Source organism: Mesoplodon densirostris, chromosome X (assembly GCF_025265405.1).
Source record: "Mesoplodon densirostris isolate mMesDen1 chromosome X, mMesDen1 primary haplotype, whole genome shotgun sequence".
Classification (NCBI taxonomy): domain Eukaryota; kingdom Metazoa; phylum Chordata; class Mammalia; order Artiodactyla; family Ziphiidae; genus Mesoplodon; species Mesoplodon densirostris.
This window is the reverse complement of record NC_082681.1, coordinates 77,955,727-78,025,203: the sequence shown is the minus strand read 5'-3', so window position 1 is coordinate 78,025,203 and position 69,477 is coordinate 77,955,727. Positions and strand designations below refer to the sequence as shown.

The following is a 69,477-nucleotide window of genomic DNA, read 5'->3' as shown; positions in this document are numbered from 1 at the left end:
GAAGGGAAGTTTCTCCCCAGGGCAAGTGTGGAGGCTCCCCCGAGGGATTTCTTCTCCAGGGTCCCCTTCTTCCTAGGAGTGACCTGCGGCAGGCCACCTGCCGTAGCAGCAGCAGCAGCAGCTCCCGGGTAGCTGGGCTTGCTGCCCCCGTTCCCCCAGAGCACGCTCTGCATTTTCTTAGGGGAAGAGATGCCCTGCTCTCCCACGCCCTGCCTTTCCACAACCGAAGAGAGTCCTCGCAGAGCCGAGGACAGGGAAGAGCCTGTCACGGGAAGGAAATTCTCCCTGACTTGGAAATTCGAGTGTCTGGGAGTGTCCCCGGGATCCTCGGGTCTGCTGGGCTCGGCCTGGCCTCCTCCTCCGGGGTAAGTACTCACCGTCATCAGCTCTGTGTCACTGAACTCATCTGAGGACTCGGAGTCGGATAGCTGCCGGGCCCGGCCTTCATAGGAGAACCGCTGGCGATCCGCAGCCACGTTCAACCTACGCTTAGTGGCTCTCTTAGGCTTCCTCCAGGCCCGGCCCGCTTCGGGCCCACCGAGGTGGAGAGGGCCGGCCAGAGCCGGCGGCGCTTCCCCACAGCTCTGGGCGGTCGCTCCTGGACGGCCGGGACCCGCCTCGAGGCCGGCGGACACTTCGAAGGAGGCGCAGGGCTCCTCCAACGGGTATCTGCAGAAGCCCAGCACGTCCCGGTCGTACAGTTGCTGCAGGATGCCCTCCGCAGACTCCTCTGCCAGGTCCATGAGGCCGCTCGTGTCGTCAGCTGGGGAGCCAGGTCGGCCTTCGTGGCCACACAGCACCGGCCCTCCCGCTTCCAGCATCTGCCACTCTGACTGGAAGCCCTCGGGGCCCGGGCAGCCGCCCCTGCCAACGCCGCTCGGCTGGTTCCTGGGCTCGGGTCCGAGGTCCGGTCCCTGCGGAAGTGCGTGGCAGGCCGGGCAGACACAGGCCTGCTCTCCGCCCTCTGGGCCGAAACCCGTTCCCCACACAGACACCTCATCTGGGGAGCTCATGTCGCGACCCGGGTGGCCCTGGAACCGGGGCGACAGTTGATGGCCCGAGTCGCGGTCACGGCAGGGGAGGCGGGCGGCGCTCAGAGAGCAGCGTCAACCACCTCAGGCGCCGCACGAGCTCGCCGCCAACGAAACGACGCGCGACTCTCAGCTCGCCTCCCACGCATGCGCCGCGGCATCCTCATTGGTCCGGCCCCCGCCAACCAGCAGGCGCCTTGTTCGCCTGTCCCCTCGAGGTCTAACCAATGGGGTCGAGGGCTCCTGCTTTGCCCTCAAGCCTTTGGGCGGTCCGAGCAGTTGGCTGCTGAAGGGGGTGGAGAGAGTGCCTCCCTGTGTCAAGCCTCTTGGCCCGCCTCCTCCTGTCCCGCCTCCCCTTTCCTGTTAGAGTCACAGTTCTGAGCCTCCGTTTCCCATCTATACAGGGGGTCGGGGAGTGAGGGCGCCGGGCTCCAGGGGTGGTGAGGATGAAATGTCAAGATGGAGGCACTGGACGCCTAGCACGCGCCGAAAGCATTTGCCAGCCTCCCTTCCACCGCAAGCTTTATGACCCAACAGGAGAATGGGCATGGGAGTCCCTCAGTCAGTGTTCAGGGGTCGACCAGAGAGCAAAGGGATCGTATTTTCGTTCTGTAAGGTCTCTGTCTCAACTGCTCCATCAAATGTGGCTCAGCAAACGTTATTGGCAGGCGGGTTTGGCGGACAGACTGGGGTTGGCGGACAGATTGGGGTTGGCCTCGCTCCATCAGCCCTTCCCCCTCTCTGAGGCAAATTCAAAGAAGAGGAAATCACAGTGGCCAGTTACACCCCAAAAGATGCTCGCCACCGCTGATCCTGGAGATGTGAACTAAAACCACGAATCGGGTTTCACACACTAGGTTGACATCCTTCAAAGAGCTTAACCATTCCGAGGGTGGGAGAGGTGAGGAGCAAACCCCTGTGGCGGTGGTGCAAGAGACCCATTTGGGAGGTAATTTGGCAGAATCCATTGAAAGCAACTTAGTGCCAGCACGGACTCTGTGCCTGGCACTCTTCTAAGTGCTGGGCATAAATAGTAATGCATCAGTGTGACACTCCTAGAACTATAGTACCAACTATTACTGGCCTCTTACCGGTGAGCAAACAGGCACTGAGAGGTTCAGCCACTGGCCCAAGGTCATTCGGCTCGTGGGGATCAGCGGCAGGATTGAAACCAATCAATCTGACTCCAGAGTCCTTGCTTTGAGCCGAAGACCTTAAAAAGGAAGAAAAAAAAATAGGTATTTCCTCTATGTTCCGGCAAGTCCGCTGCCTGGTACTTCTTCCGGAGACACGCTGGTACCTGTAGTGTACAGGAGCCCATGCACAAGGGTGTTGGTGATGGGAAAAACTGGGAGCACTCCAAATTCCCATCAGTAAGGAAATGGATGAATGCAACGTGGCTTAGCATCCAGTAGCATAAAGTGTGGCAGTCCAACGGAATGCATCAGGCCATTCTCACAGCTTTCGAAAGCACCTGCCTGACTTCAAACTGCAAGTTGCAGAACGATGGCTTTGGATTCACATTTGTAAGTTAAATCACTTGTGTGCGTGGGCACACACACACACCAGTCAATCCTATGTAATATATGAGAATTCATTTAAGTATATGTACAAGTATGTTTTAAAGTTTTGAAGGACGCACAACCAAGGCCTACCAGTTGTGATGGCGGTCGGTGTGGATAGCCAGGTGTCTCTCAATTTTTCTTGGAACTGTCAGTTCTCAGCTTCCCTGAGCTGAGCAGTACTGATGTCTGGGGAGTGGTGCCTCCCTTGGTTTCTCTATGGCCCATGGGTGTTAGAATTTCCCTTGTCTGCCACCCAGCTCCTACTCTGACACCCCTCCATTCCTCCCGTACCTTCCTTCTGCTCCTTCCCGTTCATACTCCTCTGTCTTCAGTCACCTCTCTCTCCTGCATCCTGCTCTGGCTGACCTCCTGGAGAGTCCTGGCGTGTCTGAACCGCTGTTGCCTGTGGAACTCAAAGGCCCAGTTTTCTGGGCCTGAGTTTCTGCACCTGAGAAGCTGGCCATGCTGGAGAAGTTACAGAGCAGGGGAGACTGGGTGCACTGTAAACCTGCAATCCTCCTCCTCGAGCCTGCCCCCGATGGTGCCTGCCTGTTTGTGGATACCGCCCTCTTCCACTTCTCCCAGTGACTTTTTAAGGCATGGTGTGCTATTTCAAATATGTTAAAATGGATAAGGAAGGATATAGCAAAATCTCCTGCATCCACCAGCATCCTATGAAACATTACCAGTGGATCCAGTGGAAGCCTCCATCTTCCCTCTCACCATTTCCATTCCCTTCCTCCCTCCCCCATAGAGAGACTCCTGGAACTTCTCACCTTCTCCACTCTCTTCGTCCCTGTGGCTCTCCTACCTCCTCTTCCCATACATCCCATACGTCTCCAACGATGTCACTAATCTCTGCTTTACCCCGTTATGCTCACCAGGATCCAATACTGGTTTTGACGTACTCTCTTGGCCCGGGGTGGGAGCCAGTGGCAGAGGTTCCTCTTGGCTTTCCCCACCATGATAGCTCTTACTCCACAGACCAATGACCCAATGTGTAGGTCATTGCTCCAACTGCCAAGTGTATCACTTAGAATTATCAGCTTGGGGACTGGAGAAATGACCACTATGTTTGTCCAGGGACCCAGTCAGCTCACTGTGAACTGATCTCTATCCCCAACTCCTTTTACTGCCAGAACCTATAAGCCCCACTCTAATGGGGCCCCATCATGACACTTTGGGCTTCCGGGATCAATGTCAGCTCAGAAACTGTGTCCAGTAGTCCTAGATATGTCTGTGTCCGGTGCCAGTGTGCAGTCACCCAAGCATCTAAGAAAAGTGCTATGAACATTTGCATACAGATTTTTTGTGAATATAAGTTTTCATTTCTCTTGGGTAAATATCTAGGAGTTAACTTGCTGGATTGAATCGTTAGTGTATTTTTAACTGTTTCCAGAGAGTCTATACCATTTTTTGCATTCTCACCAGCAATGCAGGAGAGTTCTAGCTGTTCCTCAGTCTGTCTAGCACTTGGTATTGTCTGTATTTTGTTTTTATTTCAGCCATGTTTATAGCTATGTTGTCGTATTTCATTCTGGCTTTAGTTATTCCCCTAATGACTAATGAGGTCAAACATCTTCTCAGTAGCTTACTGACCATCCAGCAAGCACAATGTCAGTTCAAATTCTTTTTTGCTCATTCTTTATTGTGTTGTTTGATTTCTCATTACTGAATATCGAATGTTCTTTATCTCTTTCGGATACAAGTTTTTTATCATGTGTGCTTTGCAAATATTGTTTCCCAGTCTGTGGCTTATGCTTTCAGAAACAAAGAAACAGACAAAACCCAAATAACACAATTTAAAAATGGACAAAGGAATTGATTAGATATTTCTCCAAAGAAGACACCTAAATGGCCTACAGGTATATGAAAAATGCTCAACATCACTAGTCAACAGGGAAATGCAATTCAAAACCACAATGAGTTATCACCTCACAACTGTTAACATGGCCAGTATTAAAGAAAAAAACCTGCAAATAGCAAATGTTGGCAAGGTAGTGAAGAAAATGAGTTCCTTGTGCATTGCTGGTGGGAGTGTAAAATTGTGCACCCGCCATGGAAAACAGTATGGAAGTTCCTAAAAAAATAAAAATAGAACTCCCATATGATCCAGCATTCTCACTTCCGTATATTTACATTTACATTACAAAATAATTGAAATCAGGATCTTGCATAGATTATTGCACTCCCATGTTCACTGTACCATTATTCACAATAGCCAAGGGGTGAAGACAACCTAAATATCTATCAACAGGTGAATGGATAAAAGGTGGTATATATAATGTATACATATAACAGAATATTATTCAGCCTTTGAAAAGAAGGAAATCTTGCTATATGCTGTAGTATGGATGAACTTTGAGGATATTATACTAAGTGAAGTAAGCCACTCACAAAGGACAAATACAGCATGTTTCCACTTATATGGGGTACCTAAAGTAGTCAAACTCTTAGAAGCAGAAAGTAGAATCCTGCTTGCCAAAGGCTTGGGGGAGGGGGAAACGGGGAGTTGTTGTTCCATGAGTATAGATTTGTAGTCATGCAAGATGAAGAATTCCAGAGATCTGATTGCAACAATGTTCATATAGTTAACAACACTGTACACTAAAAAATTGTTAATAAGGTAGGTTTCATATTATGTGTTTTTGCAATAAAAATGAATTAAAAAATAAAATGCCTCATTCAATGGCTTTTCGTATATTCACAGTTGTGCATCTATCACAATCAATTTTAGGATATTTTTGTTAGCCCAAGAAGACGCCTTGTATCCCTTACCCAACACCCCGAACCCCCCAACCCACCCCCAGCCCTATAGGCAAGTAATAAACTACTTTCTGTCTCTATGATTTGCCTATTTAGGAAATTTTGTATAAATGCAATCACACAATATATAGTACATGTTGTCTGGCTTCTTTCACTTAATGTAATGTTTTCGAGGTTCACCCATGTTGTAGCATGTATCAGTACTTTGGTTATTTTTATTGCCAAATAATATTCCATGGTATGGGTATACCACATTCTATTTATACATTCATCAGTTTATGGGCATTTGGGTTGTGTTTAGTTTGGGAATGTTATGGATAATATTCCCAAACTCAATGCTGTTAAGCATATTCATATACATTTTGAGTTCATGAGTTTTTGTGTGAACATATGTTTTCAGTTCTCTTCGGTAGATCCCTAGGAATGGACATTCTGGATCATATGGTAACTCTATGTTTAACTTTTTAAGAAAACACCAGAATATTTTCCAAAAAGATTCAACTATTTTACATTATCACCAGAAGTGTATGAGGATTCAAATTTCTCCAAATCCAAATATTTGTTATTATCTGTATTTTGGATTATAGCCATCCTATTGTTTTTGCAACATGGTATCTCATTATGGTTTTGATTTATATTTCCCTACTGACTAGTGGCTGTGAACATCCTTTCATATGCTTATTAACCATTTCTAAACCTTCTTTGGTTAAATGTCTATACAAATCTTTTACCCAACTTTTTAATGGGGTCATTTTCTTATTTATTTATTATTCTTATTCTTTATTCTGCATACAAGTTCTTTGTTAGATCTGTGACTTTCAAATATTTTCTCCCAGTCTGTACCTTGTCTTTTCATTTTCTGAATAGTGCCTTCTGAAGCATAAATGTTTTAAATTTTGCCAAAGTCCAATTTATCAAGTTTTTCTTTTATGGATCATGCTTTTGGTGTTGTATCTAAGAAATCATCGCCTAGCTCATGCGTACAAATATTTTTCTCCTAGGGTTTCTTTTAACAGATTTATAGTTGTAGGTTTTACTTTTAAGTCTCTGATCCATTCTGCATTAAGTTTTGTGTGTGCTGTGAAGTAAGGTTCGAAGTTTGTATTTTTGCATGATATCCAGTTGTGCCAGCACCATATGTTGAAAAGACTATCCTTTCCCCATTGAATTGAAAATCATTGACCATAAATATAAGGAGAGTTCGTTATTTCTAAACTCTCGATTCTGTTCCATTGATCTATCTCTATGTCGGTATCACACTAACTTGATTACCTTTATTTTTATCGTAAGTTTTGAAATCAGAAGGTGGAATCTTCCAAGTTTGTTCTTTTTTGAAGTAGTTTTGGATATTCTGTTTTGTTTTGTTTTTCATTTCCATATGAATTTTCTGGATCAGCCTGTGAGTTTCTACAAAGAAAGCCTGCTGAAATTTCGATAGAGATTGAATTGAATCTATATGTCAATTTGGGGAGAATTACCATATAAATATTGAGTCTTACAACCATGAACATGCAATGCCTTTCCATTTATTTAGATCATCTTTAATTTCTCTCAACAAACATCAATTTGTGTTTCTCAGTGCATAAGTATTACATTTGGTTTGTTAAATATATGCCTAAGCATTTAATTCTTTTTGATGCTATTGTAGCTAGAATTAAGTGTTCCTTAATTTCATTTTTGGATTATTTGCTACATGTATATGGCAATAAAATTTGTTTTATATATTACTCTTGTATTCTGTGATCTGTTGAACTTCTTTATTAGTTCTACCGTTAGATCCGTTTTTGTGGATTCCTTAGGATTGTCTGCATATGAAATCATGTCATCTGAGAATAAAAAAAACCTCCCTTTTTATTTCCTATCTGGATGACTTTTAGTTCTTCTTCTTCCCTGTTTGAACTGGCTCAAACTTCCAGTGCAATAATGAATAAAAGTAGTGAGCATGTCTTTGTTGCTGACTTTAGGGAAAAGGTATGCAGTCTTTCACTACTAAATATGATGTTAGCTGTAGGTTTTTCATAGATATCCTTTATGATGCTGAAGAAATTTCTTTCTATTCCTAGTTTTTTTAATTGTTTTTATCATGAAAGGTGGTGGAATTTTGTCACATGCTCTTTCTGTGTCAGTTAATATGATAATGTTTCAGTGCTTTCTTCTTTTAAAATAGTGTATTACATAAATTGATTTTTAGATGTTAAACCAACCTTGTATTTCTAGAATAAATCCCACTTGGTTATGGTATATAATCCTTTTTATATGTTTCTGAATTCAGTTTGTTAATATTTTCTTGAGGGTTATTTCATCTATATTCATGAGAAAGATTGGTATGCAATTTTCTTTATTTTGGATGTCTTTGTGTGTTTTGGGCATCAGGGTAATTGTGCTGGTCTCAGCCAATCGATAGTGATACTGTCAGCTAGAAATACCTGGAGGCACTTATCTGTACTCCAAGGCGAGCCCCCACAGATATTTCCCCTTTCAGAACCAATGTTGTGGTTGAACTAGCCCTTGTGGTTCTTATTATAATTGCAAGAGGCACCTCAGCAATAACCTTTAGGAGACTTTGTAAGGACGAAGTTTATTACTCATAAGTCATGGAGGGTACATGGCATGCCTTGGACCACACAGAAAGGTTGTGGGTGGAGAAAGAGAGCTGGGACCTGGGGTTATGTATGTATCGGGGTCAAGAGTGAGGGGCCTAGGGTTTCTCAGATTCACTCTTTATTGATGAATTTAACACAGAATGGGAATTAAAGCACAAGAAGGGAAAAACAAGCAGCCAAAGGGTCAGTTATCTAAGTCAATCAGAGATCTCTAAAACAAAGGAAACTTCAGGGGTGTGGTGGCCTGGCTCTTTACCTAGTCGTGTAGCTGGCAATTTGTTCTTTTTGATATAGCTGTCTTTGAAGTGGTGCCTCAGCAATCAAAAGCTTAATGTCAGGCACTTGCATTACAATTAAGAAAAAAAAAATGTCAGAGGCTCACACTACAGTAATATTGGCCTACTAGAGCTATTTTGAAAGTGTTCATTCCTCTTCTATTTTCTGGAAGAATTTCTGGAGTGTTGCTATTATTTCCATCTGAAATGTTTGATAGCATTCAGCGGTGATGCCATCTGGACAGGAGCATCATTGTGGGAATATTTTTAATTATTAATTTAATTGATTGTCTATTATTGAGTCTGTTTTGAAGTTTGTGTCTCTCTACAAATGTTTTCATTGCATATATGTGTCTAATTTGTTGGTATAAAAGTTTTCATACTATTTTCTTATGTTTTTTTAAATTCAATAGACTCAATGGTGATGTCTCCCTTTTCAGCCCTGATTTTAGTGATTCCTTAGGAATCTTTTTTTTTTCTTGGTCTGTCTGCCGAAGGTTTGTGATTTGTTATCTTTTTAAAAAACCATCTTTTGGTTTCATTGTGTTGTCCAAAAAAATTAATCAATAGTCAATCGAAGAAAAATGGAAATTTTTATTTGAGCCAACCTGAGGACTATAACCTGGGAGACAATCTTCAGAAAACTCTGAGGACTGTTCCACCCATTGGAGGTAAAACCGTGATATAAGTTTTTGAGACAAAGTAGCATGTTAATAGTTTACATAGTCCAACAAGGTGAGTAGTGGGTATTAATGAGGCATTACAGGATTGAGAAAGGAAAGTTATCTCTTAAGGAGTTACCTCGCTGATTCCAGGAGGAAATTTCTTTTTCTTCTTTCTTTCCTTCTTTTCTTTCTTTCTTTCTTTCTTTTTTTTCTTTTCTTTTTTTTTTGGTGTGTGGGCATTCCTGTATCTTTTAAGGGGATCTAGTTAATGTATAATGTGATGCACAAATCACACTAAAGGGGAGGGGGTAGTGGCTCAAATGGGCAGAGAGAGAGTTTTATGTTTAAAATGTTTCTTGTCCTGCCTGAAAATAATTTTATTACATTAATTCCACTTTTGATCATTAATCTTTCAATAGAAAGCATTAGGTGATCAAGTATTTGGTCCCCAAATGCTAGGGTGGTTCTTTACATGCCTTGGGTCCATCATGTCCCTCGATGCTGGGTCCTAATAGCCCGGTTCTTTCTTTCCTTTTAGGGGGTGGTACTAGTAAGATGTCTGGCAAGGACTAACGGCCAATTCCAAGTTGTCCAATAGGACTTGCACCAATTTTACCTTGCATGTGCATTGTGCATGTCCATTATCTTATAGAGAACTATAGATGTGATCAATAGTTTCCAGTTGTTTAGATATCATTATCTTAGTAGGAGCAGGTGATACACAGTGCAAAAAACAAGAAACTAAAACTTTATAAGTTACACAAACTGTAATCAAAGTTGGAAATAGGAGCAACAATATCATTAGTAAAGATTTAAGCCAATATCCTCTTGAACCATACCATTTTCCTAGCATTTCCCTTAAACTGGGAAGACGATCATTCAGAGTGGAAATCCAATTTTTCATACGCATCATAAGCGGGGGTTGCATTAGAAGACTCATCAGGTATAAAAACAAAACGTTCACTATGTATTACAGCATAAGCTCCCCCTTGGGAAGCTGTTAGAATATTGAGGGCCATGCAATTCTGTAGGACTGCTTTTCTCATCATGGAAATTTCTGAACTGAGCAAACACACGGCTTGGTTACTATCATTTAAGGCTTGCTGGGTGAATTTTGTTAAAGCCTCTATATGAGTAATGATATCTTCTATTCCAAGTGAAGGAATAAATATTGCAGCCAAATAATCATACCATTGGAAAACTGATTGAACCCTACATGCCCACATTGAAAGCAGGATGACAGCGGCTGTTTTCAAGGCTACCTGTAGGTGACATTGAGCCTAAAGGAAACCAATTGTACACCTTCCTAACCAATCTGGGGAGATCCAAGGTCATAAATTTGTTGTATAAACCTATTGGGTCCTGTTAGAAGCTATCCCACAACTTTAACATCTAGTGAAAACTGTCTTTCAGACATTGAAACATACACCCAAAGGTTATCAAATATTAGGTAGGATTCATTTGGGATTTAAAAACATTTACTAATGTGTATCTGAGGCCATCGTTCTGCAACTTGCAGTTTGAAGTCAGGAGGATGCTTTCTTCTTTTAGTGTCTCTCTTGTGGTTTGATGATTTTCTTCAGTGTTATGTTTGTGTTCCTTTCTCTCTAGTTATGGTAGATCTATAGTAGGTCTTTGATCCATGGAGTTCATTTATGTTGACCTATAACTATTTGATTGAAACCGATAGTCATTAACTTCAAACACATTCTGAAAGCTCTACATTTTTTACTCACCTCCCAGCATTTTGTGTTTTTGATGTCATATTTCACATCTTCATGTCTATCATTTAACTGTTTATTGTAGTTACCGTTGATTTTACAATTTTTGTCTTTTAACCTTTGTACTAGCTTATTTAACTGGTAAATACCCAGCCTTTATGATATAATTGCTTCACCAGTATATTTTCCCCGTCCTTTAATTTCTTATTTCCTGTTGTAGCCAGTGTTTTTTTTTTTTTTTTTTTAACTTCAAGAAGACCTTTTAACCCTTCTTGTAAGGTTGGTTTAGTATTGATGAGCTCTTTTAAATTTTGCTTGTCTGAGAAGCCTTTATCTCTCCTTCAATTCTGAATGATAACCTTGCTGGGTAAAGTATCCTAGGTTGTAGGGTTTTCCCTCTCAGCACTTTAAATCTTATCATGCCACTCCCTTCTGACATGCAAAGTATATGCAGAAAAATTAGCTGATAGGCTTATGGGACTTCCCTTGTATGTGACTCTTGTTTTTCTCTTGCTACCTTTAGAATTCTCTCTTTAACTTTTGCCCTTTTAATTATATGTCTTGATGTGGGTGTGTATGGGTTCATTTTGTTTGGGACTCTCTGTGCTTCCTCTGTGTTTCTTTCTTCAGATTAGGGAAGTTTTCAGCCATAATTTCCTCAAATACATTTTTCAACCCCTTTCTCTCTCTCTTCTCCTCTGGGACCCCTATAATGCAAATGTGAGTATGCTTGATGTTGTCCCACAGGTCCCTTAAATTATTCTCATTAAAAAAATTGTTTTTTGCACTTATGATTGAGTGATTTCCATTATTCTACTTCCCAGACTGCTTATGTGTTCTTCTCTGTCACCTAATCTGCTGTTAATTCCCTCTAGTGTATTTGTAATTTCAGTTATGCTATTCGGCTCTGACTTGTCCTTTTTATATTTTCTAGTTCTTTGTTAAAAATTCTCACTGTGTTCATCTATTCTTTGCCCCAGTTCAGTTAGCATTCATATTACTACTGCTATGAACTCTTCATCAGTTAAATTATTTATCAGTTTCCTTAGGGTTTTTTTCAGCATTTTTTCTTGTCTTTAATTTGAAACATGTTCCCCTGTCTACTCATCTTTTTAAAACTTTCTCTGTCTCTATGAAATTAGGTGAGACAGTTATCTATCCCAGTCTTGAGGGTGTGTTCTTGTGTGGGACCATCCCTGTTCAGTCTGCATGTGCCCAGTGGCTCTGGAGGGAGAGCTAGATATGAAGTGAGCATGGGCTGCATCTTCCCCTAGGGCGTGGTGGCAGTCACTGCCCGGGTGGGAAACAGGTCTGGAGTTGAAGGGGCTAGAGCCAGAATAAGGTGTGAGCTGGGGCTGCTTCTCTGCTCAATGGCCCTCACTGCCCTTTCAGGTGTGGGGTTGGGACCTGAGGGGCCAGAGTTAAGAGCCCTGAGGAAGTTGGGTTTCTCCCAGGTGTGATGGCAGTCTCCACATTGGTCTGGGATATAGCCGGGTCCTGAGGGCTTGGGGCAGTATTTCTCTTCTGGTTTCACTTTTCCCCCAGTGTGCACACTGTGGTTAGAGGCTAGAGGGAATGGGCTCTGAGCCAGAGGGCTTCAGGCCGGAAGGGATGGTGCCATACCACTGAGCTGGTCCCATACCCTCCATAGTGTGCACTGGGAAGCGAGTTCCTGTGATGGTGGTCTCCAGCCTGTACTTAGCTTCACACTCTCCAGAGTGTCTGCAGGGACACAAGACCTGGAATGACTGTCTCTACAGGTTAGAGGCAGGTCCAAAGTCTACGCTGGCTCTGTTTCCTCGAAGTGCACACACACTCATTGGTAATGGCCTCAGCTCAGTGGGGAGCAGTGCCGAAGCAAGAGGGGCTAGAACATAAGCCTGGTACAGGCTGGACTGGTGGGGGGGCACTGGGTACATCCTAGGAATCCAGCCAGAGGCCTGGGCAGCAATCAAGCCCACCTCCTCCAGGGAGGGGTTTGAGTGGATTAAGTCCCACGAATGTCCTTTTCTGACCCTGAGGTCTGTGACTGCCCCATCCCACATGTGGTCTGTCCACCTGAGCTCATGCCATGGACTCTGGAAGCGAGTCACTGTGAGAATATGGGGGAAGGGTGGACTCAAGTGCTCCCCATTGTCCAGGCGCAGTCACTCCTTACTTCCCATCCTCACTGCGCCCACCCTGCCCCTGTCCCGGGTAGCTCATGTTGGGTGGTCTCATATATGGGTCCCCTGATTCTAAGATGAGCTACTCTGAGGAGCCACTCTTCCCAATCTCACTCCATCCACACCCACAGTAGCTGTCAGACATCATAGGATCACAGAGTAGGATCGAGAGCCTCCTCCAGCGAATCCAACATTTCGAGCATCCCAACACCCTGTCGTGGGGTTTGGTGACTTCTGCATCCTCCCCCGCCTATGCTTTGGGAATTTAACGACAACCCTTGAACACAACAGATCCGACCCTTGCTTTTGCTCATTCAGTGCCTTACAGAACCTGGACCAGCCTCTACTCTCTTTACTCCCTGAATCACATCTTTCTCCCTCAAGGGAGATTATCCCTGATTACTTTTATTCACACACAGGGGCACACAGTCACCAACCTTGAATGTCCTATCTACCATCATACCCCCTTTTGTGTAGTAAAACACCGGTCGTTTGGGAAGGGCGCCAGGCAGAATCACCGCACTCAAACACAGATCTGTCCCTCTGAGTCTCAGGCTAGTACAGCCCTGGGTCCCGGCTGAGGGAAGGAAGTGCTCCCCAACCTCCAGTGAGGGGGAAATTGAACATGGAGCTCAGACTCAATCTCGTGTGTCCTAAAGAGGCAGTCTGGGAGATTGAGCTGGGACACAGAAATATAATTTCCAGGAAAATGTGTCATGGGGCTGGTGGAAGAGTATTTGACAGGGACCATGCAAGAACACAGACCTACGAACCACACTTGCCATAGAACCTGACGGGCCAATTTCCACTCAAGGGTATAGAGACGACCAGGCTGGAGGAGGGTGGTCAGCTGGTGAGGGCAGGGAGGATGTGAATGCTTCCAGAGTGGAGCTCTGGAAGGGGGTCATGAGTTCCTGCTGATGGGCGGGGGGTGAATGGCAGAGATGAATGGGAACCACCAGACCCCAAAGGAGGAGGGTGGTTTGGAGAGAATTAGAAGAGGGCCTTCGGGGGCAAGGGAGGATGTGTCGGTGTGGCCAGGGAGAGCACACAGAGGACCCAGACCTGGGGCAGTCCGCTGACTTGACTGCAGGGATGGTAGCAGAGGCTGGTCCAGAGTCCCCACCACAGGATGCGACAGATACTGTTCTGGAAAAGGCTCTGACGTGGAGCAGTGCCCCGCCCCGGCCCCCTAACCCTACCCCTACCCCTCCAGAGAGAAGGCAGAACACATAATATGAGAGGTACTTTATTTGGAAACTGCTGTGAAACTGGGGAGGGGGCAAAACAAGGGTAGAGGAAGCCCTAGCTGAGGCAGAACAGGAGGGAACGAGCTTGGCCACAGCTCCCGGGCTCCAAAGGTACCAGCTGCCCCTCCTGCAGGAAGACGATGGGCTCAACCTGTAAAACAGCAGAGTCAGGGAAGAGCCTCAAGCCAGGGCCAGCCCCCAGCCCTGCTCAACAGCCAGGACTGTGGGAAGGGGTACGGTGTGTGTAACACTCACTTCAAAGTGTCAGCATCGTGAGAGCCATGTCCTTCATGGTGTCTGCAACAGGGACAGGCATTAGTAGGCACTCCAGAGAGAGGGATATGGAAGCCCGTCCCCTATCCCCGTGAGGAACCGCGTAGCCCTGAAACCTGAAACCCCCTCCAGACCCGATGCAAAGAGCTCTGGGCCAGATCACTCCCCACCACCGGAATTGAATGTGGAACTGGTTCCTAAAGGGAAACAAAGTGTGCCAGCAGCTCTGATGCTGTGGGCCGTGCCACAACCATTCAGATCTCGTCACACACACAAACAAACAATCCAACAAGAACCTTAGAAGCCACACCAAGCAGCAGTTCAAGGGAAAATCAACGAGGCATCTCTAAAAGTCCTATCAGAAGGAGATTCCCTAGGACGGGTCTGGTTGGCAAAGTGTGCATGCAGTCCAGACAGTACTTTGCTGCTTGTACACACGCCCAGTTGTACATGCACAGCCGGCTCCAGGGCCAGGCCTGCTAGGTTCTCCTCCCCACAGGGATGTTGGTCCCTGCGAGGCCGACTGCACCTGCAGCCCACCCCCACCCCAGGTGCCCACCCGGGTTCTGAACTAAGATACCGCTCTCCGTCCCTGGTTCCTCATACCAAGTTTCTTCTTAAGGGCGTCTACTGCTCTCTGTAGCACGAGACACTAGGCCAGCAGACACAGGAGGAAGAGAAATGATTAGTATAATCTGGCCTCCTCTCTCCTCCACCTTCTCCTCTCCACCGGGCCCTGCACCCCAAAGCCGGGTGGCTAGACTGGCAAGCGCTCCTCAGTGGAAAGCAGGTGGGCTCCCTCCATGGGGTACGTGATGGGGTCAGGGGAGGGGGGGCCACATATATGTCAGCTGAACTTGGACCCAGATCCCACCCTCGAGTTTGGGCCTGCATTTCCAGGAGCCAGAGGAAGCATTACCGAAGGACAGCCCGGCATTCCCAGTGGCTGCTGCGGCGTTTCCGGTCTTGGGGGATGGTCAAGTGGCTCCCAGTCACCTGAGAGGGAAAGGACACACAATCCAGCTTCGCAGGCTCCCAGTGAGGTGGAAAGGGCCAAGTGGGGTCTACCGTGAGGTGAGGCGGCACCACCCTCTGCTGGCGACCAGCCGCCCCTGCTCTGCCCAGAAGCCCGAACCTTCTCTCTGGGCCTGCCTCCGCTGTTACCCGGGGGCAGCCATTTCGCCATTGTGGTCCCCAAGCTATGTGCCTCTGGATTCGCCCCTCCCAGGGCTGCAGCCACAGCCAGCACGTGGGAGAGCAATGTGGGCGAAAAGGACTTAACAGAAAAGGCTGTTCCCCTGTAAGGCTACACCCGGAGGAGCTGTGTGTGGCACTGCCACCGATCAGCCGCGCCGCACAAACCCCACACACAGGATGATGTGGCTCAAGGCCAGCCCTGCCAGCACCCCGTCTCCTGTGGGAGAAGCTGCCTGAGAGAACGGCTGTGCCCCCAACAGAGACAGAGCCAGAGGTTTCTGCCCTCCACCCCTCTCCCCTCCCCTCCTATCAAACCCACGACACTCACCTGAGGGGGCAGGCCCCCTGGGCATGACTTCTCCCTGGTTCAGGGCCAAGGGCTCTGAGTTTCCTGGATCTTGGGGGCCTCTGGTGTCGACCTCGCCACTGCTGGCTTTTCCACGATGCATGCGCAGATAAGGTGTCCCTGGCTTGTGAGCTGGCAGCTGAAACAAAAATTTTTCACCGATTTGGACTAAGGAAGTGTGTGTGTGTGTGTGTGTGTGTGTGTGTGTGTGTGAGAGAGAGAGAGAGAGAGAGAGAGAGAGAGAGAGAGAGAGAGAGAGAGAGAGAGAGAGAGAGGGAGAGAGAGAGAGAGAGAGAGAGAGGGAGAGAGAGTGTTGTGTGATTTGGGCCGGGGTGAGGCAGGGAATTGGGAAGGGAATTGAAAGGCTGATCTCATTAGCACTTTCTCCCTCCGTCAGCCCCAGGCCAGCAGGCAGAGGTGATCTAGGGACAACAGTGGGGCACTGAGTAAGCCCAGGGCCCCTGCAAGGAAGGTCTGGGGAACACCTAGGAGATAGGATTCAGGAAGCTGGTGAGTCTAAATACTGAGGCTTTTCGGGGAAGCTTTTAAGGGATCCCCCGACCCAATTCAGCTACCAACCCTCCCTTCCATCCCAGCCCCAGTCTCTCAGAGGACGCTGGAAACAGGCCAAGGGTGGAGAACCAGGCCCAGCACACCCGAAGTGCTACCTTACTGTTTGTCCCTAGTAAAAGGAGCCCGATCAGGCATCATAATGACCCAGTGACCGAGGGGCACCCAATGACGACCCCTGAGGGGTGGACAGAGGCAGCATGGGTGAAGACGTGTGCTCTGGGTGCGGTGGGGGCGGGGAAGAGTGGGGAGAGAGGAGGAGCCTGGCCTACTCACTTGGCCCTTTGGGGCTGGGTCTCTATTTGGGTCCTTATCTTCTCCCGCCACAGCCTCAGACTCCCTTGTCCACGTGACCACGGATTTCTTCCCAGCGCTGGTGTGCTTGGCCTGTTTGGTTCCAGAAGGGACCAAGGTATACCTCTTGGATCTCCCAAGCAGCGGAATACCAGAGACTGGGGGGAAGGTGGCCGGTTCCAGCGGAGGTGCCCAGATTCGCTGCCCCCAGGAAGGGAAGTTTTTCCCCAGGGCAAGTGTGGAGGCTCCCCCGAGGGATTTCTTCTCCAGGGTCCCCTTCTTCCTAGGAGTGACCTGCGGCAGGCCACCTGCCGTAGCAGCAGCAGCAGCAGCTCCCGGGTAGCTGGGCTTGCTGCCCCCGTTCCCCCAGAGCACGCTCTGCATTTTCTTAGGGGAAGAGATGCCCTGCTCTCCCACGCCCTGCCTTTCCACAACCGAAGAGAGTCCTCGCAGAGCCGAGGACAGGGAAGAGCCTGTCACGGGAAGGAAATTCTCCCTGACTTGGAAATTCGAGTGACTGGGAGTGTCCCCGGGATCCTCGGGTCTGCTGGGCTCGGCCTGGCCTCCTCCTCCGGAGTAAGTACTCACCGTCATCAGCTCTGTGTCACTGAACTCATCTGAGCACTCGGAGTCGGATAGCAGCAGGCCCAGGGCTTCATAGGAGAACCGCTGGCGATCCGCAGCCACGTTCAACCTACGCTTTGTGTCACTGAACTCATCTGAGGACTCGGAGTCGGATAGCTGCCGGGCCCGGCCTTCATAGGAGAACCGCTGGCGATCCGCAGCCACGTTCAACCTACGCTTAGTGGCTCTCTTAGGCTTCCTCCAGGCCCGGCCCGCTTCGGGCCCACCGAGGTGGAGAGGGCCGGCCAGAGCCGGCGGCGCTTCCCCACAGCTCTGGGCGGTCGCTCCTGGACGGCCGGGACCCGCCTCGAGGCCGGCGGACACTTCGAAGGAGGCGCAGGGCTCCTCCAACGGGTATCTGCAGAAGTTCAGCACGTCCCGGTCGTACAGCTGCTGCGTGGTGCCCGCCGCAGACTCCTCGAACAGGTCCAGGAGGTCCCTCGTGTCGTCATCCGGGGAGCCAGGTCGGCCTTCGCGGCCACACAGCACCGGCCCTCCCGCTTCCAGCATCTCCCGCTCTGACTGGAAGCCCTTGGGATCCCGGCAGCCGCTCCCGCCCCCGCCGCTCGGCGGCTTCCTGGGCTCGGCGCCGCGGCCGGCCGGGCGGACGCCGGCCCGCTCCCCGCCCTCTGGGCCGAAACCCGTTCCCCACACAGACACCTCATCTGGGGAGCTCATGACGCGACCCAGGCGGCCGCGGAACCGGGGCGACTGTTGATGGCCCGAGTCGCGGTCGCGGTCACGGCGGACGAGGCGGGCGGCGCTCAGAGGGAAGCGTCAACCACCTCAGGCGCCGCACGAGCTCGCCTCAAACGAAAGGACGCGCCACTTTCAGCGCACCTCCCACACCGGCGCCGCGGCCTCCTCATTGGTCCGGCCCTCGCCAACCAGCGGGCGCCTTGTTCGCCTGTCCCCTCGAGGCCTAACCAATGGGGTCGAGGGCCTCTGCTTTGCCCTCAAGCCCGTGGGCGGTCCGAGCAGTTGGGTGAAGGGGATGGTGGGAGTGCTTCCCTCTGTCAAGACTCTCGGCCCGCCTCCTCCTGTCCTGCCTCCCCTTTCCGGTTAGAGTCACAGCTCTGAGCCTCCGTTTCCCATCTATACAGGGGGTCGGGGAGTGAGGGCGCCGGGCTCCAGGGGTGGTGAGGATGAAATGTCAAGATGGAGGCACTGGATGCCTAGCACGCGCCGAAAGCATTTGCCAGCCTCCCTTCCACCGCAAGCCTTATGACCCAACAGGAGAATGGGCACAGGAGTCCCCCAGTCAGTGATCAGGGGTCGGCCAGAGAGCAAAGGGATCGTATTTTCGTTCTGTAAGGTCTCTGTCTCAACTGCTCCATCAAATGTGGCTCAGCAAACGTCATTGGCAGGCAGGTTTGGCGGACAGACTGGGGTTGGTGGACAGATTGGGGTTGGCCTCGCTCCATCAGCCCTTCCCCCTCTCTGAGGCAAATTCAAAGAAGAAGAAATCGCAGTGGCCAGTTACACCCCAAAAGATGCTCGCCACCACTGATCCTGGAGATGTGAACTAAAACCACGAATCGGGTTTCACACACTAGGTTGACATCCTTCAAAGAGCTTAACCATTCCGAGGGTGGGAGAGGTGAGGAGCAAACCCCTGTGGCGGTGGTGCAAGAGACCCATTTGGGAGGTAATTTGGCAGAATCCATTGAAAGCAACTTAGTGCCAGCACGGACTCTGTGCCTGGCACTCTTCTAAGTGCTGGGCATAAATAGTAATGCATCAGCGTGACACTCCTAGAACTATAGTACCAACTATTACTGGCCTCTTACCGGTGAGCAAACAGGCATTGAGAGGTTCAGCCACTGGCCCAAGGTCATTCGGCTCGTGGGGATCAGCGGCAGGATTGAAACCAATCAATCTGACTCCAGAGTCCTTGCTTTGAGCCGAAGACCTTAAAAAGGAAGAAAAAAAAATAGGTATTTCCTCTATGTTCCGGCAAGTCCGCTGCCTGGTACTTCTTCCGGAGACACGCTGGTACCTGTAGTGTACAGGAGCCCATGCACAAGGGTGTTGGTGATGGGAAAAACTGGGAGCACTCCAAATTCCCATCAGTAAGGAAATGGATGAATGCAACGTGGCTTAGCATCCAGTAGCATAAAGCGTGGCAGTCCAACGGAATGCATCAGGCCATTCTCACAGCTTTCGAAAGCACCTGCCTGACTTCAAACTGCAAGTTGCAGAACGATGGCTTTGGATTCACATTTGTAAGTTAAATCACTTGCGTGCGTGGGCACACACACACACCAGTCAATCCTATGTAATATATGAGAATTCATTTAAGTATATGTACAAGTATGTTTTAAAGTTTTGAAGGACGCACAACCAAGGCCTACCAGTTGTGATGGCGGTCGGTGTGGATAGCCAGGTGTCTCTCAATTTTTCTTGGAACTGTCAGTTCTCAGCTTCCCTGAGCTGAGCAGTACTGATGTCTGGGGAGTGGTGCCTCCCTTGGTTTCTCTATGGCCCATGGGTGTTAGAATTTCCCTTGTCTGCCACCCAACTCCTACTCTGACACCCCTCCATTCCTCCCGTACCTTCCTTCTGCTCCTTCCCGTTCATACTCCTCTGTCTTCAGTCACCTCTCTCTCCTGCATCCTGCTCTGGCTGACCTCCTGGAGAGTCCTGGCGTGTCTGAACCGCTGTTGCCTGTGGAACTCAAAGGCCCAGTTTTCTGGGCCTGAGTTTCTGCACCTGAGAAGCTGGCCATGCTGGAGAAGTTACAGAGCAGGGGAGACTGGGTGCACTGTAAACCTGCAATCCTCCTCCTCGAGCCTGCCCCCGATGGTGCCTGCCTGTTTGTGGATACCGCCCTCTTCCACTTCTCCCAGTGACTTTTTAAGGCATGGTGTGCTATTTCAAATATGTTAAAATGGATAAGGAAGGATATAGCAAAATCTCCTGCATCCACCAGCATCCTATGAAACATTACCAGTGGATCCAGTGGAAGCCTCCATCTTCCCTCTCACCATTTCCATTCCCTTCCTCCCTCCCCCATAGAGAGACTCCCGGAACTTCTCTCCTTCTCCACTCTCTTCGTCCCTGTGGCTCTCCTACCTCCTCTTCCCATACATCCCATACGTCTCCAACGATGTCACTAATCTCTGCTTTACCCTGTTATGCTCACCAGGATCCAATACTGGTTTTGACGTACTCTCTTGGCCCGGGGTGGGAGCCAGTGGCAGAGGTTCCTCTTGGCTTTCCCCACCATGATAGCTCTTACTCCACAGACCAATGACCCAATGTGTAGGTCATTGCTCCAACTGCCAAGTGTATCACTTAGAATTATCAGCTTGGGGACTGGAGAAATGACCACTATGTTTGTCCAGGGACCCAGTCAGCTCACTGTGAACTGATCTCTATCCCCAACTCCTTTTACTGCCAGAACCTATAAGCCCCACTCTAATGGGGCCCCATCATGACACTTTGGGCTTCGGGATCAATGTCAGCTCAGAAACTGTGTCCAGTAGTCCTAGATATGTCTGTGTCCGGTGCCAGTGTGCAGTCACCCAAGCATCTAAGAAAAGTGCTATGAACATTTGCATACAGATTTTTTGTGAATATAAGTTTTCATTTCTCTTGGGTAAATATCTAGGAGTTAACTTGCTGGATTGAATCGTTAGTGTATTTTTAACTGTTTCCAGAGAGTCTATACCATTTTTTGCATTCTCACCAGCAATGCAGGAGAGTTCTAGCTGTTCCTCAGTCTGTCTAGCACTTGGTATTGTCTGTATTTTGTTTTTATTTCAGCCATGTTTATAGCTATGTTGTCGTATTTCATTCTGGCTTTAGTTATTCCCCTAATGACTAATGAGGTCAAACATCTTCTCAGTAGCTTACTGACCATCCAGCAAGCACAATGACAGTTCGATTTTTTTTTTGCTCATTGTTTATTGTGTTGTTTGATTTCTCATTACTGAATATCGAATGTTCTTTATCTCTTTCGGATACAAGTTTTTTATCATGTGTGCTTTGCAAATATTGTTTCCCAGTCTGTGGCTTATGCTTTCAAAAACAAAGAAACAGACAAAACCCAAATAACACAATTTAAAAATGGACAAAGGAATTGATTAGATATTTCTCCAAAGAAGACACATAAATGGCCTACAGGTATATGAAAAATGCTCAACATCACTAGTCAACAGGGAAATGCAATTCAAAACCACAATGAGTTATCACCTCACAACTGCTAACATGGCCAGTATTAAAAAAAAAAAACAACTCAAAATAGCAAGTGTTGGCAAGGTAGTGAAGAAAATGAGTTCCTTGTGCATTGCTGGTGGAGTGTAAAATTGTGCACCCGCCATGGAAAACAGTATGGAAGTTCCTAAAAAAATAAAAATAGAACTCCCATATGATCCAGCATTCTCACTTCCGTATATTTACATTTACATTACAAAATAATTGAAATCAGGATCTTGCATAGATTATTGCACTCCCATGTTCACTGTACCATTATTCACAATAGCCAAGGGGTGAAGACAACCTAAATATCTATCAACAGGTGAATAGATAAAAGGTGGTATATATAATGTATACATATAACAGAATATTATTCAGCCTTTAAAAAGAAGGAAATCTTGCTATATGCTGTAGTATGGATGAACTTTGAGGATATTATACTAAGTGAAGCAAGCCACTCACAAAGGACAAATACAGCATGTTTCCACTTATATGGGGTACCTAAAGTAGTCAAACTCTTAGAAGCAGAAAGTAGAATCCTGGTTGCCAAAGGTTTGGGAGAGGGGGAAACGGGGAGTTGTTGTTCCATGAGTATAGATTTGCAGTCATGCAAGATGAAGAATTCCAGAGATCTGATTGCAACAATGTTCATATAGTTAACAACACTGTACACTAAAAAATTGTTAATAAGGTAGGTTTCATATTATGTGTTTTTGCAATAAAAATGAATTAAAAAATAAAATGCCTCATTCAATGGCTTTTCGTATATTCACAGTTGTGCATCTATCACAATCAATTTTAGGATATTTTTGTTAGCCCAAGAAGACGCCTTGTATCCCTTACCCAACACCCCGAACCCCCCAACCCACCCCCAGCCCTATAGGCAAGTAATAAACTACTTTCTGTCTCTATGATTTGCCTATTTAGGAAATTTTGTATAAATGCAATCACACAATATATAGTACATGTTGTCTGGCTTCTTTCACTTAATGTAATGTTTTCGAGGTTCACCCATGTTGTAGCATGTATCAGTACTTTGGTTATTTTTATTGCCAAATAATATTCCATGGTATGGGTATACCACATTCTATTTATACATTCATCAGTTTATGGGCATTTGGGTTGTGTTTAGTTTGGGAATGTTATGGATAATATTCCCAAACTCAATGCTGTTAAGCATATTCATATACATTTTGAGTTCATGAGTTTTTGTGTGAACATATGTTTTCAGTTCTCTTCGGTAGATCCCTAGGAATGGACATTCTGGATCATATGGTAACTCTATGTTTAACTTTTTAAGAAAACACCAGAATATTTTCCAAAAAGATTCAACTATTTTACATTATCACCAGAAGTGTATGAGGATTCAAATTTCTCCAAATCCAAATATTTGTTATTATCTGTATTTTGGATTATAGCCATCCTATTGTTTTTGCAACATGGTATCTCATTATGGTTTTGATTTATATTTCCCTACTGACTAGTGGCTGTGAACATCCTTTCATATGCTTATTAACCATTTCTAAACCTTCTTTGGTTAAATGTCTATACAAATCTTTTACCCAACTTTTTAATGGGGTCATTTTCTTATTTATTTATTATTCTTATTCTTTATTCTGCATACAAGTTCTTTGTTAGATCTGTGACTTTCAAATATTTTCTCCCAGTCTGTACCTTGTCTTTTCATTTTCTGAATAGTGCCTTCTGAAGCATAAATGTTTTAAATTTTGCCAAAGTCCAATTTATCAAGTTTTTCTTTTATGGATCATGCTTTTGGTGTTGTATCTAAGAAATCATCGCCTAGCTCATGCGTACAAATATTTTTCTCCTAGGGTTTCTTTTAACAGATTTATAGTTGTAGGTTTTACTTTTAAGTCTCTGATCCATTCTGCATTAAGTTTTGTGTGTGCTGTGAAGTAAGGTTCGAAGTTTGTATTTTTGCATGATATCCAGTTGTGCCAGCACCATATGTTGAAAAGACTATCCTTTCCCCATTGAATTGAAAATCATTGACCATAAATATAAGGAGAGTTCGTTATTTCTAAACTCTCGATTCTGTTCCATTGATCTATCTCTATGTCGGTATCACACTAACTTGATTACCTTTATTTTTATCGTAAGTTTTGAAATCAGAAGGTGGAATCTTCCAAGTTTGTTCTTTTTTGAAGTAGTTTTGGATATTCTGTTTTGTTTTGTTTTTCATTTCCATATGAATTTTCTGGATCAGCCTGTGAGTTTCTACAAAGAAAGCCTGCTGAAATTTCGATAGAGATTGAATTGAATCTATATGTCAATTTGGGGAGAATTACCATATAAATATTGAGTCTTACAACCATGAACATGCAATGCCTTTCCATTTATTTAGATCATCTTTAATTTCTCTCAACAAACATCAATTTGTGTTTCTCAGTGCATAAGTATTACATTTGGTTTGTTAAATATATGCCTAAGCATTTAATTCTTTTTGATGCTATTGTAGCTAGAATTAAGTGTTCCTTAATTTCATTTTTGGATTATTTGCTACATGTATATGGCAATAAAATTTGTTTTATATATTACTCTTGTATTCTGTGATCTGTTGAACTTCTTTATTAGTTCTACCGTTAGATCCGTTTTTGTGGATTCCTTAGGATTGTCTGCATATGAAATCATGTCATCTGAGAATAAAAAAAACCTCCCTTTTTATTTCCTATCTGGATGACTTTTAGTTCTTCTTCTTCCCTGTTTGAACTGGCTCAAACTTCCAGTGCAATAATGAATAAAAGTAGTGAGCATGTCTTTGTTGCTGACTTTAGGGAAAAGGTATGCAGTCTTTCACTACTAAATATGATGTTAGCTGTAGGTTTTTCATAGATATCCTTTATGATGCTGAAGAAATTTCTTTCTATTCCTAGTTTTTTTAATTGTTTTTATCATGAAAGGTGGTGGAATTTTGTCACATGCTCTTTCTGTGTCAGTTAATATGATAATGTTTCAGTGCTTTCTTCTTTTAAAATAGTGTATTACATAAATTGATTTTTAGATGTTAAACCAACCTTGTATTTCTAGAATAAATCCCACTTGGTTATGGTATATAATCCTTTTTATATGTTTCTGAATTCAGTTTGTTAATATTTTCTTGAGGGTTATTTCATCTATATTCATGAGAAAGATTGGTATGCAATTTTCTTTATTTTGGATGTCTTTGTGTGTTTTGGGCATCAGGGTAATTGTGCTGGTCTCAGCCAATCGATAGTGATACTGTCAGCTAGAAATACCTGGAGGTACTTATCTGTACTCCAAGGCGAGCCCCCACAGATATTTCCCCTTTCAGAACCAATGTTGTGGTTGAACTAGCCCTTGTGGTTCTTATTATAATTGCAAGAGGCACCTCAGCAATAACCTTTAGGAGACTTTGTAAGGACGAAGTTTATTACTCATAAGTCATGGAGGGTACATGGCATGCCTTGGACCACACAGAAAGGTTGTGGGTGGAGAAAGAGAGCTGGGACCTGGGGTTATGTATGTATCGGGGTCAAGAGTGAGGGGCCTAGGGTTTCTCAGATTCACTCTTTATTGATGAATTTAACACAGAATGGGAATTAAAGCACAAGAAGGGAAAAACAAGCAGCCAAAGGGTCAGTTATCTAAGTCAATCAGAGATCTCTAAAACAAAGGAAACTTCAGGGGTGTGGTGGCCTGGCTCTTTACCTAGTCGTGTAGCTGGCAATTTGTTCTTTTTGATATAGCTGTCTTTGAAGTGGTGCCTCAGCAATCAAAAGCTTAATGTCAGGCACTTGCATTACAATTAAGAAAAAAAAAACTGTCAGAGGCTCACACTACAGTAATATTGGCCTACTAGAGCTATTTTGAAAGTGTTCATTCCTCTTCTATTTTCTGGAAGAATTTCTGGAGTGTTGCTATTATTTCCATCTGAAATGTTTGATAGCATTCAGCGGTGATGCCATCTGGACAGGAGCATCATTGTGGGAATATTTTTAATTATTAATTTAATTGATTGTCTATTATTGAGTCTGTTTTGAAGTTTGTGTCTCTCTACAAATGTTTTCATTGCATATATGTGTCTAATTTGTTGGTATAAAAGTTTTCATACTATTTTCTTATGTTTTTTTAAATTCAATAGACTCAATGGTGATGTCTCCCTTTTCAGCCCTGATTTTAGTGATTCCTTAGGAATCTTTTTTTTTTCTTGGTCTGTCTGCCGAAGGTTTGTGATTTGTTATCTTTTTAAAAAACCATCTTTTGGTTTCATTGTGTTGTCCAAAAAAATTAATCAATAGTCAATCGAAGAAAAATGGAAATTTTTATTTGAGCCAACCTGAGGACTATAACCTGGGAGACAATCTTCAGAAAACTCTGAGGACTGTTCCACCCATTGGAGGTAAAACCGTGATATAAGTTTTTGAGACAAAGTAGCATGTTAATAGTTTACATAGTCCAACAAGGTGAGTAGTGGGTATTAATGAGGCATTACAGGATTGAGAAAGGAAAGTTATCTCTTAAGGAGTTACCTCGCTGATTCCAGGAGGAAATTTCTTTTTCTTCTTTCTTTCCTTCTTTTCTTTCTTTCTTTCTTTCTTTTTTTTCTTTTCTTTTTTTTTTTGGTGTGTGGGCATTCCTGTATCTTTTAAGGGGATCTAGTTAATGTATAATGTGATGCACAAATCACACTAAAGGGGAGGGGGTAGTGGCTCAAATGGGCAGAGAGAGAGTTTTATGTTTAAAATGTTTCTTGTCCTGCCTGAAAATAATTTTATTACATTAATTCCACTTTTGATCATTAATCTTTCAATAGAAAGCATTAGGTGATCAAGTATTTGGTCCCCAAATGCTAGGGTGGTTCTTTACATGCCTTGGGTCCATCATGTCCCTCGATGCTGGGTCCTAATAGCCCGGTTCTTTCTTTCCTTTTAGGGGGTGGTACTAGTAAGATGTCTGGCAAGGACTAACGGCCAATTCCAAGTTGTCCAATAGGACTTGCACCAATTTTACCTTGCATGTGCATTGTGCATGTCCATTATCTTATAGAGAACTATAGATGTGATCAATAGTTTCCAGTTGTTTAGATATCATTATCTTAGTAGGAGCAGGTGATACACAGTGCAAAAAACAAGAAACTAAAACTTTATAAGTTACACAAACTGTAATCAAAGTTGGAAATAGGAGCAACAATATCATTAGTAAAGATTTAAGCCAATATCCTCTTGAACCATACCATTTTCCTAGCATTTCCCTTAAACTGGGAAGACGATCATTCAGAGTGGAAATCCAATTTTTCATACGCATCATAAGCGGGGGTTGCATTAGAAGACTCATCAGGTATAAAAACAAAACGTTCACTATGTATTACAGCATAAGCTCCCCCTTGGGAAGCTGTTAGAATATTGAGGGCCATGCAATTCTGTAGGACTGCTTTTCTCATCATGGAAATTTCTGAACTGAGCAAACACATGGCTTGGTTACTATCATTTAAGGCTTGCTGGGTGAATTTTGTTAAAGCCTCTATATGAGTAATGATATCTTCTATTCCAAGTGAAGGAATAAATATTGCAGCCAAATAATCATACCATTGGAAAACTGATTGAACCCTACATGCCCACATTGAAAGCAGGATGACAGCGGCTGTTTTCAAGGCTACCTGTAGGTGACATTGAGCCTAAAGGAAACCAATTGTACACCTTCCTAACCAATCTGGGGAGATCCAAGGTCATAAATTTGTTGTATAAACCTATTGGGTCCTGTTAGAAGCTATCCCACAACTTTAACATCTAGTGAAAACTGTCTTTCAGACATTGAAACATACACCCAAAGGTTATCAAATATTAGGTAGGATTCATTTGGGATTTAAAAACATTTACTAATGTGTATCTGAGGCCATCGTTCTGCAACTTGCAGTTTGAAGTCAGGAGGATGCTTTCTTCTTTTAGTGTCTCTCTTGTGGTTTGATGATTTTCTTCAGTGTTATGTTTGTGTTCCTTTCTCTCTAGTTATGGTAGATCTATAGTAGGTCTTTGATCCATGGAGTTCATTTATGTTGACCTATAACTATTTGATTGAAACCGATAGTCATTAAGTTCAAACATATTCTGAAAGCTCTACATTTTTTACTCACCTCCCAGCATTTTGTGTTTTTGATGTCATATTTCACATCTTCATGTCTATCATTTAACTGTTTATTGTAGTTACCGTTGATTTTACAATTTTTGTCTTTTAACCTTTGTACTAGCTTATTTAACTGGTAAATACCCAGCCTTTATGATATAATTGCTTCACCAGTATATTTTCCCCGTCCTTTAATTTCTTATTTCCTGTTGTAGCCAGTGTTTTTTTTTTTTTTTTTTTTAACTTCAAGAAGACCTTTTAACCCTTCTTGTAAGGTTGGTTTAGTATTGATGAGCTCTTTTAAATTTTGCTTGTCTGAGAAGCCTTTATCTCTCCTTCAATTCTGAATGATAACCTTGCTGGGTAAAGTATCCTAGGTTGTAGGGTTTTCCCTCTCAGCACTTTAAATCTTATCATGCCACTCCCTTCTGACATGCAAAGTATATGCAGAAAAATTAGCTGATAGGCTTATGGGACTTCCCTTGTATGTGACTCTTGTTTTTCTCTTGCTACCTTTAGAATTCTCTCTTTAACTTTTGCCCTTTTAATTATATGTCTTGATGTGGGTGTGTATGGGTTCATTTTGTTTGGGACTCTCTGTGTTTCCTCTGTGTTTCTTTCTTCAGATTAGGGAAGTTTTCAGCCATAATTTCATCAAATACATTTTTCAACCCCTTTCTCTCTCTCTTCTCCTCTGGGACCCCTATAATGCAAATGTGAGTATGCTTGATGTTGTCCCACAGGTCCCTTAAATTATTCTCATTAAAAAAATTGTTTTTTGCACTTATGATTGAGTGATTTCCATTATTCTACTTCCCAGACTGCTTATGTGTTCTTCTCTGTCACCTAATCTGCTGTTAATTCCCTCTAGTGTATTTGTAATTTCAGTTATGCTATTCGGCTCTGACTTGTCCTTTTTATATTTTCTAGTTCTTTGTTAAAAATTCTCACTGTGTTCATCTATTCTTTGCCCCAGTTCAGTTAGCATTCATATTACTACTGCTATGAACTCTTCATCAGTTAAATTATTTATCAGTTTCCTTAGGGTTTTTTTCAGCATTTTTTCTTGTCTTTAATTTGAAACATGTTCCCCTGTCTACTCATCTTTTTAAAACTTTCTCTGTCTCTATGAAATTAGGTGAGACAGTTATCTATCCCAGTCTTGAGGGTGTGTTCTTGTGTGGGACCATCCCTGTTCAGTCTGCATGTGCCCAGTGGCTCTGGAGGGAGAGCTAGATATGAAGTGAGCATGGGCTGCATCTTCCCCTAGGGCGTGGTGGCAGTCACTGCCCGGGTGGGAAACAGGTCTGGAGTTGAAGGGGCTAGAGCCAGAATAAGGTGTGAGCTGGGGCTGCTTCTCTGCTCAATGGCCCTCACTGCCCTTTCAGGTGTGGGGTTGGGACCTGAGGGGCCAGAGTTAAGAGCCCTGAGGAAGTTGGGTTTCTCCCAGGTGTGATGGCAGTCTCCACATTGGTCTGGGATATAGCCGGGTCCTGAGGGCTTGGGGCAGTATTTCTCTTCTGGTTTCACTTTTCCCCCAGTGTGCACACTGTGGTTAGAGGCTAGAGGGAATGGGCTCTGAGCCAGAGGGCTTCAGGCCGGAAGGGATGGTGCCATACCACTGAGCTGGTCCCATACCCTCCATAGTGTGCACTGGGAAGCGAGTTCCTGTGATGGTGGTCTCCAGCCTGTACTTAGCTTCACACTCTCCAGAGTGTCTGCAGGGACACAAGACCTGGAATGACTGTCTCTACAGGTTAGAGGCAGGTCCAAAGTCTACGCTGGCTCTGTTTCCTCGAAGTGCACACACACTCATTGGTAATGGCCTCAGCTCAGTGGGGAGCAGTGCCGAAGCAAGAGGGGCTAGAACATAAGCCTGGTACAGGCTGGACTGGTGGGGGGGCACTGGGTACATCCTAGGAATCCAGCCAGAGGCCTGGGCAGCAATCAAGCCCACCTCCTCCAGGGAGGGGTTTGAGTGGATTAAGTCCCACGAATGTCCTTTTCTGACCCTGAGGTCTGTGACTGCCCCATCCCACATGTGGTCTGTCCACCTGAGCTCATGCCATGGACTCTGGAAGCGAGTCACTGTGAGAATATGGGGGAAGGGTGGACTCAAGTGCTCCCCATTGTCCAGGCGCAGTCACTCCTTACTTCCCATCCTCACTGCGCCCACCCTGCCCCTGTCCCGGGTAGCTCATGTTGGGTGGTCTCATATATGGGTCCCCTGATTCTAAGATGAGCTACTCTGAGGAGCCACTCTTCCCAATCTCACTCCATCCACACCCACAGTAGCTGTCAGACATCATAGGATCACAGAGTAGGATCGAGAGCCTCCTCCAGCGAATCCAACATTTCGAGCATCCCAACACCCTGTCGTGGGGTTTGGTGACTTCTGCATCCTCCCCCGCCTATGCTTTGGGAATTTAACGACAACCCTTGAACACAACAGATCCGACCCTTGCTTTTGCTCATTCAGTGCCTTACAGAACCTGGACCAGCCTCTACTCTCTTTACTCCCTGAATCACATCTTTCTCCCTCAAGGGAGATTATCCCTGATTACTTTTATTCACACACAGGGGCACACAGTCACCAACCTTGAATGTCCTATCTACCATCATACCCCCTTTTGTGTAGTAAAACACCGGTCGTTTGGGAAGGGCGCCAGGCAGAATCACCGCACTCAAACACAGATCTGTCCCTCTGAGTCTCAGGCTAGTACAGCCCTGGGTCCCGGCTGAGGGAAGGAAGTGCTCCCCAACCTCCAGTGAGGGGGAAATTGAACATGGAGCTCAGACTCAATCTCGTGTGTCCTAAAGAGGCAGTCTGGGAGATTGAGCTGGGACACAGAAATATAATTTCCAGGAAAATGTGTCATGGGGCTGGTGGAAGAGTATTTGACAGGGACCATGCAAGAACACAGACCTACGAACCACACTTGCCATAGAACCTGACGGGCCAATTTCCACTCAAGGGTATAGAGACGACCAGGCTGGAGGAGGGTGGTCAGCTGGTGAGGGCAGGGAGGATGTGAATGCTTCCAGAGTGGAGCTCTGGAAGGGGGTCATGAGTTCCTGCTGATGGGCGGGGGGTGAATGGCAGAGATGAATGGGAACCACCAGACCCCAAAGGAGGAGGGTGGTTTGGAGAGAATTAGAAGAGGGCCTTCGGGGGCAAGGGAGGATGTGTCGGTGTGGCCAGGGAGAGCACACAGAGGACCCAGACCTGGGGCAGTCCGCTGACTTGACTGCAGGGATGGTAGCAGAGGCTGGTCCAGAGTCCCCACCACAGGATGCGACAGATACTGTTCTGGAAAAGGCTCTGACGTGGAGCAGTGCCCCGCCCCGGCCCCCTAACCCTACCCCTACCCCTCCAGAGAGAAGGCAGAACACATAATATGAGAGGTACTTTATTTGGAAACTGCTGTGAAACTGGGGAGGGGGCAAAACAAGGGTAGAGGAAGCCCTAGCTGAGGCAGAACAGGAGGGAACGAGCTTGGCCACAGCTCCCGGGCTCCAAAGGTACCAGCTGCCCCTCCTGCAGGAAGACGATGGGCTCAACCTGTAAAACAGCAGAGTCAGGGAAGAGCCTCAAGCCAGGGCCAGCCCCCAGCCCTGCTCAACAGCCAGGACTGTGGGAAGGGGTACGGTGTGTGTAACACTCACTTCAAAGTGTCAGCATCGTGAGAGCCATGTCCTTCATGGTGTCTGCAACAGGGACAGGCATTAGTAGGCACTCCAGAGAGAGGGATATGGAAGCCCGTCCCCTATCCCCGTGAGGAACCGCGTAGCCCTGAAACCTGAAACCCCCTCCAGACCCGATGCAAAGAGCTCTGGGCCAGATCACTCCCCACCACCGGAATTGAATGTGGAACTGGTTCCTAAAGGGAAACAAAGTGTGCCAGCAGCTCTGATGCTGTGGGCCGTGCCACAACCATTCAGATCTCGTCACACACACAAACAAACAATCCAACAAGAACCTTAGAAGCCACACCAAGCAGCAGTTCAAGGGAAAATCAACGAGGCATCTCTAAAAGTCCTATCAGAAGGAGATTCCCTAGGACGGGTCTGGTTGGCAAAGTGTGCATGCAGTCCAGACAGTACTTTGCTGCTTGTACACACGCCCAGTTGTACATGCACAGCCGGCTCCAGGGCCAGGCCTGCTAGGTTCTCCTCCCCACAGGGATGTTGGTCCCTGCGAGGCTGACTGCACCTGCAGCCCACCCCCACCCCAGGTGCCCACCCGGGTTCTGAACTAAGATACCGCTCTCCGTCCCTGGTTCCTCATACCAAGTTTCTTCTTAAGGGCGTCTACTGCTCTCTGTAGCACGAGACACTAGGCCAGCAGACACAGGAGGAAGAGAAATGATTAGTATAATCTGGCCTCCTCTCTCCTCCACCTTCTCCTCTCCACCGGGCCCTGCACCCCAAAGCCGGGTGGCTAGACTGGCAAGCGCTCCTCAGTGGAAAGCAGGTGGGCTCCCTCCATGGGGTACGTGATGGGGTCAGGGGAGGGGGGGCCACATATATGTCAGCTGAACTTGGACCCAGATCCCACCCTCGAGTTTGGGCCTGCATTTCCAGGAGCCAGAGGAAGCATTACCGAAGGACAGCCCGGCATTCCCAGTGGCTGCTGCGGCGTTTCCGGTCTTGGGGGATGGTCAAGTGGCTCCCAGTCACCTGAGAGGGAAAGGACACACAATCCAGCTTCGCAGGCTCCCAGTGAGGTGGAAAGGGCCAAGTGGGGTCTACCGTGAGGTGAGGCGGCACCACCCTCTGCTGGCGACCAGCCGCCCCTGCTCTGCCCAGAAGCCCGAACCTTCTCTCTGGGCCTGCCTCCGCTGTTACCCGGGGGCAGCCATTTCGCCATTGTGGTCCCCAAGCTATGTGCCTCTGGATTCGCCCCTCCCAGGGCTGCAGCCACAGCCAGCACGTGGGAGAGCAATGTGGGCGAAAAGGACTTAACAGAAAAGGCTGTTCCCCTGTAAGGCTACACCCGGAGGAGCTGTGTGTGGCACTGCCACCGATCAGCCGCGCCGCACAAACCCCACACACAGGATGATGTGGCTCAAGGCCAGCCCTGCCAGCACCCCGTCTCCTGTGGGAGAAGCTGCCTGAGAGAACGGCTGTGCCCCCAACAGAGACAGAGCCAGAGGTTTCTGCCCTCCACCCCTCTCCCCTCCCCTCCTATCAAACCCACGACACTCACCTGAGGGGGCAGGCCCCCTGGGCATGACTTCTCCCTGGTTCAGGGCCAAGGGCTCTGAGTTTCCTGGATCTTGGGGGCCTCTGGTGTCGACCTCGCCACTGCTGGCTTTTCCACGATGCATGCGCAGATAAGGTGTCCCTGGCTTGTGAGCTGGCAGCTGAAACAAAAATTTTTCACCGATTTGGACTAAGGAAGTGTGTGTGTGTGTGTGTGTGTGTGTGAGAGAGAGAGAGAGAGAGAGAGTGAGAGAGAGAGAGAGAGAGAGAGAGAGAGAGAGAGAGAGGGAGAGAGAGAGAGAGAGAGGGAGAGAGAGTGTTGTGTGATTTGGGCCGGGGTGAGGCAGGGAATTGGGAAGGGAATTGAAAGGCTGATCTCATTAGCACTTTCTCCCTCCGTCAGCCCCAGGCCAGCAGGCAGAGGTGATCTAGGGACAACAGTGGGGCACTGAGTAAGCCCAGGGCCCCTGCAAGGAAGGTCTGGGGAACACCTAGGAGATAGGATTCAGGAAGCTGGTGAGTCTAAATACTGAGGCTTTTCGGGGAAGCTTTTAAGGGATCCCCCGACCCAATTCAGCTACCAACCCTCCCTTCCATCCCAGCCCCAGTCTCTCAGAGGACGCTGGAAACAGGCCAAGGGTGGAGAACCAGGCCCAGCACACCCGAAGTGCTACCTTACTGTTTGTCCCTAGTAAAAGGAGCCCGATCAGGCATCATAATGACCCAGTGACCGAGGGGCACCCAATGACGACCCCTGAGGGGTGGACAGAGGCAGCATGGGTGAAGACGTGTGCTCTGGGTGCGGTGGGGGCGGGGAAGAGTGGGGAGAGAGGAGGAGCCTGGCCTACTCACTTGGCCCTTTGGGGCTGGGTCTCTATTTGGGTCCTTATCTTCTCCCGCCACAGCCTCAGACTCCCTTGTCCACGTGACCACGGATTTCTTCCCAGCGCTGGTGTGCTTGGCCTGTTTGGTTCCAGAAGGGACCAAGGTATACCTCTTGGATCTCCCAAGCAGCGGAATACCAGAGACTGGGGGGAAGGTGGCCGGTTCCAGCGGAGGTGCCCAGATTCGCTGCCCCCAGGAAGGGAAGTTTTTCCCCAGGGCAAGTGTGGAGGCTCCCCCGAGGGATTTCTTCTCCAGGGTCCCCTTCTTCCTAGGAGTGACCTGCGGCAGGCCACCTGCCGTAGCAGCAGCAGCAGCAGCTCCCGGGTAGCTGGGCTTGCTGCCCCCGTTCCCCCAGAGCACGCTCTGCATTTTCTTAGGGGAAGAGATGCCCTGCTCTCCCACGCCCTGCCTTTCCACAACCGAAGAGAGTCCTCGCAGAGCCGAGGACAGGGAAGAGCCTGTCACGGGAAGGAAATTCTCCCTGACTTGGAAATTCGAGTGTCTGGGAGTGTCCCCGGGATCCTGGGGTCTGCTGGGCTCGGCCTGGCCTCCTCCTCCGGGGTAAGTACTCACCGTCATCAGCTCTGTGTCACTGAACTCATCTGAGGACTCGGAGTCGGATAGCTGCCGGGCCCGGCCTTCATAGGAGAACCGCTGGCGATCCGCAGCCACGTTCAACCTACGCTTAGTGGCTCTCTTAGGCTTCCTCCAGGCCCGGCCCGCTTCGGGCCCACCGAGGTGGAGAGGGCCGGCCAGAGCCGGCGGCGCTTCCCCACAGCTCTGGGCGGTCGCTCCTGGACGGCCGGGACCCGCCTCGAGGCCGGCGGACACTTCGAAGGAGGCGCAGGGCTCCTCCAACGGGTATCTGCAGAAGTTCAGCACGTCCCGGTCGTACAGCTGCTGCGTGGTGCCCGCCGCAGACTCCTCGAACAGGTCCAGGAGGTCCCTCGTGTCGTCATCCGGGGAGCCAGGTCGGCCTTCGCGGCCACACAGCACCGGCCCTCCCGCTTCCAGCATCTCCCGCTCTGACTGGAAGCCCTTGGGATCCCGGCAGCCGCTCCCGCCCCCGCCGCTCGGCGGCTTCCTGGGCTCGGCGCCGCGGTCGGGTCCCCGCGGAACTGCGCGGCCGGCCGGGCGGACGCCGGCCCGCTCCCCGCCCTCTGGGCCGAAACCCGTTCCCCACACAGACACCTCATCTGGGGAGCTCATGTCGTGACCCAGGCGGCCGCGGAACCGGGTCGACTGTTGATGGCCCGAGTCGCGGTCGCGGTCACGGCGGACGAGGCGGGCGGCGCTCAGAGGGCAGCGTCAACCACCTCAGGCGCCGCACGAGCTCGCCTCAAACGAAAGGACGCGCCACTTTCAGCGCACCTCCCACACCCGCGCCGCGGCCTCCTCATTGGTCCGGCCCCCGCCAACCAGCGGGCGCCTTGTTCGCCTGTCCCCTCGAGGCCTAACCAATGGGGTCGAGGGCCTCTGCTTTGCCCTCAAGCCCGTGGGCGGTCCGAGCAGTTGGGTGAAGGGGATGGTGGGAGTGCTTCCCTCTGTCAAGACTCTCGGCCCGCCTCCTCCTGTCCTGCCTCCCCTTTCCGGTTAGAGTCACAGCTCTGAGCCTCCGTTTCCCATCTATACAGGGGGTCGGGGAGTGAGGGCGCCGGGCTCCAGGGGTGGTGAGGATGAAATGTCAAGATGGAGGCACTGGATGCCTAGCACGCGCCGAAAGCATTTGCCAGCCTCCCTTCCACCGCAAGCCTTATGACCCAACAGGAGAATGGGCACAGGAGTCCCCCAGTCAGTGATCAGGGGTCGGCCAGAGAGCAAAGGGATCGTATTTTCGTTCTGTAAGGTCTCTGTCTCAACTGCTCCATCAAATGTGGCTCAGCAAACGTCATTGGCAGGCAGGTTTGGCGGACAGACTGGGGTTGGTGGACAGATTGGGGTTGGCCTCGCTCCATCAGCCCTTCCCCCTCTCTGAGGCAAATTCAAAGAAGAAGAAATCGCAGTGGCCAGTTACACCCCAAAAGATGCTCGCCACCACTGATCCTGGAGATGTGAACTAAAACCACGAATCGGGTTTCACACACTAGGTTGACATCCTTCAAAGAGCTTAACCATTCCGAGGGTGGGAGAGGTGAGGAGCAAACCCCTGTGGCGGTGGTGCAAGAGACCCATTTGGGAGGTAATTTGGCAGAATCCATTGAAAGCAACTTAGTGCCAGCACGGACTCTGTGCCTGGCACTCTTCTAAGTGCTGGGCATAAATAGTAATGCATCAGCGTGACACTCCTAGAACTATAGTACCAACTATTACTGGCCTCTTACCGGTGAGCAAACAGGCACTGAGAGGTTCAGCCACTGGCCCAAGGTCATTTGGCTCGTGGGGATCAGCGGCAGGATTGAAACCAATCAATCTGACTCCAGAGTCCTTGCTTTGAGCCGAAGACCTTAAAAAGGAAGAAAAAAAAAAATAGGTATTTCCTCTATGTTCCGGCAAGTCCGCTGCCTGGTACTTCTTCCGGAGACACGCTGGTACCTGTAGTGTACAGGAGCCCATGCACAAGGGTGTTGGTGATGGGAAAAACTGGGAGCACTCCAAATTCCCATCAGTAAGGAAATGGATGAATGCAACGTGGCTTAGCATCCAGTAGCATAAAGCGTGGCAGTCCAACGGAATGCATCAGGCCATTCTCACAGCTTTCGAAAGCACCTGCCTGACTTCAAACTGCAAGTTGCAGAACGATGGCTTTGGATTCACATTTGTAAGTTAAATCACTTGCGTGCGTGGGCACACACACACACCAGTCAATCCTATGTAATATATGAGAATTCATTTAAGTATATGTACAAGTATGTTTTAAAGTTTTGAAGGACGCACAACCAAGGCCTACCAGTTGTGATGGCGGTCGGTGTGGATAGCCAGGTGTCTCTCAATTTTTCTTGGAACTGTCAGTTCTCAGCTTCCCTGAGCTGAGCAGTACTGATGTCTGGGGAGTGGTGCCTCCCTTGGTTTCTCTATGGCCCATGGGTGTTAGAATTTCCCTTGTCTGCCACCCAACTCCTACTCTGACACCCCTCCATTCCTCCCGTACCTTCCTTCTGCTCCTTCCCGTTCATACTCCTCTGTCTTCAGTCACCTCTCTCTCCTGCATCCTGCTCTGGCTGACCTCCTGGAGAGTCCTGGCGTGTCTGAACCGCTGTTGCCTGTGGAACTCAAAGGCCCAGTTTTCTGGGCCTGAGTTTCTGCACCTGAGAAGCTGGCCATGCTGGAGAAGTTACAGAGCAGGGGAGACTGGGTGCACTGTAAACCTGCAATCCTCCTCCTCGAGCCTGCCCCCGATGGTGCCTGCCTGTTTGTGGATACCGCCCTCTTCCACTTCTCCCAGTGACTTTTTAAGGCATGGTGTGCTATTTCAAATATGTTAAAATGGATAAGGAAGGATATAGCAAAATCTCCTGCATCCACCAGCATCCTATGAAACATTACCAGTGGATCCAGTGGAAGCCTCCATCTTCCCTCTCACCATTTCCATTCCCTTCCTCCCTCCCCCATAGAGAGACTCCCGGAACTTCTCTCCTTCTCCACTCTCTTCGTCCCTGTGGCTCTCCTACCTCCTCTTCCCATACATCCCATACGTCTCCAACGATGTCACTAATCTCTGCTTTACCCTGTTATGCTCACCAGGATCCAATACTGGTTTTGACGTACTCTCTTGGCCCGGGGTGGGAGCCAGTGGCAGAGGTTCCTCTTGGCTTTCCCCACCATGATAGCTCTTACTCCACAGACCAATGACCCAATGTGTAGGTCATTGCTCCAACTGCCAAGTGTATCACTTAGAATTATCAGCTTGGGGACTGGAGAAATGACCACTATGTTTGTCCAGGGACCCAGTCAGCTCACTGTGAACTGATCTCTATCCCCAACTCCTTTTACTGCCAGAACCTATAAGCCCCACTCTAATGGGGCCCCATCATGACACTTTGGGCTTCCGGGATCAATGTCAGCTCAGAAACTGTGTCCAGTAGTCCTAGATATGTCTGTGTCCGGTGCCAGTGTGCAGTCACCCAAGCATCTAAGAAAAGTGCTATGAACATTTGCATACAGATTTTTTGTGAATATAAGTTTTCATTTCTCTTGGGTAAATATCTAGGAGTTAACTTGCTGGATTGAATCGTTAGTGTATTTTTAACTGTTTCCAGAGAGTCTATACCATTTTTTGCATTCTCACCAGCAATGCAGGAGAGTTCTAGCTGTTCCTCAGTCTGTCTAGCACTTGGTATTGTCTGTATTTTGTTTTTATTTCAGCCATGTTTATAGCTATGTTGTCGTATTTCATTCTGGCTTTAGTTATTCCCCTAATGACTAATGAGGTCAAACATCTTCTCAGTAGCTTACTGACCATCCAGCAAGCACAATGACAGTTCGATTTTTTTTTTGCTCATTGTTTATTGTGTTGTTTGATTTCTCATTACTGAATATCGAATGTTCTTTATCTCTTTCGGATACAAGTTTTTTATCATGTGTGCTTTGCAAATATTGTTTCCCAGTCTGTGGCTTATGCTTTCAAAAACAAAGAAACAGACAAAACCCAAATAACACAATTTAAAAATGGACAAAGGAATTGATTAGATATTTCTCCAAAGAAGACACATAAATGGCCTACAGGTATATGAAAAATGCTCAACATCACTAGTCAACAGGGAAATGCAATTCAAAACCACAATGAGTTATCACCTCACAACTGCTAACATGGCCAGTATTAAAAAAAAAAAACAACTCAAAATAGCAAGTGTTGGCAAGGTAGTGAAGAAAATGAGTTCCTTGTGCATTGCTGGTGGGAGTGTAAAATTGTGCACCCGCCATGGAAAACAGTATGGAAGTTCCTAAAAAAATAAAAATAGAACTCCCATATGATCCAGCATTCTCACTTCCGTATATTTACATTTACATTACAAAATAATTGAAATCAGGATCTTGCATAGATTATTGCACTCCCATGTTCACTGTACCATTATTCACAATAGCCAAGGGGTGAAGACAACCTAAATATCTATCAACAGGTGAATAGATAAAAGGTGGTATATATAATGTATACATATAACAGAATATTATTCAGCCTTTAAAAAGAAGGAAATCTTGCTATATGCTGTAGTATGGATGAACTTTGAGGATATTATACTAAGTGAAGCAAGCCACTCACAAAGGACAAATACAGCATGTTTCCACTTATATGGGGTACCTAAAGTAGTCAAACTCTTAGAAGCAGAAAGTAGAATCCTGGTTGCCAAAGGTTTGGGAGAGGGGGAAACGGGGAGTTGTTGTTCCATGAGTATAGATTTGCAGTCATGCAAGATGAAGAATTCCAGAGATCTGATTGCAACAATGTTCATATAGTTAACAACACTGTACACTAAAAAATTGTTAATAAGGTAGGTTTCATATTATGTGTTTTTGCAATAAAAATGAATTAAAAAATAAAATGCCTCATTCAATGGCTTTTCGTATATTCACAGTTGTGCATCTATCACAATCAATTTTAGGATATTTTTGTTAGCCCAAGAAGACGCCTTGTATCCCTTACCCAACACCCCGAACCCCCCAACCCACCCCCAGCCCTATAGGCAAGTAATAAACTACTTTCTGTCTCTATGATTTGCCTATTTAGGAAATTTTGTATAAATGCAATCACACAATATATAGTACATGTTGTCTGGCTTCTTTCACTTAATGTAATGTTTTCGAGGTTCACCCATGTTGTAGCATGTATCAGTACTTTGGTTATTTTTATTGCCAAATAATATTCCATGGTATGGGTATACCACATTCTATTTATACATTCATCAGTTTATGGGCATTTGGGTTGTGTTTAGTTTGGGAATGTTATGGATAATATTCCCAAACTCAATGCTGTTAAGCATATTCATATACATTTTGAGTTCATGAGTTTTTGTGTGAACATATGTTTTCAGTTCTCTTCGGTAGATCCCTAGGAATGGACATTCTGGATCATATGGTAACTCTATGTTTAACTTTTTAAGAAAACACCAGAATATTTTCCAAAAAGATTCAACTATTTTACATTATCACCAGAAGTGTATGAGGATTCAAATTTCTCCAAATCCAAATATTTGTTATTATCTGTATTTTGGATTATAGCCATCCTATTGTTTTTGCAACATGGTATCTCATTATGGTTTTGATTTATATTTCCCTACTGACTAGTGGCTGTGAACATCCTTTCATATGCTTATTAACCATTTCTAAACCTTCTTTGGTTAAATGTCTATACAAATCTTTTACCCAACTTTTTAATGGGGTCATTTTCTTATTTATTTATTATTCTTATTCTTTATTCTGCATACAAGTTCTTTGTTAGATCTGTGACTTTCAAATATTTTCTCCCAGTCTGTACCTTGTCTTTTCATTTTCTGAATAGTGCCTTCTGAAGCATAAATGTTTTAAATTTTGCCAAAGTCCAATTTATCAAGTTTTTCTTTTATGGATCATGCTTTTGGTGTTGTATCTAAGAAATCATCGCCTAGCTCATGCGTACAAATATTTTTCTCCTAGGGTTTCTTTTAACAGATTTATAGTTGTAGGTTTTACTTTTAAGTCTCTGATCCATTCTGCATTAAGTTTTGTGTGTGCTGTGAAGTAAGGTTCGAAGTTTGTATTTTTGCATGATATCCAGTTGTGCCAGCACCATATGTTGAAAAGACTATCCTTTCCCCATTGAATTGAAAATCATTGACCATAAATATAAGGAGAGTTCGTTATTTCTAAACTCTCGATTCTGTTCCATTGATCTATCTCTATGTCGGTATCACACTAACTTGATTACCTTTATTTTTATCGTAAGTTTTGAAATCAGAAGGTGGAATCTTCCAAGTTTGTTCTTTTTTGAAGTAGTTTTGGATATTCTGTTTTGTTTTGTTTTTCATTTCCATATGAATTTTCTGGATCAGCCTGTGAGTTTCTACAAAGAAAGCCTGCTGAAATTTCGATAGAGATTGAATTGAATCTATATGTCAATTTGGGGAGAATTACCATATAAATATTGAGTCTTACAACCATGAACATGCAATGCCTTTCCATTTATTTAGATCATCTTTAATTTCTCTCAACAAACATCAATTTGTGTTTCTCAGTGCATAAGTATTACATTTGGTTTGTTAAATATATGCCTAAGCATTTAATTCTTTTTGATGCTATTGTAGCTAGAATTAAGTGTTCCTTAATTTCATTTTTGGATTATTTGCTACATGTATATGGCAATAAAATTTGTTTTATATATTACTCTTGTATTCTGTGATCTGTTGAACTTCTTTATTAGTTCTACCGTTAGATCCGTTTTTGTGGATTCCTTAGGATTGTCTGCATATGAAATCATGTCATCTGAGAATAAAAAAAACCTCCCTTTTTATTTCCTATCTGGATGACTTTTAGTTCTTCTTCTTCCCTGTTTGAACTGGCTCAAACTTCCAGTGCAATAATGAATAAAAGTAGTGAGCATGTCTTTGTTGCTGACTTTAGGGAAAAGGTATGCAGTCTTTCACTACTAAATATGATGTTAGCTGTAGGTTTTTCATAGATATCCTTTATGATGCTGAAGAAATTTCTTTCTATTCCTAGTTTTTTTAATTGTTTTTATCATGAAAGGTGGTGGAATTTTGTCACATGCTCTTTCTGTGTCAGTTAATATGATAATGTTTCAGTGCTTTCTTCTTTTAAAATAGTGTATTACATAAATTGATTTTTAGATGTTAAACCAACCTTGTATTTCTAGAATAAATCCCACTTGGTTATGGTATATAATCCTTTTTATATGTTTCTGAATTCAGTTTGTTAATATTTTCTTGAGGGTTATTTCATCTATATTCATGAGAAAGATTGGTATGCAATTTTCTTTATTTTGGATGTCTTTGTGTGTTTTGGGCATCAGGGTAATTGTGCTGGTCTCAGCCAATCGATAGTGATACTGTCAGCTAGAAATACCTGGAGGCACTTATCTGTACTCCAAGGCGAGCCCCCACAGATATTTCCCCTTTCAGAACCAATGTTGTGGTTGAACTAGCCCTTGTGGTTCTTATTATAATTGCAAGAGGCACCTCAGCAATAACCTTTAGGAGACTTTGTAAGGACGAAGTTTATTACTCATAAGTCATGGAGGGTACATGGCATGCCTTGGACCACACAGAAAGGTTGTGGGTGGAGAAAGAGAGCTGGGACCTGGGGTTATGTATGTATCGGGGTCAAGAGTGAGGGGCCTAGGGTTTCTCAGATTCACTCTTTATTGATGAATTTAACACAGAATGGGAATTAAAGCACAAGAAGGGAAAAACAAGCAGCCAAAGGGTCAGTTATCTAAGTCAATCAGAGATCTCTAAAACAAAGGAAACTTCAGGGGTGTGGTGGCCTGGCTCTTTACCTAGTCGTGTAGCTGGCAATTTGTTCTTTTTGATATAGCTGTCTTTGAAGTGGTGCCTCAGCAATCAAAAGCTTAATGTCAGGCACTTGCATTACAATTAAGAAAAAAAAAATGTCAGAGGCTCACACTACAGTAATATTGGCCTACTAGAGCTATTTTGAAAGTGTTCATTCCTCTTCTATTTTCTGGAAGAATTTCTGGAGTGTTGCTATTATTTCCATCTGAAATGTTTGATAGCATTCAGCGGTGATGCCATCTGGACAGGAGCATCATTGTGGGAATATTTTTAATTATTAATTTAATTGATTGTCTATTATTGAGTCTGTTTTGAAGTTTGTGTCTCTCTACAAATGTTTTCATTGCATATATGTGTCTAATTTGTTGGTATAAAAGTTTTCATACTATTTTCTTATGTTTTTTTAAATTCAATAGACTCAATGGTGATGTCTCCCTTTTCAGCCCTGATTTTAGTGATTCCTTAGGAATCTTTTTTTTTTCTTGGTCTGTCTGCCGAAGGTTTGTGATTTGTTATCTTTTTAAAAAACCATCTTTTGGTTTCATTGTGTTGTCCAAAAAAATTAATCAATAGTCAATCGAAGAAAAATGGAAATTTTTATTTGAGCCAACCTGAGGACTATAACCTGGGAGACAATCTTCAGAAAACTCTGAGGACTGTTCCACCCATTGGAGGTAAAACCGTGATATAAGTTTTTGAGACAAAGTAGCATGTTAATAGTTTACATAGTCCAACAAGGCGAGTAGTGGGTATTAATGAGGCATTACAGGATTGAGAAAGGAAAGTTATCTCTTAAGGAGCTACCTCATGATTCCAGGAGGAAATTTCTTTTTCTTCTTTCTTTCCTTCTTTTCTTTCTTTCTTTCTTTCTTTCTTTCTTTCTTTTCTTTTCTTTTTTTTGGTGTGTGGGCATTCCTGTATCTTTTAAGGGGATCTAGTTAATGTATAATGTGATGCACAAATCACACTAAAGGGGAGGGGGTAGTGGCTCAAATGGGCAGAGAGAGAGTTTTATGTTTAAAATGTTTCTTGTCCTGCCTGAAAATAATTTTATTACATTAATTCCACTTTTGATCATTAATCTTTCAATAGAAAGCATTAGGTGATCAAGTATTTGGTCCCTAAATGGTAGGGTGGTTCTTTACGTGCCTTGGGTCCATCATGTCCCTCGATGCTGGGTCCTAATAGCCCGGTTCTTTCTTTCCTTTTAGGGTGTGGTACTAGTAAGATGTCTGGCAAGGACTAACGGCCAATTCCAAGTTGTCCAATAGGACTTGCACCAATTTTACCTTGCATGTGCATTGTGCATGTCCATTATCTTATAGAGAACTATAGATGTGATCAATAGTTTCCAGTTGTTTAGATATCATTATCTTAGTAGGAGCAGGTGATACACAGTGCAAAAACCAAGAAACTAAAACTTTATAAGTTACACAAACTGTAATCAAAGTTGGAAATAGGAGCAACAATATCATTAGTAAAGATTTAAGCCAATATCCTCTTGAACCATACCATTTTCCTAGCATTTCCCTTAAACTGGGAAGACGATCATTCAGAGTGGAAATCCAATTTTTCATACGCATCATAAGCGGGGGTTGCATTAGAAGACTCATCAGGTATAAAAACAAAACGTTCACTATGTATTACAGCATAAGCTCCCCCTTGGGAAGCTGTTAGAATATTGAGGGCCATGCAATTCTGTAGGATTGCTTTTCTCATCATGGAAATTTCTGAACTGAGCAAACACACGGCTTGGTTACTATCATTTAAGGCTTGCTGGGTGAATTTTGTTAAAGCCTCTATATGAGTAATGATATCTTCTATTCCAAGTGAAGGAATAAATATTGCAGCCAAATAATCATACCATTGGAAAACTGATTGAACCCTACATGCCCACATTGAAAGCAGGATGACAGCGGCTGTTTTCAAGGCTACCTGTAGGTGACATTGAGCCTAAAGGAAACCAATTGTACACCTTCCTAACCAATCTGGGGAGATCCAAGGTCATAAATTTGTTGTATAAACCTATTGGGTCCTGTTAGAAGCTATCCCACAACTTTAACATCTAGTGAAAACTGTCTTTCAGACATTGAAACATACACCCAAAGGTTATCAAATATTAGGTAGGATTCATTTGGGATTTAAAAACATTTACTAATGTGTATCTGAGGCCATCGTACTGCAACTTGCAGTTTGAAGTCAGGAGGATGCTTTCTTCTTTTAGTGTCTCTCTTGTGGTTTGATGATTTTCTTCAGTGTTATGTTTGTGTTCCTTTCTCTCTAGTTATGGTAGATCTATAGTAGGTCTTTGATCCATGGAGTTCATTTATGTTGACCTATAACTATTTGATTGAAACCGATAGTCATTAAGTTCAAACACATTCTGAAAGCTCTACATTTTTTACTCACCTCCCAGCATTTTGTGTTTTTGATGTCATATTTCACATCTTCATGTCTATCATTTAACTGTTTATTGTAGTTACCGTTGATTTTACAATTTTTGTCTTTTAACCTTTGTACTAGCTTATTTAACTGGTAAATACCCAGCCTTTATGATATAATTGCTTCACCAGTATATTTTCCCCGTCCTTTAATTTCTTATTTCCTGTTGTAGCCAGTGTTTTTTTTTTTTTTTTTTTTTTTTTTAACTTCAAGAAGACCTTTTAACCCTTCTTGTAAGGTTGGTTTAGTATTGATGAGCTCTTTTAAATTTTGCTTGTCTGAGAAGCCTTTATCTCTCCTTCAATTCTGAATGATAACCTTGCTGGGTAAAGTATCCTAGGTTGTAGGGTTTTCCCTCTCAGCACTTTAAATCTTATCATGCCACTCCCTTCTGACATGCAAAGTATATGCAGAAAAATTAGCTGATAGGCTTATGGGACTTCCCTTGTATGTGACTCTTGTTTTTCTCTTGCTACCTTTAGAATTCTCTCTTTAACTTTTGCCCTTTTAATTATATGTCTTGATGTGGGTGTGTATGGGTTCATTTTGTTTGGGACTCTCTGTGCTTCCTCTGTGTTTCTTTCTTCAGATTAGGGAAGTTTTCAGCCATAATTTCCTCAAATACATTTTTCAACCCCTTTCTCTCTCTCTTCTCCTCTGGGACCCCTATAATGCAAATGTGAGTATGCTTGATGTTGTCCCACAGGTCCCTTAAATTATTCTCATTAAAAAAAATTGTTTTTTGCACTTATGATTGAGTGATTTCCATTATTCTACTTCCCAGACTGCTTATGTGTTCTTCTCTGTCACCTAATCTGCTGTTAATTCCCTCTAGTGTATTTGTAATTTCAGTTATGCTATTCGGCTCTGACTTGTCCTTTTTATATTTTCTAGTTCTTTGTTAAAAATTCTCACTGTGTTCATCTATTCTTTGCCCCAGTTCAGTTAGCATTCATATTACTACTGCTATGAACTCTTCATCAGTTAAATTATTTATCAGTTTCCTTAGGGTTTTTTTCAGCATTTTTTCTTGTCTTTAATTTGAAACATGTTCCCCTGTCTACTCATCTTTTTAAAACTTTCTCTGTCTCTATGAAATTAGGTGAGACAGTTATCTATCCCAGTCTTGAGGGTGTGTTCTTGTGTGGGACCATCCCTGTTCAGTCTGCATGTGCCCAGTGGCTCTGGAGGGAGAGCTAGATATGAAGTGAGCATGGGCTGCATCTTCCCCTAGGGCGTGGTGGCAGTCACTGCCCGGGTGGGAAACAGGTCTGGAGTTGAAGGGGCTAGAGCCAGAATAAGGTGTGAGCTGGGGCTGCTTCTCTGCTCAATGGCCCTCACTGCCCTTTCAGGTGTGGGGTTGGGACCTGAGGGGCCAGAGTTAAGAGCCCTGAGGAAGTTGGGTTTCTCCCAGGTGTGATGGCAGTCTCCACATTGGTCTGGGATATAGCCGGGTCCTGAGGGCTTGGGGCAGTATTTCTCTTCTGGTTTCACTTTTCCCCCAGTGTGCACACTGTGGTTAGAGGCTAGAGGGAATGGGCTCTGAGCCAGAGGGCTTCAGGCCGGAAGGGATGGTGCCATACCACTGAGCTGGTCCCATACCCTCCATAGTGTGCACTGGGAAGCGAGTTCCTGTGATGGTGGTCTCCAGCCTGTACTTAGCTTCACACTCTCCAGAGTGTCTGCAGGGACACAAGACCTGGAATGACTGTCTCTACAGGTTAGAGGCAGGTCCAAAGTCTACGCTGGCTCTGTTTCCTCGAAGTGCACACACACTCATTGGTAATGGCCTCAGCTCAGTGGGGAGCAGTGCCGAAGCAAGAGGGGCTAGAACATAAGCCTGGTACAGGCTGGACTGGTGGGGGGGCACTGGGTACATCCTAGGAATCCAGCCAGAGGCCTGGGCAGCAATCAAGCCCACCTCCTCCAGGGAGGGGTTTGAGTGGATTAAGTCCCACGAATGTCCTTTTCTGACCCTGAGGTCTGTGACTGCCCCATCCCACATGTGGTCTGTCCACCTGAGCTCATGCCATGGACTCTGGAAGCGAGTCACTGTGAGAATATGGGGGAAGGGTGGACTCAAGTGCTCCCCATTGTCCAGGCGCAGTCACTCCTTACTTCCCATCCTCACTGCGCCCACCCTGCCCCTGTCCCGGGTAGCTCATGTTGGGTGGTCTCATATATGGGTCCCCTGATTCTAAGATGAGCTACTCTGAGGAGCCACTCTTCCCAATCTCACTCCATCCACACCCACAGTAGCTGTCAGACATCATAGGATCACAGAGTAGGATCAAGAGCCTCCTCCAGCGAATCCAACATTTCGAGCATCCCAACACCCTGTCGTGGGGTTTGGTGACTTCTGCATCCTCCCCCGCCTATGCTTTGGGAATTTAACGACAACCCTTGAACACAACAGATCCGACCCTTGCTTTTGCTCATTCAATGCCTTACAGAACCTGGACCAGCCTCTACTCTCTTTACTCCCTGAATCACATCTTTCTCCCTCAAGGGAGATTATCCCTGATTACTTTTATTCACACACAGGGGCACACAGTCACCAACCTTGAATGTCCTATCTACCATCATACCCCCTTTTGTGTAGTAAAACACCGGTCGTTTGGGAAGGGCGCCAGGCAGAATCGCCGCACTCAAACACAGATCTGTCCCTCTGAGTCTCAGGCTAGTACAGCCCTGGGTCCCGGCTGAGGGAAGGAAGTGCTCCCCAACCTCCAGTGAGGGGGAAATTGAACATGGAGCTCAGACTCAATCTCGTGTGTCCTAAAGAGGCAGTCTGGGAGATTGAGCTGGGACACAGAAATATAATTTCCAGGAAAATGTGTCATGGGGCTGGTGGAAGAGTATTTGACAGGGACCATGCAAGAACACAGACCTACGAACCACACTTGCCATAGAACCTGACGGGCCAATTTCCACTCAAGGGTATAGAGACGACCAGGCTGGAGGAGGGTGGTCAGCTGGTGAGGGCAGGGAGGATGTGAATGCTTCCAGAGTGGAGCTCTGGAAGGGGGTCATGAGTTCCTGCTGATGGGCGGGGGGTGAATGGCAGAGATGAATGGGAACCACCAGACCCCAAAGGAGGAGGGTGGTTTGGAGAGAATTAGAAGAGGGCCTTCGGGGGCAAGGGAGGATGTGTCGGTGTGGCCAGGGAGAGCACACAGAGGACCCAGACCTGGGGCAGTCCGCTGACTTGACTGCAGGGATGGTAGCAGAGGCTGGTCCAGAGTCCCCACCACAGGATGCGACAGATACTGTTCTGGAAAAGGCTCTGACGTGGAGCAGTGCCCCGCCCCGGCCCCCTAACCCTACCCCTACCCCTCCAGAGAGAAGGCAGAACACATAATATGAGAGGTACTTTATTTGGAAACTGCTGTGAAACTGGGGAGGGGGCAAAACAAGGGTAGAGGAAGCCCTAGCTGAGGCAGAACAGGAGGGAACGAGCTTGGCCACAGCTCCCGGGCTCCAAAGGTACCAGCTGCCCCTCCTGCAGGAAGACGATGGGCTCAACCTGTAAAACAGCAGAGTCAGGGAAGAGCCTCAAGCCAGGGCCAGCCCCCAGCCCTGCTCAACAGCCAGGACTGTGGGAAGGGGTACGGTGTGTGTAACACTCACTTCAAAGTGTCAGCATCGTGAGAGCCATGTCCTTCATGGTGTCTGCAACAGGGACAGGCATTAGTAGGCACTCCAGAGAGAGGGATATGGAAGCCCGTCCCCTATCCCCGTGAGGAACCGCGTAGCCCTGAAACCTGAAACCCCCTCCAGACCCGATGCAAAGAGCTCTGGGCCAGATCACTCCCCACCACCGGAATTGAATGTGGAACTGGTTCCTAAAGGGAAACAAAGTGTGCCAGCAGCTCTGATGCTGTGGGCCGTGCCACAACCATTCAGATCTCGTCACACACACAAACAAACAATCCAACAAGAACCTTAGAAGCCACACCAAGCAGCAGTTCAAGGGAAAATCAACGAGGCATCTCTAAAAGTCCTATCAGAAGGAGATTCCCTAGGACGGGTCTGGTTGGCAAAGTGTGCATGCAGTCCAGACAGTACTTTGCTGCTTGTACACACGCCCAGTTGTACATGCACAGCCGGCTCCAGGGCCAGGCCTGCTAGGTTCTCCTCCCCACAGGGATGTTGGTCCCTGCGAGGCTGACTGCACCTGCAGCCCACCCCCACCCCAGGTGCCCACCCGGGTTCTGAACTAAGATACCGCTCTCCGTCCCTGGTTCCTCATACCAAGTTTCTTCTTAAGGGCGTCTACTGCTCTCTGTAGCACGAGACACTAGGCCAGCAGACACAGGAGGAAGAGAAATGATTAGTATAATCTGGCCTCCTCTCTCCTCCACCTTCTCCTCTCCACCGGGCCCTGCACCCCAAAGCCGGGTGGCTAGACTGGCAAGCGCTCCTCAGTGGAAAGCAGGTGGGCTCCCTCCATGGGGTACGTGATGGGGTCAGGGGAGGGGGGGCCACATATATGTCAGCTGAACTTGGACCCAGATCCCACCCTCGAGTTTGGGCCTGCATTTCCAGGAGCCAGAGGAAGCATTACCGAAGGACAGCCCGGCATTCCCAGTGGCTGCTGCGGCGTTTCCGGTCTTGGGGGATGGTCAAGTGGCTCCCAGTCACCTGAGAGGGAAAGGACACACAATCCAGCTTCGCAGGCTCCCAGTGAGGTGGAAAGGGCCAAGTGGGGTCTACCGTGAGGTGAGGCGGCACCACCCTCTGCTGGCGACCAGCCGCCCCTGCTCTGCCCAGAAGCCCGAACCTTCTCTCTGGGCCTGCCTCCGCTGTTACCCGGGGGCAGCCATTTCGCCATTGTGGTCCCCAAGCTATGTGCCTCTGGATTCGCCCCTCCCAGGGCTGCAGCCACAGCCAGCACGTGGGAGAGCAATGTGGGCGAAAAGGACTTAACAGAAAAGGCTGTTCCCCTGTAAGGCTACACCCGGAGGAGCTGTGTGTGGCACTGCCACCGATCAGCCGCGCCGCACAAACCCCACACACAGGATGATGTGGCTCAAGGCCAGCCCTGCCAGCACCCCGTCTCCTGTGGGAGAAGCTGCCTGAGAGAACGGCTGTGCCCCCAACAGAGACAGAGCCAGAGGTTTCTGCCCTCCACCCCTCTCCCCTCCCCTCCTATCAAACCCACGACACTCACCTGAGGGGGCAGGCCCCCTGGGCATGACTTCTCCCTGGTTCAGGGCCAAGGGCTCTGAGTTTCCTGGATCTTGGGGGCCTCTGGTGTCGACCTCGCCACTGCTGGCTTTTCCACGATGCATGCGCAGATAAGGTGTCCCTGGCTTGTGAGCTGGCAGCTGAAACAAAAATTTTTCACCGATTTGGACTAAGGAAGTGTGTGTGTGTGTGTGTGTGTGTGTGAGAGAGAGAGAGAGAGAGAGAGAGAGAGAGAGAGAGAGAGAGAGAGAGAGAGAGAGTGTTGTGTGATTTGGGCCGGGGTGAGGCAGGGAATTGGGAAGGGAATTGAAAGGCTGATCTCATTAGCACTTTCTCCCTCCGTCAGCCCCAGGCCAGCAGGCAGAGGTGATCTAGGGACAACAGTGGGGCACTGAGTAAGCCCAGGGCCCCTGCAAGGAAGGTCTGGGGAACACCTAGGAGATAGGATTCAGGAAGCTGGTGAGTCTAAATACTGAGGCTTTTCGGGGAAGCTTTTAAGGGATCCCCCGACCCAATTCAGCTACCAACCCTCCCTTCCATCCCAGCCCCAGTCTCTCAGAGGACGCTGGAAACAGGCCAAGGGTGGAGAACCAGGCCCAGCACACCCGAAGTGCTACCTTACTGTTTGTCCCTAGTAAAAGGAGCCCGATCAGGCATCATAATGACCCAGTGACCGAGGGGCACCCAATGACGACCCCTGAGGGGTGGACAGAGGCAGCATGGGTGAAGACGTGTGCTCTGGGTGCGGTGGGGGCGGGGAAGAGTGGGGAGAGAGGAGGAGCCTGGCCTACTCACTTGGCCCTTTGGGGCTGGGTCTCTATTTGGGTCCTTATCTTCTCCCGCCACAGCCTCAGACTCCCTTGTCCACGTGACCACGGATTTCTTCCCAGCGCTGGTGTGCTTGGCCTGTTTGGTTCCAGAAGGGACCAAGGTATACCTCTTGGATCTCCCAAGCAGCGGAATACCAGAGACTGGGGGGAAGGTGGCCGGTTCCAGCGGAGGTGCCCAGATTCGCTGCCCCCAGGAAGGGAAGTTTTTCCCCAGGGCAAGTGTGGAGGCTCCCCCGAGGGATTTCTTCTCCAGGGTCCCCTTCTTCCTAGGAGTGACCTGCGGCAGGCCACCTGCCGTAGCAGCAGCAGCAGCAGCTCCCGGGTAGCTGGGCTTGCTGCCCCCGTTCCCCCAGAGCACGCTCTGCATTTTCTTAGGGGAAGAGATGCCCTGCTCTCCCACGCCCTGCCTTTCCACAACCGAAGAGAGTCCTCGCAGAGCCGAGGACAGGGAAGAGCCTGTCACGGGAAGGAAATTCTCCCTGACTTGGAAATTCGAGTGTCTGGGAGTGTCCCCGGGATCCTGGGGTCTGCTGGGCTCGGCCTGGCCTCCTCCTCCGGGGTAAGTACTCACCGTCATCAGCTCTGTGTCACTGAACTCATCTGAGGACTCGGAGTCGGATAGCTGCCGGGCCCGGCCTTCATAGGAGAACCGCTGGCGATCCGCAGCCACGTTCAACCTACGCTTAGTGGCTCTCTTAGGCTTCCTCCAGGCCCGGCCCGCTTCGGGCCCACCGAGGTGGAGAGGGCCGGCCAGAGCCGGCGGCGCTTCCCCACAGCTCTGGGCGGTCGCTCCTGGACGGCCGGGACCCGCCTCGAGGCCGGCGGACACTTCGAAGGAGGCGCAGGGCTCCTCCAACGGGTATCTGCAGAAGTTCAGCACGTCCCGGTCGTACAGCTGCTGCGTGGTGCCCGCCGCAGACTCCTCGAACAGGTCCAGGAGGTCCCTCGTGTCGTCATCCGGGGAGCCAGGTCGGCCTTCGCGGCCACACAGCACCGGCCCTCCCGCTTCCAGCATCTCCCGCTCTGACTGGAAGCCCTTGGGATCCCGGCAGCCGCTCCCGCCCCCGCCGCTCGGCGGCTTCCTGGGCTCGGCGCCGCGGTCGGGTCCCCGCGGAACTGCGCGGCCGGCCGGGCGGACGCCGGCCCGCTCCCCGCCCTCTGGGCCGAAACCCGTTCCCCACACAGACACCTCATCTGGGGAGCTCATGTCGTGACCCAGGCGGCCGCGGAACCGGGTCGACTGTTGATGGCCCGAGTCGCGGTCGCGGTCACGGCGGACGAGGCGGGCGGCGCTCAGAGGGCAGCGTCAACCACCTCAGGCGCCGCACGAGCTCGCCTCAAACGAAAGGACGCGCCACTTTCAGCGCACCTCCCACACCGGCGCCGCGGCCTCCTCATTGGTCCGGCCCTCGCCAACCAGCGGGCGCCTTGTTCGCCTGTCCCCTCGAGGCCTAACCAATGGGGTCGAGGGCCTCTGCTTTGCCCTCAAGCCCGTGGGCGGTCCGAGCAGTTGGGTGAAGGGGATGGTGGGAGTGCTTCCCTCTGTCAAGACTCTCGGCCCGCCTCCTCCTGTCCTGCCTCCCCTTTCCGGTTAGAGTCACAGCTCTGAGCCTCCGTTTCCCATCTATACAGGGGGTCGGGGAGTGAGGGCGCCGGGCTCCAGGGGTGGTGAGGATGAAATGTCAAGATGGAGGCACTGGATGCCTAGCACGCGCCGAAAGCATTTGCCAGCCTCCCTTCCACCGCAAGCCTTATGACCCAACAGGAGAATGGGCACAGGAGTCCCCCAGTCAGTGATCAGGGGTCGGCCAGAGAGCAAAGGGATCGTATTTTCGTTCTGTAAGGTCTCTGTCTCAACTGCTCCATCAAATGTGGCTCAGCAAACGTCATTGGCAGGCAGGTTTGGCGGACAGACTGGGGTTGGTGGACAGATTGGGGTTGGCCTCGCTCCATCAGCCCTTCCCCCTCTCTGAGGCAAATTCAAAGAAGAAGAAATCGCAGTGGCCAGTTACACCCCAAAAGATGCTCGCCACCACTGATCCTGGAGATGTGAACTAAAACCACGAATCGGGTTTCACACACTAGGTTGACATCCTTCAAAGAGCTTAACCATTCCGAGGGTGGGAGAGGTGAGGAGCAAACCCCTGTGGCGGTGGTGCAAGAGACCCATTTGGGAGGTAATTTGGCAGAATCCATTGAAAGCAACTTAGTGCCAGCACGGACTCTGTGCCTGGCACTCTTCTAAGTGCTGGGCATAAATAGTAATGCATCAGCGTGACACTCCTAGAACTATAGTACCAACTATTACTGGCCTCTTACCGGTGAGCAAACAGGCACTGAGAGGTTCAGCCACTGGCCCAAGGTCATTTGGCTCGTGGGGATCAGCGGCAGGATTGAAACCAATCAATCTGACTCCAGAGTCCTTGCTTTGAGCCGAAGACCTTAAAAAGGAAGAAAAAAAAAATAGGTATTTCCTCTATGTTCCGGCAAGTCCGCTGCCTGGTACTTCTTCCGGAGACACGCTGGTACCTGTAGTGTACAGGAGCCCATGCACAAGGGTGTTGGTGATGGGAAAAACTGGGAGCACTCCAAATTCCCATCAGTAAGGAAATGGATGAATGCAACGTGGCTTAGCATCCAGTAGCATAAAGCGTGGCAGTCCAACGGAATGCATCAGGCCATTCTCACAGCTTTCGAAAGCACCTGCCTGACTTCAAACTGCAAGTTGCAGAACGATGGCTTTGGATTCACATTTGTAAGTTAAATCACTTGCGTGCGTGGGCACACACACACACCAGTCAATCCTATGTAATATATGAGAATTCATTTAAGTATATGTACAAGTATGTTTTAAAGTTTTGAAGGACGCACAACCAAGGCCTACCAGTTGTGATGGCGGTCGGTGTGGATAGCCAGGTGTCTCTCAATTTTTCTTGGAACTGTCAGTTCTCAGCTTCCCTGAGCTGAGCAGTACTGATGTCTGGGGAGTGGTGCCTCCCTTGGTTTCTCTATGGCCCATGGGTGTTAGAATTTCCCTTGTCTGCCACCCAACTCCTACTCTGACACCCCTCCATTCCTCCCGTACCTTCCTTCTGCTCCTTCCCGTTCATACTCCTCTGTCTTCAGTCACCTCTCTCTCCTGCATCCTGCTCTGGCTGACCTCCTGGAGAGTCCTGGCGTGTCTGAACCGCTGTTGCCTGTGGAACTCAAAGGCCCAGTTTTCTGGGCCTGAGTTTCTGCACCTGAGAAGCTGGCCATGCTGGAGAAGTTACAGAGCAGGGGAGACTGGGTGCACTGTAAACCTGCAATCCTCCTCCTCGAGCCTGCCCCCGATGGTGCCTGCCTGTTTGTGGATACCGCCCTCTTCCACTTCTCCCAGTGACTTTTTAAGGCATGGTGTGCTATTTCAAATATGTTAAAATGGATAAGGAAGGATATAGCAAAATCTCCTGCATCCACCAGCATCCTATGAAACATTACCAGTGGATCCAGTGGAAGCCTCCATCTTCCCTCTCACCATTTCCATTCCCTTCCTCCCTCCCCCATAGAGAGACTCCCGGAACTTCTCTCCTTCTCCACTCTCTTCGTCCCTGTGGCTCTCCTACCTCCTCTTCCCATACATCCCATACGTCTCCAACGATGTCACTAATCTCTGCTTTACCCTGTTATGCTCACCAGGATCCAATACTGGTTTTGACGTACTCTCTTGGCCCGGGGTGGGAGCCAGTGGCAGAGGTTCCTCTTGGCTTTCCCCACCATGATAGCTCTTACTCCACAGACCAATGACCCAATGTGTAGGTCATTGCTCCAACTGCCAAGTGTATCACTTAGAATTATCAGCTTGGGGACTGGAGAAATGACCACTATGTTTGTCCAGGGACCCAGTCAGCTCACTGTGAACTGATCTCTATCCCCAACTCCTTTTACTGCCAGAACCTATAAGCCCCACTCTAATGGGGCCCCATCATGACACTTTGGGCTTCCGGGATCAATGTCAGCTCAGAAACTGTGTCCAGTAGTCCTAGATATGTCTGTGTCCGGTGCCAGTGTGCAGTCACCCAAGCATCTAAGAAAAGTGCTATGAACATTTGCATACAGATTTTTGTGAATATAAGTTTTCATTTCTCTTGGGTAAATATCTAGGAGTTAACTTGCTGGATTGAATCGTTAGTGTATTTTTAACTGTTTCCAGAGAGTCTATACCATTTTTTGCATTCTCACCAGCAATGCAGGAGAGTTCTAGCTGTTCCTCAGTCTGTCTAGCACTTGGTATTGTCCTGTATTTTGTTTTTATTTCAGCCATGTTTATAGCTATGTTGTCGTATTTCATTCTGGCTTTAGTTATTCCCCTAATGACTAATGAGGTCAAACATCTTCTCAGTAGCTTACTGACCATCCAGCAAGCACAATGACAGTTCGATTTTTTTTTTGCTCATTGTTTATTGTGTTGTTTGATTTCTCATTACTGAATATCGAAATGTTCTTTATCTCTTTCGGATACAAGTTTTTTATCATGTGTGCTTTGCAAATATTGTTTCCCAGTCTGTGGCTTATGCTTTCAAAAACAAAGAAGCAGACAAAACCCAAATAACACAATTTAAAAATGGACAAAGGAATTGATTAGATATTTCTCCAAAGAAGACACATAAATGGCCTACAGGTATATGAAAAATGCTCAACATCACTAGTCAACAGGGAAATGCAATTCAAAACCACAATGAGTTATCACCTCACAACTGCTAACATGGCCAGTATTAAAAAAAAAAAACAACTCAAAATAGCAAGTGTTGGCAAGGTAGTGAAGAAATGAGTTCCTTGTGCATTGCTGGTGGGAGTGTAAAATTGTGCACCCGCCATGGAAAACAGTATGGAAGTTCCTAAAAAAATAAAAATAGAACTCCCATATGATCCAGCATTCTCACTTCCGTATATTTACATTTACATTACAAAATAATTGAAATCAGGATCTTGCATAGATTATTGCACTCCCATGTTCACTGTACCATTATTCACAATAGCCAAGGGGTGAAGACAACCTAAATATCTATCAACAGGTGAATAGATAAAAGGTGGTATATATAATGTATACATATAACAGAATATTATTCAGCCTTTAAAAAGAAGGAAATCTTGCTATATGCTGTAGTATGGATGAACTTTGAGGATATTATACTAAGTGAAGCAAGCCACTCACAAAGGACAAATACAGCATGTTTCCACTTATATGGGGTACCTAAAGTAGTCAAACTCTTAGAAGCAGAAAGTAGAATCCTGGTTGCCAAAGGTTTGGGAGAGGGGGAAACGGGGAGTTGTTGTTCCATGAGTATAGATTTGCAGTCATGCAAGATGAAGAATTCCAGAGATCTGATTGCAACAATGTTCATATAGTTAACAACACTGTACACTAAAAAATTGTTAATAAGGTAGGTTTCATATTATGTGTTTTTGCAATAAAAATGAATTAAAAAATAAAATGCCTCATTCAATGGCTTTTCGTATATTCACAGTTGTGCATCTATCACAATCAATTTTAGGATATTTTTGTTAGCCCAAGAAGACGCCTTGTATCCCTTACCCAACACCCCGAACCCCCCAACCCACCCCCAGCCCTATAGGCAAGTAATAAACTACTTTCTGTCTCTATGATTTGCCTATTTAGGAAATTTTGTATAAATGCAATCACACAATATATAGTACATGTTGTCTGGCTTCTTTCACTTAATGTAATGTTTTCGAGGTTCACCCATGTTGTAGCATGTATCAGTACTTTGGTTATTTTTATTGCCAAATAATATTCCATGGTATGGGTATACCACATTCTATTTATACATTCATCAGTTTATGGGCATTTGGGTTGTGTTTAGTTTGGGAATGTTATGGATAATATTCCCAAACTCAATGCTGTTAAGCATATTCATATACATTTTGAGTTCATGAGTTTTTGTGTGAACATATGTTTTCAGTTCTCTTCGGTAGATCCCTAGGAATGGACATTCTGGATCATATGGTAACTCTATGTTTAACTTTTTAAGAAAACACCAGAATATTTTCCAAAAAGATTCAACTATTTTACATTATCACCAGAAGTGTATGAGGATTCAAATTTCTCCAAATCCAAATATTTGTTATTATCTGTATTTTGGATTATAGCCATCCTATTGTTTTTGCAACATGGTATCTCATTATGGTTTTGATTTATATTTCCCTACTGACTAGTGGCTGTGAACATCCTTTCATATGCTTATTAACCATTTCTAAACCTTCTTTGGTTAAATGTCTATACAAATCTTTTACCCAACTTTTTAATGGGGTCATTTTCTTATTTATTTATTATTCTTATTCTTTATTCTGCATACAAGTTCTTTGTTAGATCTGTGACTTTCAAATATTTTCTCCCAGTCTGTACCTTGTCTTTTCATTTTCTGAATAGTGCCTTCTGAAGCATAAATGTTTTAAATTTTGCCAAAGTCCAATTTATCAAGTTTTTCTTTTATGGATCATGCTTTTGGTGTTGTATCTAAGAAATCATCGCCTAGCTCATGCGTACAAATATTTTTCTCCTAGGGTTTCTTTTAACAGATTTATAGTTGTAGGTTTTACTTTTAAGTCTCTGATCCATTCTGCATTAAGTTTTGTGTGTGCTGTGAAGTAAGGTTCGAAGTTTGTATTTTTGCATGATATCCAGTTGTGCCAGCACCATATGTTGAAAAGACTATCCTTTCCCCATTGAATTGAAAATCATTGACCATAAATATAAGGAGAGTTCGTTATTTCTAAACTCTCGATTCTGTTCCATTGATCTATCTCTATGTCGGTATCACACTAACTTGATTACCTTTATTTTTATCGTAAGTTTTGAAATCAGAAGGTGGAATCTTCCAAGTTTGTTCTTTTTTGAAGTAGTTTTGGATATTCTGTTTTGTTTTGTTTTTCATTTCCATATGAATTTTCTGGATCAGCCTGTGAGTTTCTACAAAGAAAGCCTGCTGAAATTTCGATAGAGATTGAATTGAATCTATATGTCAATTTGGGGAGAATTACCATATAAATATTGAGTCTTACAACCATGAACATGCAATGCCTTTCCATTTATTTAGATCATCTTTAATTTCTCTCAACAAACATCAATTTGTGTTTCTCAGTGCATAAGTATTACATTTGGTTTGTTAAATATATGCCTAAGCATTTAATTCTTTTTGATGCTATTGTAGCTAGAATTAAGTGTTCCTTAATTTCATTTTTGGATTATTTGCTACATGTATATGGCAATAAAATTTGTTTTATATATTACTCTTGTATTCTGTGATCTGTTGAACTTCTTTATTAGTTCTACCGTTAGATCCGTTTTTGTGGATTCCTTAGGATTGTCTGCATATGAAATCATGTCATCTGAGAATAAAAAAAACCTCCCTTTTTATTTCCTATCTGGATGACTTTTAGTTCTTCTTCTTCCCTGTTTGAACTGGCTCAAACTTCCAGTGCAATAATGAATAAAAGTAGTGAGCATGTCTTTGTTGCTGACTTTAGGGAAAAGGTATGCAGTCTTTCACTACTAAATATGATGTTAGCTGTAGGTTTTTCATAGATATCCTTTATGATGCTGAAGAAATTTCTTTCTATTCCTAGTTTTTTTAATTGTTTTTATCATGAAAGGTGGTGGAATTTTGTCACATGCTCTTTCTGTGTCAGTTAATATGATAATGTTTCAGTGCTTTCTTCTTTTAAAATAGTGTATTACATAAATTGATTTTTAGATGTTAAACCAACCTTGTATTTCTAGAATAAATCCCACTTGGTTATGGTATATAATCCTTTTTATATGTTTCTGAATTCAGTTTGTTAATATTTTCTTGAGGGTTATTTCATCTATATTCATGAGAAAGATTGGTATGCAATTTTCTTTATTTTGGATGTCTTTGTGTGTTTTGGGCATCAGGGTAATTGTGCTGGTCTCAGCCAATCGATAGTGATACTGTCAGCTAGAAATACCTGGAGGCACTTATCTGTACTCCAAGGCGAGCCCCCACAGATATTTCCCCTTTCAGAACCAATGTTGTGGTTGAACTAGCCCTTGTGGTTCTTATTATAATTGCAAGAGGCACCTCAGCAATAACCTTTAGGAGACTTTGTAAGGACGAAGTTTATTACTCATAAGTCATGGAGGGTACATGGCATGCCTTGGACCACACAGAAAGGTTGTGGGTGGAGAAAGAGAGCTGGGACCTGGGGTTATGTATGTATCGGGGTCAAGAGTGAGGGGCCTAGGGTTTCTCAGATTCACTCTTTATTGATGAATTTAACACAGAATGGGAATTAAAGCACAAGAAGGGAAAAACAAGCAGCCAAAGGGTCAGTTATCTAAGTCAATCAGAGATCTCTAAAACAAAGGAAACTTCAGGGGTGTGGTGGCCTGGCTCTTTACCTAGTCGTGTAGCTGGCAATTTGTTCTTTTTGATATAGCTGTCTTTGAAGTGGTGCCTCAGCAATCAAAAGCTTAATGTCAGGCACTTGCATTACAATTAAGAAAAAAAAAACTGTCAGAGGCTCACACTACAGTAATATTGGCCTACTAGAGCTATTTTGAAAGTGTTCATTCCTCTTCTATTTTCTGGAAGAATTTCTGGAGTGTTGCTATTATTTCCATCTGAAATGTTTGATAGCATTCAGCGGTGATGCCATCTGGACAGGAGCATCATTGTGGGAATATTTTTAATTATTAATTTAATTGATTGTCTATTATTGAGTCTGTTTTGAAGTTTGTGTCTCTCTACAAATGTTTTCATTGCATATATGTGTCTAATTTGTTGGTATAAAAGTTTTCATACTATTTTCTTATGTTTTTTTAAATTCAATAGACTCAATGGTGATGTCTCCCTTTTCAGCCCTGATTTTAGTGATTCCTTAGGAATCTTTTTTTTTTTCTTGGTCTGTCTGCCGAAGGTTTGTGATTTGTTATCTTTTTAAAAAACCATCTTTTGGTTTCATTGTGTTGTCCAAAAAAATTAATCAATAGTCAATCGAAGAAAAATGGAAATTTTTATTTGAGCCAACCTGAGGACTATAACCTGGGAGACAATCTTCAGAAAACTCTGAGGACTGTTCCACCCATTGGAGGTAAAACCGTGATATAAGTTTTTGAGACAAAGTAGCATGTTAATAGTTTACATAGTCCAACAAGGTGAGTAGTGGGTATTAATGAGGCATTACAGGATTGAGAAAGGAAAGTTATCTCTTAAGGAGTTACCTCGCTGATTCCAGGAGGAAATTTCTTTTTCTTCTTTCTTTCCTTCTTTTCTTTCTTTCTTTCTTTCTTTTTTTTCTTTTCTTTTTTTTTTTGGTGTGTGGGCATTCCTGTATCTTTTAAGGGGATCTAGTTAATGTATAATGTGATGCACAAATCACACTAAAGGGGAGGGGGTAGTGGCTCAAATGGGCAGAGAGAGAGTTTTATGTTTAAAATGTTTCTTGTCCTGCCTGAAAATAATTTTATTACATTAATTCCACTTTTGATCATTAATCTTTCAATAGAAAGCATTAGGTGATCAAGTATTTGGTCCCCAAATGCTAGGGTGGTTCTTTACATGCCTTGGGTCCATCATGTCCCTCGATGCTGGGTCCTAATAGCCCGGTTCTTTCTTTCCTTTTAGGGGGTGGTACTAGTAAGATGTCTGGCAAGGACTAACGGCCAATTCCAAGTTGTCCAATAGGACTTGCACCAATTTTACCTTGCATGTGCATTGTGCATGTCCATTATCTTATAGAGAACTATAGATGTGATCAATAGTTTCCAGTTGTTTAGATATCATTATCTTAGTAGGAGCAGGTGATACACAGTGCAAAAAACAAGAAACTAAAACTTTATAAGTTACACAAACTGTAATCAAAGTTGGAAATAGGAGCAACAATATCATTAGTAAAGATTTAAGCCAATATCCTCTTGAACCATACCATTTTCCTAGCATTTCCCTTAAACTGGGAAGACGATCATTCAGAGTGGAAATCCAATTTTTCATACGCATCATAAGCGGGGGTTGCATTAGAAGACTCATCAGGTATAAAAACAAAACGTTCACTATGTATTACAGCATAAGCTCCCCCTTGGGAAGCTGTTAGAATATTGAGGGCCATGCAATTCTGTAGGACTGCTTTTCTCATCATGGAAATTTCTGAACTGAGCAAACACACGGCTTGGTTACTATCATTTAAGGCTTGCTGGGTGAATTTTGTTAAAGCCTCTATATGAGTAATGATATCTTCTATTCCAAGTGAAGGAATAAATATTGCAGCCAAATAATCATACCATTGGAAAACTGATTGAACCCTACATGCCCACATTGAAAGCAGGATGACAGCGGCTGTTTTCAAGGCTACATGTAGGTGACATTGAGCCTAAAGGAAACCAATTGTACACCTTCCTAACCAATCTGGGGAGATCCAAGGTCATAAATTTGTTGTATAAACCTATTGGGTCCTGTTAGAAGCTATCCCACAACTTTAACATCTAGTGAAAACTGTCTTTCAGACATTGAAACATACACCCAAAGGTTATCAAATATTAGGTAGGATTCATTTGGGATTTAAAAACATTTACTAATGTGTATCTGAGGCCATCGTTCTGCAACTTGCAGTTTGAAGTCAGGAGGATGCTTTCTTCTTTTAGTGTCTCTCTTGTGGTTTGATGATTTTCTTCAGTGTTATGTTTGTGTTCCTTTCTCTCTAGTTATGGTAGATCTATAGTAGGTCTTTGATCCATGGAGTTCATTTATGTTGACCTATAACTATTTGATTGAAACCGATAGTCATTAAGTTCAAACACATTCTGAAAGCTCTACATTTTTTACTCACCTCCCAGCATTTTGTGTTTTTGATGTCATATTTCACATCTTCATGTCTATCATTTAACTGTTTATTGTAGTTACCGTTGATTTTACAATTTTTGTCTTTTAACCTTTGTACTAGCTTATTTAACTGGTAAATACCCAGCCTTTATGATATAATTGCTTCACCAGTATATTTTCCCCGTCCTTTAATTTCTTATTTCCTGTTGTAGCCAGTGTTTTTTTTTTTTTTTTTTTTAACTTCAAGAAGACCTTTTAACCCTTCTTGTAAGGTTGGTTTAGTATTGATGAGCTCTTTTAAATTTTGCTTGTCTGAGAAGCCTTTATCTCTCCTTCAATTCTGAATGATAACCTTGCTGGGTAAAGTATCCTAGGTTGTAGGGTTTTCCCTCTCAGCACTTTAAATCTTATCATGCCACTCCCTTCTGACATGCAAAGTATATGCAGAAAAATTAGCTGATAGGCTTATGGGACTTCCCTTGTATGTGACTCTTGTTTTTCTCTTGCTACCTTTAGAATTCTCTCTTTAACTTTTGCCCTTTTAATTATATGTCTTGATGTGGGTGTGTATGGGTTCATTTTGTTTGGGACTCTCTGTGCTTCCTCTGTGTTTCTTTCTTCAGATTAGGGAAGTTTTCAGCCATAATTTCCTCAAATACATTTTTCAACCCCTTTCTCTCTCTCTTCTCCTCTGGGACCCCTATAATGCAAATGTGAGTATGCTTGATGTTGTCCCACAGGTCCCTTAAATTATTCTCATTAAAAAAATTGTTTTTTGCACTTATGATTGAGTGATTTCCATTATTCTACTTCCCAGACTGCTTATGTGTTCTTCTCTGTCACCTAATCTGCTGTTAATTCCCTCTAGTGTATTTGTAATTTCAGTTATGCTATTCGGCTCTGACTTGTCCTTTTTATACTTTCTAGTTCTTTGTTAAAAATTCTCACTGTGTTCATCTATTCTTTGCCCCAGTTCAGTTAGCATTCATATTACTACTGCTATGAACTCTTCATCAGTTAAATTATTTATCAGTTTCCTTAGGGTTTTTTTCAGCATTTTTTCTTGTCTTTAATTTGAAACATGTTCCCCTGTCTACTCATCTTTTTAAAACTTTCTCTGTCTCTATGAAATTAGGTGAGACAGTTATCTATCCCAGTCTTGAGGGTGTGTTCTTGTGTGGGACCATCCCTGTTCAGTCTGCATGTGCCCAGTGGCTCTGGAGGGAGAGCTAGATATGAAGTGAGCATGGGCTGCATCTTCCCCTAGGGCGTGGTGGCAGTCACTGCCCGGGTGGGAAACAGGTCTGGAGTTGAAGGGGCTAGAGCCAGAATAAGGTGTGAGCTGGGGCTGCTTCTCTGCTCAATGGCCCTCACTGCCCTTTCAGGTGTGGGGTTGGGACCTGAGGGGCCAGAGTTAAGAGCCCTGAGGAAGTTGGGTTTCTCCCAGGTGTGATGGCAGTCTCCACATTGGTCTGGGATATAGCCGGGTCCTGAGGGCTTGGGGCAGTATTTCTCTTCTGGTTTCACTTTTCCCCCAGTGTGCACACTGTGGTTAGAGGCTAGAGGGAATGGGCTCTGAGCCAGAGGGCTTCAGGCCGGAAGGGATGGTGCCATACCACTGAGCTGGTCCCATACCCTCCATAGTGTGCACTGGGAAGCGAGTTCCTGTGATGGTGGTCTCCAGCCTGTACTTAGCTTCACACTCTCCAGAGTGTCTGCAGGGACACAAGACCTGGAATGACTGTCTCTACAGGTTAGAGGCAGGTCCAAAGTCTACGCTGGCTCTGTTTCCTCGAAGTGCACACACACTCATTGGTAATGGCCTCAGCTCAGTGGGGAGCAGTGCCGAAGCAAGAGGGGCTAGAACATAAGCCTGGTACAGGCTGGACTGGTGGGGGGGCACTGGGTACATCCTAGGAATCCAGCCAGAGGCCTGGGCAGCAATCAAGCCCACCTCCTCCAGGGAGGGGTTTGAGTGGATTAAGTCCCACGAATGTCCTTTTCTGACCCTGAGGTCTGTGACTGCCCCATCCCACATGTGGTCTGTCCACCTGAGCTCATGCCATGGACTCTGGAAGCGAGTCACTGTGAGAATATGGGGGAAGGGTGGACTCAAGTGCTCCCCATTGTCCAGGCGCAGTCACTCCTTACTTCCCATCCTCACTGCGCCCACCCTGCCCCTGTCCCGGGTAGCTCATGTTGGGTGGTCTCATATATGGGTCCCCTGATTCTAAGATGAGCTACTCTGAGGAGCCACTCTTCCCAATCTCACTCCATCCACACCCACAGTAGCTGTCAGACATCATAGGATCACAGAGTAGGATCGAGAGCCTCCTCCAGCGAATCCAACATTTCGAGCATCCCAACACCCTGTCGTGGGGTTTGGTGACTTCTGCATCCTCCCCCGCCTATGCTTTGGGAATTTAACGACAACCCTTGAACACAACAGATCCGACCCTTGCTTTTGCTCATTCAGTGCCTTACAGAACCTGGACCAGCCTCTACTCTCTTTACTCCCTGAATCACATCTTTCTCCCTCAAGGGAGATTATCCCTGATTACTTTTATTCACACACAGGGGCACACAGTCACCAACCTTGAATGTCCTATCTACCATCATACCCCCTTTTGTGTAGTAAAACACCGGTCGTTTGGGAAGGGCGCCAGGCAGAATCGCCGCACTCAAACACAGATCTGTCCCTCTGAGTCTCAGGCTAGTACAGCCCTGGGTCCCGGCTGAGGGAAGGAAGTGCTCCCCAACCTCCAGTGAGGGGGAAATTGAACATGGAGCTCAGACTCAATCTCGTGTGTCCTAAAGAGGCAGTCTGGGAGATTGAGCTGGGACACAGAAATATAATTTCCAGGAAAATGTGTCATGGGGCTGGTGGAAGAGTATTTGACAGGGACCATGCAAGAACACAGACCTACGAACCACACTTGCCATAGAACCTGACGGGCCAATTTCCACTCAAGGGTATAGAGACGACCAGGCTGGAGGAGGGTGGTCAGCTGGTGAGGGCAGGGAGGATGTGAATGCTTCCAGAGTGGAGCTCTGGAAGGGGGTCATGAGTTCCTGCTGATGGGCGGGGGGTGAATGGCAGAGATGAATGGGAACCACCAGACCCCAAAGGAGGAGGGTGGTTTGGAGAGAATTAGAAGAGGGCCTTCGGGGGCAAGGGAGGATGTGTCGGTGTGGCCAGGGAGAGCACACAGAGGACCCAGACCTGGGGCAGTCCGCTGACTTGACTGCAGGGATGGTAGCAGAGGCTGGTCCAGAGTCCCCACCACAGGATGCGACAGATACTGTTCTGGAAAAGGCTCTGACGTGGAGCAGTGCCCCGCCCCGGCCCCCTAACCCTACCCCTACCCCTCCAGAGAGAAGGCAGAACACATAATATGAGAGGTACTTTATTTGGAAACTGCTGTGAAACTGGGGAGGGGGCAAAACAAGGGTAGAGGAAGCCCTAGCTGAGGCAGAACAGGAGGGAACGAGCTTGGCCACAGCTCCCGGGCTCCAAAGGTACCAGCTGCCCCTCCTGCAGGAAGACGATGGGCTCAACCTGTAAAACAGCAGAGTCAGGGAAGAGCCTCAAGCCAGGGCCAGCCCCCAGCCCTGCTCAACAGCCAGGACTGTGGGAAGGGGTACGGTGTGTGTAACACTCACTTCAAAGTGTCAGCATCGTGAGAGCCATGTCCTTCATGGTGTCTGCAACAGGGACAGGCATTAGTAGGCACTCCAGAGAGAGGGATATGGAAGCCCGTCCCCTATCCCCGTGAGGAACCGCGTAGCCCTGAAACCTGAAACCCCCTCCAGACCCGATGCAAAGAGCTCTGGGCCAGATCACTCCCCACCACCGGAATTGAATGTGGAACTGGTTCCTAAAGGGAAACAAAGTGTGCCAGCAGCTCTGATGCTGTGGGCCGTGCCACAACCATTCAGATCTCGTCACACACACAAACAAACAATCCAACAAGAACCTTAGAAGCCACACCAAGCAGCAGTTCAAGGGAAAATCAACGAGGCATCTCTAAAAGTCCTATCAGAAGGAGATTCCCTAGGACGGGTCTGGTTGGCAAAGTGTGCATGCAGTCCAGACAGTACTTTGCTGCTTGTACACACGCCCAGTTGTACATGCACAGCCGGCTCCAGGGCCAGGCCTGCTAGGTTCTCCTCCCCACAGGGATGTTGGTCCCTGCGAGGCTGACTGCACCTGCAGCCCACCCCCACCCCAGGTGCCCACCCGGGTTCTGAACTAAGATACCGCTCTCCGTCCCTGGTTCCTCATACCAAGTTTCTTCTTAAGGGCGTCTACTGCTCTCTGTAGCACGAGACACTAGGCCAGCAGACACAGGAGGAAGAGAAATGATTAGTATAATCTGGCCTCCTCTCTCCTCCACCTTCTCCTCTCCACCGGGCCCTGCACCCCAAAGCCGGGTGGCTAGACTGGCAAGCGCTCCTCAGTGGAAAGCAGGTGGGCTCCCTCCATGGGGTACGTGATGGGGTCAGGGGAGGGGGGGCCACATATATGTCAGCTGAACTTGGACCCAGATCCCACCCTCGAGTTTGGGCCTGCATTTCCAGGAGCCAGAGGAAGCATTACCGAAGGACAGCCCGGCATTCCCAGTGGCTGCTGCGGCGTTTCCGGTCTTGGGGGATGGTCAAGTGGCTCCCAGTCACCTGAGAGGGAAAGGACACACAATCCAGCTTCGCAGGCTCCCAGTGAGGTGGAAAGGGCCAAGTGGGGTCTACCGTGAGGTGAGGCGGCACCACCCTCTGCTGGCGACCAGCCGCCCCTGCTCTGCCCAGAAGCCCGAACCTTCTCTCTGGGCCTGCCTCCGCTGTTACCCGGGGGCAGCCATTTCGCCATTGTGGTCCCCAAGCTATGTGCCTCTGGATTCGCCCCTCCCAGGGCTGCAGCCACAGCCAGCACGTGGGAGAGCAATGTGGGCGAAAAGGACTTAACAGAAAAGGCTGTTCCCCTGTAAGGCTACACCCGGAGGAGCTGTGTGTGGCACTGCCACCGATCAGCCGCGCCGCACAAACCCCACACACAGGATGATGTGGCTCAAGGCCAGCCCTGCCAGCACCCCGTCTCCTGTGGGAGAAGCTGCCTGAGAGAACGGCTGTGCCCCCAACAGAGACAGAGCCAGAGGTTTCTGCCCTCCACCCCTCTCCCCTCCCCTCCTATCAAACCCACGACACTCACCTGAGGGGGCAGGCCCCCTGGGCATGACTTCTCCCTGGTTCAGGGCCAAGGGCTCTGAGTTTCCTGGATCTTGGGGGCCTCTGGTGTCGACCTCGCCACTGCTGGCTTTTCCACGATGCATGCGCAGATAAGGTGTCCCTGGCTTGTGAGCTGGCAGCTGAAACAAAAATTTTTCACCGATTTGGACTAAGGAAGTGTGTGTGTGTGTGTGTGTGTGTGTGAGAGAGAGAGAGAGAGAGAGAGTGAGAGAGAGAGAGAGAGAGAGAGAGAGAGAGAGAGAGAGGAGAGAGAGAGAGAGAGAGGGAGAGAGAGTGTTGTGTGATTTGGGCCGGGGTGAGGCAGGGAATTGGGAAGGGAATTGAAAGGCTGATCTCATTAGCACTTTCTCCCTCCGTCAGCCCCAGGCCAGCAGGCAGAGGTGATCTAGGGACAACAGTGGGGCACTGAGTAAGCCCAGGGCCCCTGCAAGGAAGGTCTGGGGAACACCTAGGAGATAGGATTCAGGAAGCTGGTGAGTCTAAATACTGAGGCTTTTCGGGGAAGCTTTTAAGGGATCCCCCGACCCAATTCAGCTACCAACCCTCCCTTCCATCCCAGCCCCAGTCTCTCAGAGGACGCTGGAAACAGGCCAAGGGTGGAGAACCAGGCCCAGCACACCCGAAGTGCTACCTTACTGTTTGTCCCTAGTAAAAGGAGCCCGATCAGGCATCATAATGACCCAGTGACCGAGGGGCACCCAATGACGACCCCTGAGGGGTGGACAGAGGCAGCATGGGTGAAGACGTGTGCTCTGGGTGCGGTGGGGGCGGGGAAGAGTGGGGAGAGAGGAGGAGCCTGGCCTACTCACTTGGCCCTTTGGGGCTGGGTCTCTATTTGGGTCCTTATCTTCTCCCGCCACAGCCTCAGACTCCCTTGTCCACGTGACCACGGATTTCTTCCCAGCGCTGGTGTGCTTGGCCTGTTTGGTTCCAGAAGGGACCAAGGTATACCTCTTGGATCTCCCAAGCAGCGGAATACCAGAGACTGGGGGGAAGGTGGCCGGTTCCAGCGGAGGTGCCCAGATTCGCTGCCCCCAGGAAGGGAAGTTTTTCCCCAGGGCAAGTGTGGAGGCTCCCCCGAGGGATTTCTTCTCCAGGGTCCCCTTCTTCCTAGGAGTGACCTGCGGCAGGCCACCTGCCGTAGCAGCAGCAGCAGCAGCTCCCGGGTAGCTGGGCTTGCTGCCCCCGTTCCCCCAGAGCACGCTCTGCATTTTCTTAGGGGAAGAGATGCCCTGCTCTCCCACGCCCTGCCTTTCCACAACCGAAGAGAGTCCTCGCAGAGCCGAGGACAGGGAAGAGCCTGTCACGGGAAGGAAATTCTCCCTGACTTGGAAATTCGAGTGACTGGGAGTGTCCCCGGGATCCTCGGGTCTGCTGGGCTCGGCCTGGCCTCCTCCTCCGGAGTAAGTACTCACCGTCATCAGCTCTGTGTCACTGAACTCATCTGAGCACTCGGAGTCGGATAGCAGCAGGCCCAGGGCTTCATAGGAGAACCGCTGGCGATCCGCAGCCACGTTCAACCTACGCTTTGTGTCACTGAACTCATCTGAGGACTCGGAGTCGGATAGCTGCCGGGCCCGGCCTTCATAGGAGAACCGCTGGCGATCCGCAGCCACGTTCAACCTACGCTTAGTGGCTCTCTTAGGCTTCCTCCAGGCCCGGCCCGCTTCGGGCCCACCGAGGTGGAGAGGGCCGGCCAGAGCCGGCGGCGCTTCCCCACAGCTCTGGGCGGTCGCTCCTGGACGGCCGGGACCCGCCTCGAGGCCGGCGGACACTTCGAAGGAGGCGCAGGGCTCCTCCAACGGGTATCTGCAGAAGTTCAGCACGTCCCGGTCGTACAGCTGCTGCGTGGTGCCCGCCGCAGACTCCTCGAACAGGTCCAGGAGGTCCCTCGTGTCGTCATCCGGGGAGCCAGGTCGGCCTTCGCGGCCACACAGCACCGGCCCTCCCGCTTCCAGCATCTCCCGCTCTGACTGGAAGCCCTTGGGATCCCGGCAGCCGCTCCCGCCCCCGCCGCTCGGCGGCTTCCTGGGCTCGGCGCCGCGGCCGGCCGGGCGGACGCCGGCCCGCTCCCCCGCCCTCTGGGCCGAAACCCGTTCCCCACACAGACACCTCATCTGGGGAGCTCATGACGCGACCCAGGCGGCCGCGGAACCGGGGCGACTGTTGATGGCCCGAGTCGCGGTCGCGGTCACGGCGGACGAGGCGGGCGGCGCTCAGAGGGAAGCGTCAACCACCTCAGGCGCCGCACGAGCTCGCCTCAAACGAAAGGACGCGCCACTTTCAGCGCACCTCCCACACCGGCGCCGCGGCCTCCTCATTGGTCCGGCCCTCGCCAACCAGCGGGCGCCTTGTTCGCCTGTCCCCTCGAGGCCTAACCAATGGGGTCGAGGGCCTCTGCTTTGCCCTCAAGCCCGTGGGCGGTCCGAGCAGTTGGGTGAAGGGGATGGTGGGAGTGCTTCCCTCTGTCAAGACTCTCGGCCCGCCTCCTCCTGTCCTGCCTCCCCTTTCCGGTTAGAGTCACAGCTCTGAGCCTCCGTTTCCCATCTATACAGGGGGTCGGGGAGTGAGGGCGCCGGGCTCCAGGGGTGGTGAGGATGAAATGTCAAGATGGAGGCACTGGATGCCTAGCACGCGCCGAAAGCATTTGCCAGCCTCCCTTCCACCGCAAGCCTTATGACCCAACAGGAGAATGGGCACAGGAGTCCCCCAGTCAGTGATCAGGGGTCGGCCAGAGAGCAAAGGGATCGTATTT

At 47.1% G+C, this 69,477-nt stretch overlaps 5 protein-coding genes across 5 annotated transcripts in view; all 5 read right to left on the bottom strand.

The window, feature by feature from the left end:
* The window catches only part of LOC132481654 (uncharacterized protein CXorf49 homolog), a 3,652-nt gene extending 2,639 nt beyond the window's left edge, over positions 1-1,013 (bottom strand). The window contains 1 exon segment of the mRNA XM_060086492.1: positions 1-1,013. This exon segment is cut by the window's left edge and continues 1 nt beyond it. Coding sequence (XP_059942475.1) covers positions 1-1,013 — 1,013 coding nt within the window.
* A 10,883-nt stretch (positions 1,014-11,896) lies between these two features.
* Positions 11,897-18,023, bottom strand: LOC132481653 (uncharacterized protein CXorf49 homolog). Its single transcript, XM_060086491.1, has 6 exons — positions 16,704-18,023; positions 15,840-15,996; positions 15,234-15,310; positions 14,157-14,192; positions 12,269-12,380; positions 11,897-12,192 (listed from the first exon to the last, which is right to left on the bottom strand). The coding sequence occupies exons 1-6, from the start codon at positions 18,021-18,023 to the stop codon at positions 11,897-11,899; spliced, it is 1,998 nt and encodes a 665-aa protein (XP_059942474.1).
* A 10,890-nt stretch (positions 18,024-28,913) lies between these two features.
* On the bottom strand, positions 28,914-34,946 carry LOC132481651 (uncharacterized protein CXorf49 homolog). The gene is made up of 6 exons (XM_060086490.1): positions 33,705-34,946; positions 32,857-33,013; positions 32,251-32,327; positions 31,174-31,209; positions 29,286-29,397; positions 28,914-29,209 (listed from the first exon to the last, which is right to left on the bottom strand). Exons 1-6 carry the CDS (start codon positions 34,944-34,946, stop codon positions 28,914-28,916), a joined length of 1,920 nt encoding a protein of 639 aa, XP_059942473.1.
* Positions 34,947-45,850: 10,904 nt separating this feature from the next.
* LOC132481650 (uncharacterized protein CXorf49 homolog) lies at positions 45,851-51,847 on the bottom strand. The gene is made up of 6 exons (XM_060086489.1): positions 50,606-51,847; positions 49,794-49,950; positions 49,188-49,264; positions 48,111-48,146; positions 46,223-46,334; positions 45,851-46,146 (listed from the first exon to the last, which is right to left on the bottom strand). Exons 1-6 carry the CDS (start codon positions 51,845-51,847, stop codon positions 45,851-45,853), a joined length of 1,920 nt encoding a protein of 639 aa, XP_059942472.1.
* A 10,894-nt stretch (positions 51,848-62,741) lies between these two features.
* Positions 62,742-68,839, bottom strand: LOC132481649 (uncharacterized protein CXorf49 homolog). Its single transcript, XM_060086488.1, has 6 exons — positions 67,532-68,839; positions 66,685-66,841; positions 66,079-66,155; positions 65,002-65,037; positions 63,114-63,225; positions 62,742-63,037 (listed from the first exon to the last, which is right to left on the bottom strand). The coding sequence occupies exons 1-6, from the start codon at positions 68,837-68,839 to the stop codon at positions 62,742-62,744; spliced, it is 1,986 nt and encodes a 661-aa protein (XP_059942471.1).
* Positions 68,840-69,477: the final 638 nt, after the last annotated feature.

Coding starts and splice junctions, on each gene's coding strand:
- LOC132481653 (XM_060086491.1), bottom strand. CDS start 18,023: ATGAGCTCCCCAGATGAGGTGTCTGTGTGGGGAACGGGTTTCGGCCCA. Junction 15,997..16,703: donor ACCCAGCCCCAAAGGGCCAA/GTGAGTAGGCCA, acceptor TTTTTGTTTCAG/CTGCCAGCTCACAAGCCAGG. Junction 12,193..12,268: donor CCCAGTGCACACTATGGAGG/GTATGGGACCAG, acceptor CATTCCCTCTAG/CCTCTAACCACAGTGTGCAC.
- LOC132481651 (XM_060086490.1), bottom strand. CDS start 34,946: ATGAGCTCCCCAGATGAGGTGTCTGTGTGGGGAACGGGTTTCGGCCCA. Junction 31,210..32,250: donor GAATGCCGGGCTGTCCTTCG/GTAATGCTTCCT, acceptor GCTGTTTTACAG/GTTGAGCCCATCGTCTTCCT. Junction 29,398..31,173: donor TCCTGCAGGAGGGGCAGCTG/GTACCTTTGGAG, acceptor TCTAACCTGTAG/AGACAGTCATTCCAGGTCTT.
- LOC132481650 (XM_060086489.1), bottom strand. CDS start 51,847: ATGAGCTCCCCAGATGAGGTGTCTGTGTGGGGAACGGGTTTCGGCCCA. Junction 49,951..50,605: donor ACCCAGCCCCAAAGGGCCAA/GTGAGTAGGCCA, acceptor TTTTTGTTTCAG/CTGCCAGCTCACAAGCCAGG. Junction 46,335..48,110: donor TCCTGCAGGAGGGGCAGCTG/GTACCTTTGGAG, acceptor TCTAACCTGTAG/AGACAGTCATTCCAGGTCTT.
- LOC132481649 (XM_060086488.1), bottom strand. CDS start 68,839: ATGAGGTGTCTGTGTGGGGAACGGGTTTCGGCCCAGAGGGCGGGGGAG. Junction 66,156..66,684: donor CAGGGGGCCTGCCCCCTCAG/GTGAGTGTCGTG, acceptor TTTCCCTCTCAG/GTGACTGGGAGCCACTTGAC. Junction 63,038..63,113: donor CCCAGTGCACACTATGGAGG/GTATGGGACCAG, acceptor CATTCCCTCTAG/CCTCTAACCACAGTGTGCAC.